Source organism: Grampus griseus (assembly GCF_964374135.1).
Source record: "Grampus griseus genome assembly, chromosome: 17".
In the NCBI taxonomy this organism is placed as follows: domain Eukaryota; kingdom Metazoa; phylum Chordata; class Mammalia; order Artiodactyla; family Delphinidae; genus Grampus; species Grampus griseus.
Genome location: NC_139011.1, coordinates 8,082,835 through 8,149,923, shown reverse-complemented (window position 1 = coordinate 8,149,923; position 67,089 = coordinate 8,082,835). Strand labels below are relative to the sequence as shown.

General features: G+C 52.1%; 1 protein-coding gene across 1 annotated transcript; it reads right to left on the bottom strand.

Moving 5' to 3' along the window:
- Nucleotides 1-7,934: 7,934 nt before the first annotated feature.
- NDRG1 (N-myc downstream regulated 1) lies at nt 7,935-62,483 on the bottom strand. The gene is made up of 16 exons (XM_082674696.1): nt 62,383-62,483; nt 50,206-50,286; nt 46,841-46,876; nt 33,166-33,271; nt 31,076-31,196; nt 27,634-27,696; nt 26,771-26,831; nt 25,591-25,677; nt 23,356-23,412; nt 20,460-20,563; nt 18,877-18,933; nt 17,995-18,046; nt 16,714-16,761; nt 15,593-15,628; nt 12,650-12,701; nt 7,935-9,757 (listed from the first exon to the last, which is right to left on the bottom strand). Exons 2-16 carry the CDS (start codon nt 50,266-50,268, stop codon nt 9,576-9,578), a joined length of 1,125 nt encoding a protein of 374 aa, XP_082530822.1. The 5' UTR covers nt 50,269-50,286; nt 62,383-62,483; the 3' UTR covers nt 7,935-9,575.
- Nucleotides 62,484-67,089: the final 4,606 nt, after the last annotated feature.

The window sequence follows — 67,089 nt, the reverse complement described above, 5'->3', positions numbered from 1 at the left end:
GGACGTGTCTCTTTCTGCCTCAGTGACCCGTTTCACAGACTGGGGGTCTACTGACCCGTAAAACCCGGTTCTGGTACAAAGACAGAGGTTAACCAGTTGTTTCAAAACAGAAGTATATTTAACAGGGATGAAAAGCTGAAAGGGCTTGAAGCTGTTCAACAAAAGGAAGAGAAAGTTGCTATTAATGGACATGAGGCTATTATTTATTTTATTAGTAAAATATAAATATTTACTGCTATAATTCTTTTATATAGTACCTTCTATGTGTCAGACGTTGTTCTCAGTGCTGTACGTAACCGTTAACGCTAGCTCATGGAAACTTCGAGGCCGTGTTGAAAAGTGCCCGTTACTATTTCTGTTCTTACAAATGTGAAACAGAAGCTCAGAAAGGGAAGGGAGCTTGACTGAAGTCACCCAGGTGGCCAGTGGAGCCGTCGGAATGCAAATCCAAGTTGAAGTGACTCTATAACCCATCTTTTCCCTCTGCTTTTAGAGCTTCCAAATGTGTCAGAGCAGGAAAACATGTCAGGACAGGCGATTCTTGCATCATTTTTGCTTCTTATTGGTGTCTCTCTGGCTCTTTTCACAAGAGAAGAGAGTGTCTGACTTTCAGATTATTTACGTGCCTAAGCGTCAAACAGAATCTGGGCTAAACCAAAATCCATGAATCCCCTACAGATCGTTCCCTCCTTCAAATCTGAACCAGCTGTCATATGTGTTTGAAGATGATTCTGTTACCCAGTGCTGCAGACTGAGTGACGGGGCGGTTATTCATGAGGGAATTCTGGGTGGCGAATTGTGGGTGGGATTCCTAGACAGGGAAGAAGGGTTGAGAACGTGCCCTCCTTAACGGTGACCTCCGGAATGCCCGATGCAAGGCATACAGTGGTGCTCAATGTGTATTTGATGAATAAAGGAAATTGTGTACATGTTCCTACTTGTATTCAGAAGATCTCTTTCTTCCAAAGGTACATGACAATCCGATTTTTATCAGCCAAGTCTTAAATGCCGTAGAAAGACATTTACTATTGAAAGAAGTGTACATTTTTATCGGAAAAAAAACGAAACAAAAGAATTCCTATGTGAAGAGAATTTACCCCATGAATAATCTCTTCTCTGAGTCTTCATGGAACATGTTGGATTTTCGTAGAGTGAAATCGCCTGCCACCTACAAGCTACAAGGACTAGATGAGCGCTGACCCCATTTGAAATTCAGCAGACACCCGAGAGCTAGGTTCTTACTGAATTTGCTTCCCAGTTTGGGAAAGTGAGCATGGCTTCCAAGATCCTAGGAAGCCTGCTTGGTGGAATTGGGGGTTTTATTCTGGGAATGGGTGGGATGGCGTGGCCGGAATGCTCCGGTTTGAGAAATGGATCTGTCCTATGCAGGCCCCAGAGGGAACGTCTCAGCCCCGTGTTTTGAAGTCGGGGAAGGAGCTATGGGCCCAGCCGTGGTGTGCCCTGAGTCAGTAAAAGTTAAGAGTAATAATCATAACGAAAAGCTGTCCCTTTATTTAGAGTGCTTGCTTGGTACCAAGCGCTCTTAAGTTTTGAATTATAGTACTAATCATCACAGCGATTTTGAGTAAGCATCTCTTGCCCGTTTTATAAATGGAAAGTCTGGGACTCAAAGAGGCTGGGAAATCTGCCTCCCAAAGTAGCGACCCAAATCCCAGCTTATTCCACTCTTCCTTGCTCTTGGGGAGGCCTCCGGGGAGAGCCTGAATGAGCCCTATCGGAGTGTCACGTTGGCGGGGGGCTCAAATAGAGCAGGAAGCTTGCCACTCTAGTCCTTTGTGACCCCATGTTCTGGGGGAAGGGAAAGGTATGCTAAAGATTTGTCAACTTTTGGGGAAGAAATTCATGTAGGTGCTTGGAGTGAACATCTCTTGTGTGTGTGTAGGTGTGTAGGGGAAAGAGGAAACCTGAATTTACTGAACCACCGATGCTTGCTAAACCTTATCATTAGCATCTGTTGAGCACTTACCAGGCCTTATACTGGGTGCTTTACTGCAGTGTCTTACTTAATCCTCAGAGCAAACCTATGAGATATGGCATTATTATCATTTACCCATTTTAGAAATAAGATAGCTGCGGCTATTAGAGGTTAAGTTATTTGCTCAATGTCTTACCAGCTAATGAATTACAGACCAGGATTGCACACCAAGGTTAGTCTGACGTCCGAATCAAAAGGCACAAGACGTGCTTTACTGACAATAGCTGCAATTTTAACTTTGAAAGGGATTCAGAGAGTGATCAAAGAAGGTCGATTCAAGTGATATGATTGTCTAGACTCTCACTGACATTGTAAGTACTGTGTATACCTAGAGATCGTGGGGAGGTAATGTAGCCTGTGACTATTATACTGAATCAGGTCACTGATTTTTAAAGACTTACCTTGATCCAAAGTAACTGCAGTGATAACCCTGCACAGCTGGGAATCATGAATGGTCAGAATGGCCAGCTGTGTATTTCTGCACATACACATACGTGTTGTATGTATGTGTAAATATATATATATATGTGTGTGTGTGTGTCTGTTTTCAGACTATGACTTAATATTTAAGTATTCCTACTGCCATTTTGGTGACTACAAAATACATATGAAGAAATGTCTTGGAATTTCCCAATAGAGGAAAAGTAGCACTTGGGCAATCTGTCATGTTTTACAAGTCCTCATTTTTCTCATGATTTGGGTAGCACGGAACGTGTTTATTTAATGTGAAGGGTTTTCATTGCTCACATTCCCTGTTTATAGCTTTTCGCCTTAAAGCAATATATCATCAGCAAAGTGACTTACTGGATTGGGTGAATTTTCTTGTATATTCAGTTATTATGAGGCAATGATGGAACATTGAACACATTCAATAAATGTGCAGATGGTGGAAATTAGGTCCCAGATATTTTATACATGACAATAAAAATAGCTAAAAGTTTGGAAATGCACTGAGAAATATGAATTCTGGCATGTAGAAAACACCAGGGGTACAAATGTGTCCAGGCCGGAAGACATCTCATGTAAATATAAAATGAACATTTGGCATTCATTCACTTACTCATTTATTCCATGCCTTTTTATATCCCCAACCGCCCTGTGGGTACCTGGAGGGCAGAGACCATGACTGCATCCTCTGAGCCTCGTACGTGTCAGGGACTGGGTAGCAGGGTTTGGATGGATGGAGGGATGGGTGGATAGAGATCCATTGCCAGCTGCCTTGGGAACCAAGGGGAGTGAAATGTATAAGGAGGGTTGCAGGACGCAATGGGACCAGTTCTGACTTCGGGAGGCCGGTGGACCTTTCTATCTTTTATTCTTTACTGGAATTCCTCACTTAACCGATCTGTGCTTCAGCGTCCTCAGCTGTGAAATGCAAAATATGACAGTACCTTCCTCGTGGGGGTGATGATGTGATAACCAAAATGCACGACCAGCTTTAGAATAGCGCTTGGTACGTGGCAAGCACTTAACAAACGCATCTATTATTTAGCTGAGTCTGTTTCCTTATGAACTGGGAAGAACCCGCAAGGCGATGGTAAGAATTGAAGTCAGTGTTTGTGTCTGCATATTTTCAGTCCTATCACAAAGGTAAAGGAAACGTGTCACCGATATTCAGTTGAATGCTTTAATATTTCCATCCTATGCTTCTCGATCCCTTAACTTTTTATGTTTTCATTTTATGCTGTAATTTGATTAAGCCCCCGGCTTCTTGAAGGAAGGAAGGGTGCCGTACTTTTCTGCGTCTCCCAAACCCAGTGCTGTGCATAGCACACGCTCAGCTCTTTGAACAGGTGTGCAGATGGCTGAGTAAATGAAGGGAACTTGATACCTTCCCGCTAAATCCCCCTCATCAACCCAAAACACGTTATGTTATTATAATAAAGTCTAGGGCAGAATCCATTCCAGGACAAAAATAATTGCCCCATGAATCATTTCCAAGTACACTTCTATCCTGAAACATACTTTTTTCAAAATTGGAATTCAGATCGTGGAGTCCAATGGATGCCTCCAATTAAGGTGCATGTGTGGACTCTGGGAAAGATTTCAGATGATATCAGGTGGATGAAGTTTTGGGAAAATGGGATTCAGGGAAAATGGCCAGAGCATTTTATTATGAAGGCTAGAAAGCATATAGCAGAGAAGCCACTGTTCTCTCTCACCCTCCACCGATGAAGATGCAGAAGCATATGTATCCAGAGGTCCCAGTTCCAGCTGAACCTGGGCTCTTTCCAATGTAGAACTGAGCAAAAATGATTTCTAAGGAGATGAAAAGGCTGGCACCAAACCCAGGTATGGTTTCGTATATTATATGCTGTAAAGAATGTTTCCAGATCTCCATGCTAAATCTTGTTTTTCACACACCACTAGCGAAAGTGGGTTTCTTAGTCCATCCCATAAAGAGGAAAAGGAAGCTGCTAAACCTGGCTTATTGATGGCCATGAGAAAAATGTCAGCCTGCCAGCGAAGGAGGAGACAGAAGAATTAAGAACCAGATGAAAGATACGGTAAAGGCTGGTCACCGCCTGGGTGGGACTACTGAATGGAGGGACAGATGTCCCCATGGGCAGTAAAAGCCGCAAGGTCCTCCAGTTTATTAGTCCCAGGAACTAACCAATGTTCTACAGTCCCAAGACGGCAGTAGGTGGCTGCATTAGTCACGTTCTCAGCCAACTGTTTTCCAGACCAGAGGGACGTAATCCATTTTAGAAATCGTTGCACAAGCCATTTCGTCTCTGTGAGCCTTGGCTTTCTTATCTGTGAAGCAGATAAAGATAAAAAGGGAAAAGAAACTATAATAAACGCTACATATTACTATTATTAGTGATGCATTCTCTGCAGGGTGCCCTTGTCACGAGGTCACATGGTCAGTGCTTCCTGGGGAGGGCGGGGTGTTCAGGAAATTTCTCAGAGCAGGAATGAGGAAGGGCCTTTCCTGCAACAGTGAGTTTGGCTGTCAGTGGGTTTAATGGCAAAGCACATAGCAATTCACCGGCTACAGCTGCATCAACTACTCGGAATCCTGCCGTGTGTATGTGAGGGAGGGGATGGGAGTAGTGTGAACTAACCTCTGATTACAATGTAGCATCTCCTCCGACCTAAAGGTGGGCCACAAACCGTAACGTCACCAGTTGAAATCACATATACTATCACAATGGTGGCAGTTATCTCGAGATGCTCTTATGCTCATAGTTGATTGGACAGCGGCTGGACACTTGAATCAAGCTGGTCCCATTCAATTCTTACCCTTGAAAGACACAAAGACCCATTTAGTTCCAGGTCCAAGAACCAGAAGGTCAAGGATCCCATCGTTTTATGCTTTAGAGATGCAGGGAAATCTGTGCTTAGAAAGAAGGAGGCTCATCTGCTCACTAGGCCCCCTCCCTAACCCATCTCCAAACCCACAAGGCCAAGCTTCCCCTCTGCCCTTGGATTCCATGCGGAACACAGTTGAAGGGTTTGCATGCAGCCTGAGAAGCCCAAGATGGATTTAAGCTATATCTAGGGACCCATCCAGTGACCGATAGTGAGGTGGTGTCTGAGAAGCGGAATGAGGAAGGTGGCAGATGGGCCTCTGTTGCCCCTATAGAGCCTGCACGTGGTTGGTCTTGGTGCACACTTGTCTCCCAGCTGCTGCTGACACCCAAGGGTCTGGGGATCGAAACCAAAATAAGCAGCTAGGAAAACAGAAATAGATCCCCAGCTGGCAAAACAGCCTCTGGGCAAACCATCTCTAAATAGCATCTGATACATGCAAACACCTGCAACAGTTCATTTCTCTCGATGGAAGCCTGAGCTCCAGGGAGCTGATCGTGGCAGGTCCAGGGGGTCTCTGCGCCACACGTGCACCCACTGCCATGGTGATTCCCTGCTGGCTCTTCTATGCCTGCCTTTCCTTTGCTCCTGACTCTCACACAGGATCCGTCACGGAAAAGGCCCTTATTGTGAATGTAGAATAAGGATGAGCCTGCACGCTCCTCCTCCTGCATCTACAGCAGGGCTCCTTAACCTCGGGTCCTTGGACCAGGGATCCCTGGGTTAAATTCAGGGGTCGTGTGCTTGGATGGGGGGAAACGAATCTTTGTTTTTACTAATCTCTAATTGCAGTGTGGCATTGTGGGCCACAAACCCTAATGTCACCAGCTGAAATCACATGTATTTTTCTTACCACAGTTGTGGCAGTTTTCTCGAACTGCTATGATGCTCATCACTACCTTGAAATTATATTGAGACCTGCCTCCACATCACTATTTAACTTACTAATAAAGAAACGTCACACAATCGGAACATTTGGAGAACTACACTTCACCATCAGTGGTTTCTTTTGCACTGTTACGTGCTGTATTTCATGCGTTAAAACCCTTCCTGACGGGCACACCACACACGGTCACCTCATCCTTCCCTGCCCAGGCACTTGCTGCATGATGGTGCAGGCTGCAACAGTGTTTATAGCTAATTATGCTAAGAAACTCTTCAAGGTACGCGAAGAAAAAAACCAATGTAATAAACAGTAAGATAGTTGTTTAAAAAGGAGGGGGATGTTAAGTGTGGGCTGCATTTAGGGACTTGCTTCCAAAGAACAAGTATGGGGCTTCCCTGGTGGCGCAGTGGTTGGGAGTCCGCCTGCCGATGCAGGGGACACGGGTTCGTGCCCCGGTCCGGGAGGATTCCACATGCCATGGGGCCGCTGAGCCTGCGCATCCGGAGCCTATGCTCCGCGGCGGGAGAGGCCACAGCAGTGAGAAGCCCGCATACCGCAAAAAAAACACCACCACCACCAACAAAAAGAACAAGTATGGAAAAGCAGAAAAAGTAACTTAACAGTTGAGACACCTGGCAAACACGACCTCAGCCAGGCGATCAAAGTCAACCTCATCCGTGTTCAATCACGTTGGCCCATCATGCTGACAGCACGAGGTGATGAGAATGGCACTGAGCCTCCAGGGTCTTCATTCCAAAAACTCAGAACCCCAACTGGACCATGAGAAAACCATATACGCAAACCTCAATTGAAGGCCATTCTACAAAATGCCCCACCAGGGCTTCTCAAAACCGTCAAGGTCATCAAAAGCAAGGATAGTCTGAGAATCTCTTACAGGCCAGAGGAAGCAAAGCAGGCATGATGACGAAACGTAACCTGGTATCTGGACGGGATCCTGGGACAGAAAAAGGACAACAGGGAAAAACTAGTGAAATCCCAAGAAAGTAGGGAGCTTAGTTAATAGTAATCTATCAATGTTGATTTCTCAGCTGTGACCACTGCACTGTAGTATCATGAGATGATAACAATAATAGGGGAAACTGGAGGTGGGGTATATGGAAACTCTCTGTACTATCTTTGCAACTGTTTTGAAAAATTTAAACTAATTTTAAATAGAAATGGGAGGTGGTACTGAAACCTGTTGTGTCTACATTTTTTTTAAAAATACAAGGGCCAGAAGCATTACAGGGATTGTCACTGGGTGGTCTTTCCACACGCTTTTCTATAATAAAAATAAAATGTGAAAAAGATGTTTCCTTCTAATTACAGGTTGAAAAGCTTGATCCCCTTGTCACTGTATTATTCAGCTATTGAGCGCTTGAAACAGGGCTGGTCCGAATTGAGATGTGCTGTGATGTAAAACACACCCTGGATTTCTTAGTAGGAAGGAAAGAATGCATGATACCTTAATAATTACATTGATCCTATGTTGAAGTGATAATACTTTGGATATGTTGGGTTAAATTATTAAAGTTAATTTCACTTGTGTCTACCTTTTTTAATGTGGCTACTTGAAAATTTGAAGTTACATCTGTGGTTCGTATTATATTTTTACTGGACAGGGATGCTGTAAAGCAAAGAATTCCAAAGGTGAGGGGCACGTGGTAGGAAGCCCCAGGTAAGAAAGACCCATCCCAATGCACGACCTCTCAGGCGGAGGAAAAGGACACAAGCCACTGCAAAGTTACAAATTTATTGGTCTGGAAATAAATACAAATATCTCATTAAGAAACTCCTCTGGAAAGACGTGTACACAACAGTTTCTTGTTCTGATTCAGCCATTTCTGCCTCCCAGGGGGTGGGTCGCAGGTAAACTGAGTCATTATTCCCCCCAAGCTACCTAGAAGGCTTGACTATTCCTCCCAGTAACCACTAGGCCCCGGCGGCTGACTCACAATGTTCCCTTCACTCTGATCAAACTTCCTATAAGATCCACGGTTAGGCAAAGTAAAAATCAAAAGGCAGTAAGTAGTACAGGAACTCGACAGCTACGCTGACGTTGCCCAGAAATGTCAGTGATGCCACCCGGTTCAGCGAGAGGGTAGAGGGGCAGGAAGGCGGGAGAGGGAAGGAAAGCCCATGGAATACACATTCCAGAATCCTTGCATCTTCTGGGCCACCACTCCCCAAGGGAATCCCCACCCCCTACAAGAGCGAACAGTTCTATCTGAAGATCCCGGAAGGTCACCAGGTCAGAAATGTTTGGCAGTCAAGTTCAGATTCAACCCAGGTTGTCCAAGATTGGAAGCTAGATTTAACTCAATCACACATGGTTCCTGGGAACCAGATGGGATCAACTGAAATCACAACTGCACTGGACTCCATCACAACCACGAGGAATCCTTTACATCTAATAACCAAAAATACCAGCCCACCTCAATGCCCCTGCCCCCCTCCCCCGGCCGCTGCCTGGAGACGCAGCACAGCCAGGCACGGCCCTCCATTTCAAAGCAGCAGCTACAAATCTACACGATCTTCCCCATGAATGAAATGATCACTCGTCCATGTATTTGGGGTAGGAAGTAGGTGACGTGGAGGAAGAGGCAGGCAGCAGAATCAAAGCCTCAAACCCCCGATACCAAACGTTTGCCAAGACCGTCTCTTTGAAAAACTGGGAGATTTTGTCACCTGCTTCTGTTGTCCATTAAAAAAATGCCAGAAAAACAGGCTTCTGGCATCGGCACTGAAAAGTGTATATATGCGCAGACGTTAAAAATCTACTTCTTCAAGTTCACGACAGAGATTTGCTCTTCCAAACACTTCGGAGCCGCTGCATAAATTCCACCTCTTTCCCCGCTTCCTGTTTGGCTTTGCTAAAAGAGCTCGCCACCATTCCCCCCTCTCCCCCTCTCCAAATCAGAAGGGGTTTGGTTTCCAGAAACTGGGTCTGTTTTTTCTTTAGTTGGAAAGGAAACAGGAAGTAGGTGGGCTGGGCTTCCAACAAAACGTCCCTTCGCGCCAGGATGCTCAGGTCAGCCTAGCCTTGGATTGATCAAGTGTTTGCTCTGTGTTTCTTGTTTTTGGCAGTTTGGTGTCTCTGAGGGAGGGTAAGACAGTGGCCTCTAGGCCGCTCGCTAGTGGAAACAGGACACTGAGATGCTTCTTTCCCTTTGGTCCACTCCACCCCGCCCTCGCCGGAAGGGGAGCCCTCCACAAACCCAATCTCACTTTGTCCTCACCAGAGCTCACTCGTACAAAATAAGCTTTGGATTAATACCGAGCTACATGTGGTTGGCAGGCAGGGGCGGGGAGGGGCCGGAGGAGGGGCAGCTACAGCGATTGATCCCAGAGTCCAGGGGCGGCCGTCCCCAAGGCCACCTAGCAGGACACCTCCGTGGAGTTGGGCCCTGCGCTGCTCCCGGGGCCGCCGGAGTTGGGGACGATGTCCAGCCGGGCGCCCTCGCTGGTGTGGGAGCGGCTGCGGGCGCCCTCCAGGGACGTGACGCTGGAGCCTGAGGCTGTGCGGGACCTCATCAGGCGCGTCATGCTGGCGGAGGGCACTGCGAGAGAGGAGAGAGACCCGTGAGGGGATGGGCCAGCGCTGGAAGCACCTGCACACCGGGGATGCTGCCTGCTGTGCGCCCCACCCGCCTGGGCACCTTTGCTCCTGTCCATCCTCGCAGCCATCCGGCTGCTGGGCTCCGCATCGTTTCTGTCTCTGCCTACAGAGGTGGAGCGCAAGACCCAGGTGGAGTAAGGACTGGCTGCGATCCCACAGCGGCGTGAACCCACAGCTGGTCTGAATCCCAGCTCTGTCTGCTACCTGCTACTTGAATCCCAGCTCTGGGGCTTTGGGAGTGTCCCTCTCTGAGCCCCCGGCCCCCCCTATAAAATGGGAATACTACCACTGACGCCCTGGTAGCAGCGCCGGGGTGTGTGCCCACCACCCCGTAAGGCCAACAATGACCAGAGCGGGGAGGACGTTCAAGGTTGGCCAGGCTAATCCCCGCACGCCACAGACTGGAAACCAAGGCCACACAGAGTGGTCAGCTGTCGTCTCTCCCTCCAGGAAACCTGCGAGCTCCCAGGTGCTATCAACGGCACTGTCCCTTCCAAAGGATTTAAAATGCCCTTGAACACAGCAGGTGGCTTACAAGGTGGAATGAAGACAAAAAAGCGCCCCGCCTGTACTGGGTGGAATGGCACCCCCCAAACTCACGTCCACCGGCACCTCAGACTGTAACCGTCTTTGGAAATAAGGTCTTTTCAGACCTATTTAGATACGATGAGGTCACCCTGGGTTGGGGTGAACTCTGATGCCATGGCTGGTTTCCTCTTAAGAGGAGGAGACACAGGTGCACACGGGGAGAAGCCATGTGAAGACCGGGCAGAGGTCAGAGTGATGCAGCTAAAAGCCAAGGACTGCTGGCAACCACCAGCAGCTGGGACAAGGCAAGGAAGGATTCTTCTTAGAATCTCTGGAGGGAGCGTGACCCTGCCCACATCTAGATTTTGGACTTCTAGCCTCTCTGTTGCACCGTGAGAGAATAAATTTCTGTTGTTCCAGGCCACCCAGTTTGTGGGGATTTGTTATGGCAGCCCTGGGAAACTACTACACCACCCGACTGAAGCGTCATTGCCAAGGCCATACTGAATAATGGATATCACACGCTGAGGCAGCTGATAAATACAGAGGCATGTAAGGGCTACACTGTTCACTCAGTGGGCACAGGTGTTGGCTTTCTGTGGCAGACACCCACAGACAGAATTCATTCTTGCTGTACCGAATCCTCTTCTTACAGAGCTAGTTGCTGAATCTGGAGAAAAATTGGGATCAGTCCTATATCTGTTGCTCACATATTCTCTCTGAGCCCCTGTTTCTTGACCCCAGATCTGGGGGCTTACTGACCTTGCGGGGCTCTGCTGACCCTAGCATGGTGTCATGGGTGCTGGGGGCTCATCATTCTGCCCACTGCTGTGAGCAGACACTCAGTAAATGAATGACTACTCTGTCTTTAGTTGATGCCTCCAGCTCGCTCTGCTGTCTCTCCCTACGACCTGCAGGACGCTTCAGCTTTCTGGAAATAGAAGCTTATGTGGGGGGGGGAAACAAGGCCTGCCTTTCACTTCCTTTCTCCCCAGAATGCACTTTCAAAGCAGAAATCTAAACCCAGGGCAGGTCCAAGACAAACGAGTTGCAATTCATGGCTGCAAGGTAAATGAAGGCCTTCTCCAGTTACTGCCTTTGCCTGCACATTTCCTTGGAGGGAGAGAGGCTGGAAAGGCAGGAGACCCACGAGCAGATGTTTTCTGTTGGAAGAGGGCACGTTGGGACAGGGATCCTGTCCGAAGCATGTAAATCAGGCTCGTCCACTCTCAGCCACTCCAGAAACTAAGGACGGCTGAGGCCAACCTTAGACTGCATTGCAGTCAGTTGACCAAACATAACATTACTATTTTAAATGAGCAAACGGTTTAAGCCTCAGCAAAAGAAAAGGAGGGGGGAGTGATGAGACGCTCAGACTTCCTTGTGAAGGTGGGCACATGAATTATAATTCCAGGCAGCAGACAAAGAACCCAAAGAACCACACCGGGGCCGGAACTGTGGCCGACACACCAACATATACCAACGGTGGCTGCTGCCCAGCAGTGTGCTTACACTTGGTGTTGTCTGTCCTGGTCATGGGACCGCATTTCTGAAAATGTGTCTGTGAATAAATGTCTGTAAATAAACGATAATCATAACGCGAGAAGCTCCAAGTTCTTTAATTGTGCTTCTATTTATCCTTCAATTCCCACATCTAATGATTTAGCAAAGACATGCTCTGTCTTGAATGTAAGTGGCTTTATCACCCACTTGTTCAGAGCTTTACAGTTTTCAAAGAACTTTCGCAGATCCCCACTCTGCTCCTTACTTAATCTCTCAAAGCCTCAGTTTCGTCATTTGTAAATGAGGATAAGAGTGTCTCCTAGGATTACTGTGATGATTAAAGAAGAAAAAAATAAAGGATTTATTAATCTTTCATCACCACCACCACCACCACCACCATCATCATCATCATCATTGCCATTTTACCAGCATCGCCATCATCACTGCAAGTCTCTTAGAAAGAATGTAACCAAAATTTAAAAGATTTTCATGGTCTCATTGTTTGTTGTCTTCTTGGTGCTCAAGGGATAATCCTCACCTAAACCTTAAAACATTCCCTGGTGTGAAACAGCTTCTGTTCAACAATGGAGGGAGAATGAGGCACTGTGGTATGAGGAGACACTGGAACCCCTGCCCTGCGGCCCATCCTCCACACACCTAAATACTTCTTCCCTGACCTGCCCAGTTTGCAACAAGGCTGAAGCTGGCCAAGGTGATACAGAATACTGTACTCATCCCAACCTGGTTCCAGTTCCCACACCTGCCCTTCAACCCACCGCCTGCCAGGAAGGGCCATACTCACTGTATCCCATGCCCTGCACGAAGTACTTGAAGGCCTCGGCAAGCTTGGCCGGCTGCAAGAGAAAAGAGGGGAAGTGCTGTCAGTCACCAGAGGTCCAGATCATGCAGCCGTGCCTGTGGTCACCTTCGTTAAAGAGCTTGGCCCAAGACAGAAGGCCACCTCGGGTGGATAGGACAAAACACGAAAGGAAAGGAAAGACTATGGGATACTTATGGAGACCAAAATTAGCTTTGACCAGAAGTTACATGACCTGTCTGAGCCAGTTTTCTCACCTCTAAAATATGGGCAGAGTGCCACACCTACTCCTGAGGGCTTCTCTAAAGAAGACATCATTGGATAAAGTGATGTGTCCAACTCAGGGTCTAGAATGTAATAGCCACTCACTGTGCTAAGGGCTTTGCAGCATTATCTCATCTTCCCGACAATGGCCTTATGAGGTTAGTACCATCTTCATATATGTTTCACAGCTGAGCAGACTTGGAGAGATAAATAATCCGTCCAAGGTCTTATGATTAATCAGTGGTCTTGTATATTAACCCAGGGCTTTCCAAACCCCATAACAGTTTACTCTCAGCCTCAGTAGCAGGCTGGCTGGCTGGCTGGCTGGATGAAAGGATGGTGGATAAATGGATAGATGAAAACGAAAAAAGATCGATGGAAAGAAGGAAGGAAGGAGGGGAAAAAGGAAGGAAGGATGATGGATAGATTAATGAAAAGAGAGGCTGTATGGATGGAAGGAAAGAAAAAGATGGTCAAAGAAGGAAGAATAGATGAATGGATGAATGGATGGATGGATAGATGGATAGGTGGACAGACAAATCAATCGACTGGGCTACTTTAAGTAAAATGAGTTGGGAATGCTGAGAACACACCCAGTTCTACCAATTACACTCAAAAATTTAATCTAAACGGGTGGTGAAGGCCATATTCGCAGGCTAATTAATTCTAACTCTTTTTTTTTTTTTTTTTTTGTGGTACACAGGCCTCTCACTGTTGTGGCCTCTCCCGTTGCGGAGCACAGGCTCCGGACGCACAGTCTCAGCAGCTATGGCTCACGGGCCCAGCCGCTCCACGGCATGTGGGATCTTCCCGGACCAGGGCACGAACCGGTGTCCCCTGCATCGGCAGGCGGACTCTCAACCACTGCGCCACCAGGGAAGCCCTAATTCCAACTCTTAAATGCAATGTCCTGGGTCTATTCTCACACCCTCTCATTTCACTGGTGAGCAGTCATCGGGGAGGGAGTGTCCCTGCCCACCTCCACCAGCTCCTGCCGCTGTTCTCAAAGAGCCAAATGACATTTAAAGAAGAGCCTGTGCTGCAATTGGCCTCTGGGGGTCACGTGATGATTGTAAGAAGGGGACGAGAGTTGCAGGGACATCTGTGTTCAACGTGGCGGACAGAAACAAGAGGACAGGCTTGGAAAGGAGAATATCTGGGCCCAAACTCGGCTCCCCTGGGTAACCAAGGGCAATCTCTCCCATCTGTTAGCCTCAGTTTCCCTTCTGTGACTGTGATAGAATGCATGCTCTTCCTTCCTCTAAAGACTGTTGCAAGGATTGAATGGAATGAAGGATGGGAACGCCCTTTGTAAAAACACACCCAACTTGCAAGGGCAGGAGGAGGAGGGATTACACAGTTACTGGTCCTCATTGGGCTGCTCTCCTGGGAGCCTGGGCTAGCTCAGCTCCTGCCATGACATATAAAACGTGTTTTCACTAAGGATAGAGTTAGATTTCTCTCATTTCAAGTAGAGAAAGGAATAAAGGGAGGAAGGAAGTATAGGTGGAAAGAAAAATGGCGCCCCTTCTCTGCAGCCAACTTTTGCTGCACTGTCTCAGTAGCAGTGTCAAGCGGGCTGGGTGGATGAACTAGTCACTAGTGTGCAGGTATTAATCCTGTTTACATCCAAGCAGGGCTCTACTGGAAAGCCATCTGTTCCCTCTAGAAACTGAGACATCCCATCCTTCTCTGGCTACTCCAGCTATCAACTGGGCAAAACACAACAGCAGATAAAAAGCTGAAAATATTTTGTTCTTTGCCAGTGGGAGCAGAGAGAGACACTGGAAACAGAAGTTAAGAGAGCCACCCGAGGCCACTTGTGCCGCTCACTCTGCAAGGGAGGCTCCCAGGGAGCTCAGCGGGACTTGTCAGGACTGGGGGGGCACCTAGAGCTAGAAAAAGGCACACATCCGATTGAGAAATCGCTGGATTACCGAAGCTCTGAAGTCCCTTTCAGGACTGGAGGGAGAAAGAAGGTTAGGGGACAGTTTGGTGGAAAAGACAACCCAAAATGCACAAAATATTTCATAGTAAGATAGAGTGCAAAACTGTACTGATAGAAAATTATAAGAAGAGATAAAAAATTCATTCACTTGTTAGGTTGGGGGGTGGTATTTATGGGTGGAGACTTGGAGGGGACAGTTATTGTGCTGCAAACACAGTACAATGATTGATATGTTTATACGTGCATACACACATATGCATACATGTATACACACTCACATACACACATATACACATGTGCATGCACACACACAGACACACACACACACACACACACACACAAACACACCCTTTGGTCCATCTCCTCTCTGCGCTCCCTGCTTTGCCCCTGGGCTCCAGGAGCCTGTGGCTCCAGCGGAAGCCTGTGGTCTTTGGGGTCAGACACACCTAGATTCTGATGCACGACTGCCAAGCTGTGTCCACTTGGCAAATCCCTTCACCCCTGTGAACGCCAGCATCAACTACTCCACAGGGGCTTCTGGGGGACGACCAAGCAAGTCCTGACATGCAAGCACCTTTTATAAACGGTAGCAAGTCCAAATGTGTCATCAGATGTAGCAGCAAGGTGGGCGGCCAGCAGGCAGTGAGGGAAAGGGGGGTAACGGGTCCCAGAGGCACATGCCCTCCACCTGGGGAGCGGGGACAGGTGTAACTCACCTGGGAGATCTGTGGGAGGCCGCCACAATCCGCCATCTGGGAGAAAGCAAGCTGGTTAGTGCCAAAGGCCTCACGTGGAGGGGATGCCGGCTCTGTGGACCAGCTCCAAACGGGCACCCACTCTGCCCGCTGCCCTGCCCCGGGCCTGCCTTGCTGAGGGGGGCCTGGACATGTTACAGGTGGGGAAACACCCACCTCACCTGGCGCGCCTGCTTTGGTTACCATCCGTCTCGGCGTTAACCATTACTTGCAGCTTACAACAGGCCGGGCGCTGTGCTAGGCCCCGTAGATGATTTCTCTGCTCCCCCAAAACCCTGGAAGGGACGACTGTCCCACTTTAGAGGCAGAAACTGGGCCAGAGAGAACTTGAGGAACTTGCAAAGTTCTGGCCAGGGTCTGTCTGACCGGAAAGCATTCACTGCACGAGGCCCTGGATACACAATCTCTTTAAAGACCCCTCAGAAGGAAACTGCAGGATTCAAGGCTTCAGGCCTGATGGGGCTCCTGGTTGGCCACGCTTGGTAAATGCTATAATTTCCAGAGTTGCTAGTATCACCAAACCCAAAGCCATCATCACTGCTTAAAGCCATTCCAGGCATGTGTGAATACTTATCCAAAGCCCAGGGTTCTGGAGCACTTGGGCAGCGAGGTGAGGATGGGGAAATAGGACTGGAAGGTCTCGGTGAGACTGAGTGGGGCTGTGGCCAGCCTACAGCCCAGAGTCTCAAGACTAAATCCCAAGGGCTAGCCTCAAGGTCAGCTAACTTGGGGCAGCCTTCAGCCCAACGGGAATGCAGGGGCCCATTCAGCAGGGCAGGGTGGTGCAGTGGGGACAGTCTGTCTAGAATCAGGCCCCACCCACACAATTCCTATCCATCCCTCTTCAGAGCACCACGGCCGGCAGCCCGTAAACTCCTGGGGTACCAGAGAGGGATCCCCTCATCTTTGCAGCCTTGGGTTACCAGCCAGCACCCAATAGATGTTTGTGAACAGACACATTAATTCACCATTTCTGTGATTTCTGACCACCAGCTTTGCCATAATCAGGCACAACTCAAGTTTGCAGGAAACTTAGGGATTTCTGAGAGAACAAATGTAACCCTCCATCATTTTCCCTGTACCTTGAGAAGAGTGGTCTTCGTTGGGTCCAGTTTCGAGTTGCACTCCACCTAGACAAGAAGAGGGAGAAGAAATTTGCAAATTGTCTACCTGGAGCCAAAGTCATAAATTTTCCCCCTCTCCCTGCCACCCTGCCACCATCACCAGGAGCTCCAGTATTCCTACGGTCATGGAAGAAAGAATGTGGGCTTTGGGATTCAACAGATGTGGCTTTAAGTTCCAGCCCTACCATCACTAGCTATGTGACCTTGGACAAGTTACTTAACTTCTTTGAGCCTCAGTTTCCTCATCAATAAAATGGGGATAATATCTTTTTCAAAGGGCTGTTGTGAAGGTGAGCTAAAATGTAGAAGGTGCTCCAGAAACGGCTACTAAACGAATGGGCTTGTTTCACCAGCTGCTGCCAGGAATCCTTCAGATTCAACAACCCCAGTCCCAACAACCATTCTTCAGATGAAATCATACCCACCAGGATGGTTTCTTTCTTCAGTTTGGCAATGACCCTCTTAAAAGTGCATCTAGAAGTGGGCAGAATACCCGCCCGTAACGTGTGATGTTCAACATGCCTATGGTAGAATTATCACCTCCCCTAATGTAAAGAATATATCTTTATTGATGCATCTTATGATTATGTCCAGTGGACCAGATAGCAAGTAATTCATGGTTCATTTGGATTCCCCAGGTCTCTACTAAATGAACATTTGCTGACCCTGCTCTAGCCTACTGCACAAGGCATGTCACTACTCGAGGACTCCGCCCACTAGCCCCCAAGTCTCCCATGTCTTCGGCTATGGGGGCGTTGGAAAGATGGAGTCCTGTTTTGCCTCCACCACATCACAGGTGGGAATTAAGGGGTGAAATAAGCCAGAAAACCTTTCCTAAGCCCCGCCCCCCGGATGCCTGTCTGCCCCACCAGATGGATCAGGCTCCAACCAGGTCTGAAAGCTCCACCTGATTCCCAAACACGCAGACAGTCTCCTGGCCAGGAAGCCAAGCGGAAACACGCCCGTATAAACAAGCCAATGGGAGGCAGATCGGCAGGTGAGGGGGCCTGGGAGAGGAGACAGAGGCCCCACTGCCAAGCAACTAGGGCTGGCAGTCACCAGGGAAGGAGGCTGGTGGCTGGACCCTCTGACCAAAGGCCAATATGGCAACTAGAAGATGTCACTTGCCCTGATGGGAGCAGAGGAGGGGAAGAGGGTGGGCAGGGAGACTTCATACCGAGGTAACTAAAATTGGACCGTTGAGTTAAGCACAGAAACCAGTGGTTGATTTCTACATACCACAGCGTCCACAGCAGGAGAACTGTCCCCAACCACCAACAAAGCAGGACACCTGGGGGCAGGGAGACAAGGGGGAGTTAACACAAGGTTCACTGAGAGATTCTCATGCTCCCAGTCCTGCCAGGCTGGGGCCAGAATTCTAAAAAAAAAAAAAAAAATTGACTTTGTTTTCCCCAGTACCTTTGGCTCTTTTTACTACCTTCATTCTCTATCCTCTGCTTTATTCTTAGGAAAAAACGGGTTAGTAGTCATTTACACCTTAGTATGAATTTCAGCCAGAGAATTTCTATGCCCTGATGTTTTATTTTCAAGCACCCTCTCCACAAGGAAGGATGAGTAGGACTTTGCCAGCAATCAAAGACAGAGATGAAAACGACATGCCTGACAGAGAAAATGGCATGTGCGAAGTTCAGGTGTCAAATAATACGGTTCACTTAAGGAACTATAAAAAGACATAGTTGTTACTATTGGAATCCAGGTGGCTGCACCCACAACTGTCTTTGCCTTCTAGCTCTATAGCGCACTTCAGGGTGGGTCCTATGTCTTATTCCTCTCCAGGCTCTGTGAAGCGAAGCCTCACACAGCATTGGGCATAGCGTAGGTGCTTCATAAATTCTGTCCAGCTGTGGTTATTAGCATTCCTTGTTGGAGGTCCAAGCCTCCCCCCACAGCTCTCAGGGACACCCTACAAACCAAATTCCTGCACAAGGGGAAGACGAGTGAGGCTGGGCTGTGCCCAAGCCCTGGGCAGAATCCACGCAGTTCTCGCTGACTGGGCTGTCCTAGCACAAGGGGGGCAGTCCTGCCAAACTCAGAACTAAGGCGCTGCTGGCAACGGTAAGCACAGCTAAAGAGACGGTGCAGGAGAGAAGGGCAACTCACTGCAGGGTGACCGTGTGGGTTCCGGGCATCGGCCGCTCAATCTCCAGGTCCCGCCGGCTACAGACAAACAACAAACATACCTGTACGTCAGCAGACCCTCCCCTGGAGGAAGCCCCTCCCACCGAGCCAATCCCAGGAACTCCTGCACTGGCCGCTCTGGCAAACACCCACCTACATCCCAAGCTGTGTCAGGTCCCACCCCAGCCTCTCTGGGTCCATAGAAGTGGCTTCAGAGACAGCGGGACTCATGGACCCCACCTCATTGTCCCCCAGGTGCTTTTTTCCTTTTATGTACAAATCGCACCCTCCTCTACAGAGGGTCCCTGCTTCCCGTCCCCCCTCGTAGGAGCCTCTACCTCCCAAATGGTGTCCAGGTTCTTCTCTTAGCCTCACTCTCACTCTCGCTCCCAACTCTGAGTCCTCTACATAGTAACCAAACCAACTCTTTAGAACTCAGACCTGATCCTTTCACTCCCTCGTTTTAAACCCTCCCATGGTCTCCCACTGTACCCAGTGCGGCTCCATTACTCTCCCCTGCAGACGGACACCAGCCTCTCCCTGCCTGGCAGCTCCCACCATGAGAGCCCGGAGCCAGCCCGGCTGCATTCAAGTCACGCTCCTCTGCTTCCTAGCTGTGTGACCTTGGGCAGGATGCCGAACCTCTCTGTGCCTTCACTTCCTCAGCAGGAAATGATGGTGAGAGCACCCTCATCATAGGGTTTTTCAGAGGCACCAGTTCGTCCCTGCAGCATGTGGGGCAGCGAGGGGTTGTTGCTCATCTCCTCTGGGTGCCCACTACCCAGCTGAAAGCCTGCCCTCTCCAGTCCTCACTTAGCGCTTGCTGAATAAATGAGCACTCAGCCTCCGTGTCTTTGGTTACACGCTGGGGCCATTACCAGTCACCCCTGCACTGAGAGGCTGGGTGGAGGGTAAGAGGAAAGGGACACGAATGCCCTTCATGAAGCCAAGTTATTAGCATGTGAGAGACACAGAGCCCAGGAGGCTTATTCCTGCCCCCTCTGTGGGAGCCGCAGGCTGAGTTCCCTGGAGATTCCAGAACCCCTGGCTGCTCCCAGGGGCCCCGAGCTGTCCCCTCCCCTAGCTGAGCCCCAGACCAGCACTCAGGTATCCTTAAGAGGGCTGCGCCCTCGCCAAAGACCATGCTTGTGTGTCCTTATCCTTGGAGTGACTCCTTCGCCTCCCAGCAGCCTCCCTGGATTCTTCCCGTCCTCCCCCAGGGCTTTGCTGCCTCCCTCTCAGCTCTCCCCACATCCGGCCCTTCCTTAGGGTCAGCGTTGGCACAGGCGTGGACGCAAACCCTTTGCGATGTGACTGTTCCCACTCGTGCGTGCGCCCCTGGTGGTCTGGAGTAGAAGTTCAGTTTGCTCCTTGCAAAGCACTCAAAACTCCAGGAGGCACCTGACTTCCCAGGGGCCCTTACTGGGCACTCTTGTTCTGTTCATCTATTTGCTCAGGGGCTGCATCTTATATTAATTTTATAATCCCTCCTCTCTTGCCCCATGTTCGTTCCGGAACTACAAAAGGAGCCTGACAAATCGTGTGGCCCAGCGGCATCCTGGTACCTGTTGTAGACATTGATGAACAGGTGCAGGTTGCCGGGGTTCATGTCGTTCACGATGTGCTGGCGGCAGGTGTGGACCACCTCCACGTTATTCTGCATTTCCTCCTGCATTGACAGAGGGGAGAATGTCGTTCGTGGGAACTGCGACCACGGGCCGGTCACTACCCTCACCATTCTTCGGGTTATCCAGCTACGTCGTGAAGGCAGTAATGCCTATGCCACGAGCCTGCTGTGGAGCCTGAGGGAACCTTCAGGAAAGCGGGAGCCACACCCAGATGCAGACTGATGTCTGGATATCAGCTGGGAGCGGAGGGAACGCAAAGCTGGGGGGCTAGCACGCCCTGCTGGGCTCAGACTTCAGGAGTTTTGATCTGGAGTCGGTCCTCTTGGCTCCGTCACTGCCCCTTAATTGGGCGAGTGCTTCACCTCTCTGAGCCTCAGCTCCCTTTTAAAAAAAAGAGTGGGGATGACATTACCCGCCTTCATCAAACTGTAGGATTTATCAGAGGTTGGCCACTCTGGAAAGCCCACTGTCAAGAGTAAGCATGGAGGCGACTGTTAGCAATTACTATTATTTTCTTTTTAATGGGGAGAGGTGAAAAGAAGCTTTTCATGTTTGCAAAACAAAACCAACTCATGCAACAGGAAGTTACCGGAATGAAGGGCAATGTTGATTTCCAGGAGGGCCAACCAGACCTTTGCAGAAGGCTGGCCTCAGCCTTCCCTCTCCCTGGTTCCTTTTTGAATGTGAGTTGGGACAAACAAACAAGTTATGAGCTTGCTCTGTTTCTCATTTGTGCAACAGCGGATGCTACAGTTTTCATGAAAGGGCCTGATGTGATTGACAACAACCAGATCAGGAGCGAGAGGGAGAAAAGGGGGCCCAGTGTCTCCCTGAGCTGTGTCAAGACAGTCCACGGTCACTGAAGCAACAAAGAGACCAGCTTTTCCCCAAAAAACATCAGGAAAAAAATAGTCCGAGGAATTGTGCTGGGGTTACAGATTGAAACACAGCTGCGGCAACTCGGGGGTACCAACATATACCCCAGGTAATTTGGGGTACAGTCAGGCAAAGTTCTTACTCTATACTTGACACCCCTCTTCCAGGAAAACACAGATGCTGGCTCTGATCTTTCCCATATTGCTGTCAGATTCAGATTATACACTCAGGGTGGAGAAAATGTATTGCAAACTGTGAAAGGAAGCATGAGAAAGGAAAGGGGACTCTAGTAGGCTACAAGGTGGCCCCAAGGACATGTTTCACATAAATTCCTGGACTCTGCGAACGTTATTTGGAAAAACGGTCTTTGCAGACGTAATTTAAGTTAAGGATCCAGAGATGAGGTCATCCTGCCTTATGCCGGTAGGTTCTAAATCCAGTGACAAGTGTCCTTGTAAGACAGAAGGAGATTTGAAACAGACACAGAGAAAGCGCGCAAAGATGGAGGCAGAGACTGGAGTGAGACACCACAAGCCGAGGAAGGCTGAGGCTACCAGAAGCCGGAAGAAGCAAGGAAGGTTCCTCCCCTAGGACCACGGGAGGAGTGCGGCCCGGCCAGCACTCGGTTTCAGATTTCTGCCCCCAGAACTGAGAGAGGATATATTTCGGTTGTTTTAAGCCACCCAGTTTGTGGTCCTTTGTTACAACAGCCACAGGAAACTAATACAAGGACCAAACACAGTGCACACTTCAGCAGCCCAGCAAAACCTCTGCTTCCCTGGGTGTCATATGGTCACACGCCAGACGGTCACTCTTCAGCTAAGGAGCAAACAGTGGTGTGTAGGCCACACACAGTGAACAGACAAGTCACCTCAAGTTGGGCAACTTGAAGGCCACGTCAGACCCCCTGCATCAGAGCAGTACATCCTCCAGCCCAGCAGGAGGTACAAAGCCAGAGTCAGGGGCCACGCTGGCCGGGTGGCAGGGCAGAACCACACACCACTCGCGTGCTGCCAGGGGCTTGGTTCAGCCCATGCTCAGTGGGGATAAGTGCACCACAACCCGCCTGAGAGCCAGGCACCAGCAGAGGCACAGATGGTTACCGGAACCCACACTGGAGCGAGACTCGTAGGTTCCAATCCCAGCCCCTCTCGCTGGCTGTGAGACCTCACACAGCTCACTCAACCTCTCTGGTCTCAGCTTCCCCATGTACAACTGGGGAAAAAAACAGATCCATAACTAGGAATAAAAGGTCCTCCTCATACGGGTCATAGAGTCCTTAGGACCAAGGCCGACGCACAGCAAATTCCATGGATGTGTTTGCTGTAGGCTTTGTTATAGCCCAGAACTGGAAAGAACCCAAATGTCCATCAACAGGTGAACGGAGAAGCAGCCTCTGGTACACCCATACCATAGAACACCACTCAGCACTAAAAAGGGACGCACTCTTGATTCGCCCAATGACATGGATGGATCGCAAAATACTTTAACGCTGAGTGAAAGAAGTCAGATTTAAAAATAAAAGAGCACGTACTGATACTGTTTACATAGAAATCTAGGAAATTCAGATGAATCTACAGTGACCCAAAGCAGATCAGAGGTTACCCGAGGAGGAGAGAAGGATTACCAAGCGCCACAGGGCAAGTTCTGGGGGTTACGGTATTTCGTTAGTCATCTGTGATGGCTTCAGTGATGGTTTTAAGAATGTCAAAATTTGTCAAATTTGTCAAATTTCAATATGTGCAGTGTACTGTACTTCAACAAAGCTGTTAAAAAAAGACTTCCGTTAAAGGGAGAGCAAGAGAGAAGGAATGGCGTGACGATTGTGAATGAGTAACGATGGGCTATTTCAGGAGGGTCAGACGGAGTGGCCCCTCGCTGTGCCTGGGCCGTCTCTGCGCTCTACATGCCTGGCAGTACACGACTGAACAACACAACGACAGGCCACGCTGCTCACCTTCCCGAAGAGGTGAGACATCACCATGTCTGGAAGGGCTTGGGTCCATCCGGAGATCTGGGAGGACAGAAACAGGGATTAGAAAGCCGGCGTTCTAGTAGCCGGACAAGGTCAGGCCAATCCCACTGCCCTGGGGGCAGAGCAGCAGTGTGGGCTCCCTGGCACTCAGGTCTGAGGACGCCCCTTTGATGGGAAGGCGCTTACCTGTCTCCAGTTACTTACTTACTGAATCTGGGGCCCTGGAAGGCAGGGTCATCGATTCCTTACTCTCAGAGCCCGGGGCACAGGAGATGCGGAGAAAATGCATCTGAACAAAGACCCCACGTACTCCCAGCTTTTGTCAGGCCTCAGTTCACCAAGTCCTCGGTAAAGGACTTCTAAACACACGCTGAGCTCCCAGTCTACATGCCAGCATCTGCTTACCTCAAACTATATCACCCTCTAGATTTTCCCTCTTAAGCCAGTTTCCTCTCTCTGAATATACTGACCTTCTCTTCTCTACCTGCTCCTACTGACAATGCTAAGGTATACAGGAGGAGCTCCATAAATGCTAGGCATACAGCAGGAGCTCCATAAATGCTAGGTACACAGTGAGAGCTCTGTAAATGCTAGGCATACAGCAGAAGCCCCATAAATGTGTGTTGGCCAACTTCAGTGTCAGGCAGGAACCCATAGGCGAGAGAAGCTCTAGACCTGGGGGACCTAGGCTGACCCATCTGCCACCTCCTAGCTGTGTGGCCCTGGAAGGGTAGTGGAGCCACTGGACCTCAGACCTCTCATCTGTAACCAGGATGCCAGGAGCTTCAGAGTTACAAGGCCAAGGTGAGGGTTACACATGGCAACTACACATGTCACAGGATAAGACCCCAGTGCCTGACACACACTAGATCCCCAAGAGAGGTCTTCCTCTTCCAGGGCTGGGGCTGGAAAGGAAGGATACGGTGCAAATACTAAAAACCCCCAAACAGCCCTCGGGCTCCACTTTAGCCAGTGGTCAACGTCCCAGCCCCCACGTTTGGCTCAGAACAGCTACCAAGAAGCCAAACTGGCCAACTGCAGTGCCATTGCCTTTGCTGGAAAAAAAAAAACAACCAGGGAGTGTGTTCCGCTTCTGAATATCACGCCGGTGGGAGGAAAGGGCTCCCTCATCCTGGCGGAATGTTCCAGGAAGGAATGAAATATCACAGTGGCCAGGATGGGGTGGGAAGCAGGGGGAGGGAGACCCCTTCAAACCCCCTGTCCCCAAGAGCCGTCCCAAACTTGGCAAAAACACACTTTCAAAATGAGAAGTCAGGATCACCCCGGCTTGAAAGTCTGTCCTGTTAGAGTTGGAATGGTTTCCCCCTCTCCTTGGCAAATACTGGGGCCTTTATGAAAAAAAACAATCATCTTTTTAAAAGATAAACAAGGAACCCAGCCAGAGCACAGCTTCCTGAGACAGCTCGGGCCCTTTCCCCAGCCAGGGATGTGTCCTGCTAGCTCTGCATTCCCAGACCTGCAGTGCTTGGGTCTCGGCGGGCATCTGACACCTGCTGATGGAGAGACGGGGCCGGCGGTGAGCCCAGCTCAGAGGTGATTCCAAGCACCACAGAGTCCAAGGGATCTTGTTTGGCCCCAGTTCTCCCCCTGCCTGGCTCTGTGCGACCCTAGACAGCTTCCTAACCCCTGCGACCCTCAGTCTCCTCCTCTGTAAAATGGTTTTAACGATCCCCACTCCTGGAGTGATTGAGGATTGAATGAGGTCATGAAGGTATAGCCAAGGAGAGTAGAAAGAGAACTCGATAAACATTCAACACTTGTTAGCTAATTATTATTATCGTAAAGTTAAGTGGCATAGAATCAGTACCAGATACGTTATTTCTTTTTCATTAATAATATGTAGGTGACTGGAGTGACAGGCATCTGTCTTGTTCATCTTTTTATTCTCAGCATCTTGATCTAAGCCCAACATATGCTAAGTCCCCAGGCTGTCCTTATCAAAGCTGGCTCGGGACCCATGTCCCACTGGTATTGCTGGCTTGGACAGCAGTGTCCTATCGAAATCTGAACGGCACATGGCTGAGGTCATGTTCACTACTCAGAGCCAAGCGGAGGAAAGCTGCCTTCTTTGCTGGGGGTGGTGAAGGGGTGGGGCTAGGAGAGGTCTCTTGCATTTTGTGCTCCAGGCAGAGTCAGGCACACCTGCCCCTCTGCAGACTGGGACACCCCTTGCCCGACCCAGGCCCCCAGCCTCACCTTGGAGGCGGCCCAGTCCATCCAGCCTTCCGCACAAGGGTTCACGTTAATGAGGACGAGGCCCTCCACCATCTCGGGGTTGTTCAGCTGCAATTGGAGACACGAAGTGAGAGAGACAACCTAGCCATCTGAGAGACTGTGAACTTTAAAGTCAAACCAAAGACTGAGAAAAGTACCAGAAGAGGACCCGTGTAGACCCCCAGAGCAGGCTGCTGCTCTCGACACTGCCCCCCTTCCAAAACTGAGGTTCCAGCTTAGTAGACACTAAATGGGGTTCCTGAGAGAAGGGAAAGAGGAAACCATAGGAGAAGTAGGAGCACATGTGCTTGGCAGACCTACGTGGGACAAGTCACTTCACGCTGCTGCCCCTCAGCTTCCCTAGCTGTGAAATGGGTACAACATACCATGGCCCTCATAAATCAGACAAGCTAATCAGCTCTTCAGTAATCAGTAAGAATTCTATTACTTCTCAGAGATATGGAGACAGAGACCTAAGATACAGCTGAGACCTTATTTTATCTGCTCAGAGCCTAGACAGCCAGACCATTCTGTGTTCGTGCCAGCATGCCTAACCTCTAGCAAAGTCCAGCAAATAATAGCCCATCAGATTACATACGGTTGAAAACATGAGTATCACTGCATTTTGAAACAACTGTTTGGTAAGGCTGCAAAGGAGCAGCACCTGACCGGGACCCCTAGCAATGTAAGTGACATCTGTCATGTGAGCACATACACCTCTGATTAGCTTAGACTTAGTCAGGGTCCAAGAGTCCCCTGACTACAAAACCTGTGCAGCTGTCACAGAAGTAGCCCAGTAGAGTACTCAGTGACATGAGGACCCGGCCACAATCACCGCGAACCGAGCGAAGATGATGATAAAAGCACACGTCTCGTGCGGCATTTCAGCGAAGGGAAAGAGCTGCTGGTGTGTACGGGAGTGCACACCCACACGCCCCATGTGCATATGTAACTCTGGACCACACACCCCGAAGTGCACTGTGGCTCTCCTCTGGGAAATGGAATTATGGCTCATTTCTTTTTCCCTTTGGGGAGTTTTTTTTTGGTGCTTTTCTAATTTTCTTCCTTAATCTTGAATTAATTTTCTTTAAAACATATATATATATTGTGCATATAGAGAGAGAGAGAGAGTTGTTGTTTTTTTTTTAATGAAAGAACTCACAGCAAATCGAGTGAGGATGTAGGCACCCGCTCCGGTTCCCATGCCAATGATGCTTTTCAGTCTGGAAGGAGAAATAAAAGTTCATGTCCCAGAAGGAGTGAGCGATGGGAAGCGCCCTTTGAAAACCTTCCCCGCCCCTTGCCCTGAGGAACCTCATCTCCCCAAGGGTGTGTTGTGGGCATCGTTGAGGGTGGCTGGCAGGCTAGACAAAGTGGGACCGCACTGCCATACGTGCCCTGCAGGACCTGCAATGCATCATGCTTTATGTCTGGACAGAAGACCATGACCTTGGAAAGACTCATGCCTTTCCCTCACTCCTCGCCCGACCGCGGCCGGGCTCTGACAGCCCCGCTGTCATTTCCGGGAAGGCCTATTTACCAAACTGCTTCTTCCCACTCTCCAGCTTTATTTTGGATTCTAAAACTTGGAATGAAAATGAATTGGGCAAGAACATGGAGGTGTTCTCATCGTACAAAAGGCTCCACTAAGAGGTTTCCTTGAGCCCTGAAGAAATAAAGGCCTGGAGGGAGACGTTAAGGGTTCAGGCAACCCTATTCCAGAATGTTCCATGGGAAAGAGAAAGCAATAAAAGAAGAGAGGCTAGGAAAGGATGGGTGGAGTGGCTGTCATCGGGTGATGGATTTTGACTCAAGGAGAAAAGCCCAACTTGCAAGAGGCAGATGGGAGTAAAGAGACTGCATGAAAAACAGTGTCTGCAGAGTATAACAAGCTGATTTCTTCCCTGATCTTTAAGCATTAACCTAGATTTCAGTGCTGGGGCCAGATCAAGACCCCAGGAGAGGCAGAAGCTAGAGATCACCCTTCTCTGCAGGCTGGTGGGGGAGTGGATCCCTCACTCTTACCCAAACTGGTGAAGGACTCCAGGCAGCATTTCCGCCAGCTGGTCCATGGAGGGGTACACGTACCTTGGGAGAGGCCATGCAGAGGCAGTTAACAAAAGCCGGGACCTCAGCGGAAATGAACAGTGCAAACGAAAACACACTTGATAGGCGGAGACCGTGCAACAAACCGCCCCGTGCACCCAGACTCCCCAGTCTAGTCCCCGCCCGTGGCCCCCATTCCGAGCACCCCACCGCGTACACAGCCTGCTCCTCTGAGCAAGGATGCTCTCCAGGCCAATTCCCCCACCTTTTACTTTGTAAAGTGACCCTTTACAAACCACTTCCTATGTTCCAGGTCCCACAACAAGCGTTTGATGAGCATTGTAAGCTCATTTAATCTTTACAACTAGTCTGTGAGGTTGCTATGATTTCCCTCATATAAAGATTGTGAATATCATTAAGGCTAAGAGATAAGTGACTTGGCTTCGCAGACAAGCAGGGATTTGGAGCTCTCAGGATTTCAAGGCCCATGTACTCACTTACCTTCCCAAAGGAGGCCTCCTGGCAGCCCTCCCGTGAAGCCCTCCTGACCTTGGGGAAGCCCCTCCCTCTCATCTCCTCTCCCCAAGAGATGCTTGAGAAGAAGCCTGGGAGACAAGGCAGAGAAGGCAAGCCACCCTGATTGGCTGGACACAGTGGCTTCGGGAAACGGATACCCAGGGCGATTTTAAGGCACAGGGATGCCTCGACTCGCACATCTTCCGGGACCCCTCCTCCTGTTAACAGAGGGCTGGGGGAGCTCCTCTCTGTTCAAAACTGGCCCATGACAGCAGGTAGGGAGGAGGGTGCCAGTGGGGAGGACTCACACTGGGTGACCAGGGAGCCTGCAGGCTGCCTGGGTCTGTACATTAAGGCGAGGGCTTCCCCTTGGCAGGAAGCAAGTTTCCCATCATCCCCTCCTTAGCAGGGCCTGGAAAGGGTCTCCTGTTCCCACTGTGCCCACCTTTCCAATGGGGCCAGCAGAGGCCGCCTCCCAGGCTGGATCCTTCTCGGCCAGCAGGTGCTCCTTCCAGATTACCTACCATTTCTAGACTGGCTCTCCTCTTAGCCTTCGCACATGCTGTGCCCTCTGCCTCCCCAGAAGCAAGTGTATGCTCACCTCCCTCGAATTTCCAGAAGGAAGCCCTAGAGCCTTTGCCCGGCCAGGTGCCTACAACCCTAGCCAGAGTTCCCACACATTTTCTTTCCCATCTTCCTGGAAGGAACTTGAAGATTTGTCTTTTTCACCAAGGTCTTGGCTGTCATCAGGGAGTCTGGCCCGTTTTATGGAAAGCGAGTCCACACGGCACGCTGTGTTAGGAGCCAGCTCCTCCGAATGTCCCGTGATCCTGGAGGCAGGTCCCTGGGGGAGCCGTCAAGATGCCCCACAAGACCCACTCGGTCTAGGTGCTGGGGGGAGGGGGGTTGACGCCCACTAGAAGGCATTCCACAACGCCGACTTCGGGGCTCAGGCAGGCAGGAGGGAGTCCCTTCAACAGAGGAGCTGTTGGGCCTTTCTCATGCCAGGCTCCTGGCGAGGCAACGGGAACCCACGTGAGCAGAGCAGACACGGTCCCGTGCAGGAGCCGGGGGGCAAGTCAGCAGAAACAAATACGCGTAACTCATGACGGTGGCGACCACCGGGGAGGGGAAGGTGCTGAGAGCGGGAGGCTGAAGCAGCGAGATCTGTTCTGCCCAAGTGGAGGGCTTCTTGGAAGACGTGCCATTGAAGGGGACGTGGGCTGGGGAGAGCTTGAGGACTGAAGAGTGTAGGGAACGTTCTAGGCTGGGGGACCAGCATGTGCAAAAGGGAGAGAGCCAGGAAGGCCCCGGTTGGCGGGGCTACACATCGACGAAGCCGTTGTCTTTCTGAAATGGCCACGGCTCGGTTTGGAGCCAGCAGCCCCCAAACGGTGAGAGTTGGGGAGACACCTAACTCCACAGCTTCTTTCCTCACTGCTCTTGAGGGGTGGGTACACAGCCAGCAGGCAACAGGGTTCTACCCACGAGGCCCCATGTGTAGAAAGCTGACTCCAGAGCCGGGAGTGACCCGGCCAGGGGCCCCATCCCTGCTTTGCCGTCTCAGCCTCAGGATGGGGGCGTGCACCCTGGAGGGCCCAGGAGACCCCTGACCACGCCGGGCCCCGCTCAGACAGTGGGTCCCACCAGCCACACGCTGGAATCGCCTGGTAACTTAGGGGAACAAATAGCCTGCGCCTTGGCCTCCGGGTCAAGGGAATGAAAATTTCCGCGAGCAGGGCCCAGGTTTCAGAATAGTTTTAAAATCTCCCCGTGGGGAGCTGAGAGTCACTGGGTCACCCCAAGTCTTTCAAACATTTGTCCAAACAAAGATGGATATACTGACAGACGCTTAATCTGCTGCTGTATTAAGAAGCTTTGAACTCTTTTAACGTGTGTCTGGGCATCCCTTCCCTTCCTCTCTGATAAAGATTAATGATTAAGGATGATTCAGAACACTAACAAAAAAGATCTCTTTGTGCTACCGAGAAGGCCTCTTTGACAGACTTTAAACCCAAGAACCTGGTCCCACCTTGGTTGGATCACAGCACGGTGAGGGGCCTCCGAGAGGTCTGCCGCCCCCATGTGACCCTGACTGTCCAGTGCCCTCGGTAAGCTTGCCCCCAGCCTCACAACGAGAGCTGAAAGTCCACATCAGCCACGCACTGGGGAGGAGCAGGCAGTGTAGACACCCGGGACCAAGGCAGCCTGATGTTCCAAAGAGAGTTGGAGTCTTAGAGCCAGCAGACTGGGCTCAAACCCGACACCCGCCCCCGCAATGAAACCAGCTGCGCGAGCTTGAGCAAAGCAGTTAACCCCTCCATGCCTCAGTTTTTCCCTCTAGAGAATGGAGCTACCAGCACCAGCCATGTAAGGATTAAACACAAATGACATTTGTAAATAAAGATGATTAAGTCTGGCCCACAGGACGTACTTCATCAATATCATTTCCAATTATGGTCTCTATTTTTCTTCCCAACCTTCTAGATCTTTCTCCTAACTATTTCTTCTTGTCAAGACCCTCTTCCACTTTAGTCCTGTCCGGGCCATGTACCCCTAGTAAAAAGCCCGACTAGCTGGGCTGCTGTGGTGGGGTGGGGACAGGGTGTCTGGAGGGGTGAAGGTCGGGGAGCTATTGATTGATGGTTATGGGGGTTCCGTTTAGGCTAATTAAAAGGTCCTGGAGATAATGGTGGTGATGGCTACAACACAGTGTGAATGTATTTAATGTCAGTGAACCATACACTTACAAATGGTTAAAAACAGTAAAATTTAGCTTATATATATTGTATTACAATTAAAAAAGAAACCTTAAAAGCCTGACTAATGCCTCCTCCCACCATCTGTTCCCACCCTGCAGGGCTCTCCTTTCCCTGTCCTGGGGCCCGAGGCTCCCTCCTCTTACCCCGTGGGAAAGGATGCCGCACTGTCCTGCTGGCCGGGGGCGTCCACGTGGCAGACAGCAAAGTGCTGGGTGATCTCCTGCATGTCCTCGGAGTTGAAGAGGGGGTTATAGCAGGTTTTGTCTGGAGAACAGGCACGGGAGAGAGAAGAGGAAGAAGTTAGGAGAGAATAAAGTCTGTATTCATTCTGTTGGTTTCATGCCTCCACAGCAGGGGGAAGGAACTTTCAAGAAAGAATGGCTACATTTTCTTTCCCACTTTCCTCTGGTGATAAAAGGCAAGAATAAGTCATGAGGCAAGGGAGTGGGTGTGGAAGTGGAGACGGTCAGTAAACTCTCCTGCCTATGCTGGTGGATGACATAAACTTCCAGGCAGCGCTGGGAGGGGATCCCATTCCAGCTCCTGCTTCTTCCCCCAACAGTCGTGGCCGTGACAGTCCTCGTATGAGGTGGGGTTGCCCCACTGACACTCTCTTTCTCTCTAGGTGTCCTAAACCCTCACCTCAGGGATACTGGCCAGGGCACACAGGATGTTCAAACAAGGAGGACCACTCTTACGTGGGCTTGGACGAGCCTCCTAATCACTGAGGCAAAGACGGCCAGCTGCTCACCAAAACACTTCCCTTTTCTTCCAGGGCACACTTCTGGACTACATTTCCCAGCCTCCCTTGCAATCAGAGGCAGTCGTGTGATCAGATTCTAGCCAATAGCATGTGAGGCTCCCCATTTCCTCATAACACCTGCCACCCAGTCCTCTAGGTTTCTCTCCTCTTTCTTTCGTGACTGCCAGGTGTGGAGGAGCCAACAGGAGCCTCAGAGGCTCCAGGGGACGGTAGAGTCACAGCTAGAAAGAGCCTGGGTCCCTGAATCACCACATGGAAGGTGTCCCACAGAATGTCCACTGAGTTGTTACACTAGTGAGAACTAAACATATATCACGTTAAGCCACAGAGGCCTTGGGTCTGTTGTTACAGCGCTCACTGTACCCTAACAATGGAGGAGTAACACCGCCGAATGCAATTCCGTATCCTCATCAGAGTCGGTGGAATAAGGTGGTATATATCAAAGTACCCAGCATCGGATTTGGTACATGATGGTTACAAGGGGGCATATGGGGGGAAAAGAGAGAGAAAAGAGAAGTGAGAGTGAAGGAGAAAAATGGTTTTCAGTGACTGACATCCTTCGTAGCCTCGAGGTATTAATAAGCTGTTGGAAAAACAACGTCATTCAGTCCATCTGTTAATCAAAAATCGAGCAAGCATCCAGCTCGTAATACGCGCTGGACCAGGAAGGGCCACAAGCGCCTCTGAATCATCACAGAAGCGTTTCTGTTCTGTGTAACTGCAATACTAAGTAGATCTTGTTCCAGCCCCATTTGTGAAAAACCCACATTTGGGAACACTTCCTGGTCATCTTAAGAATTCGCGATCTAAACATCCATAGCAGCGGTATTCAGAAGAGTCGAGAGGTGGGAAATCCAAATGCCCATTAAACGAGGACAGACACACAGAACGCGGTGTATCCGTACAATGGAGCATCAGTCAGCAAAAGAGGATAAAGCACTGATACGTGGCACAATGCGGACGTACCTCGCAAACATGACGAAAGAAGCCAGTCACGAAAGACCACACGTTGTGTGATTCCATTCACAAAATATGCCCAGAATGGGCAGATCTTAGAGACAGAAAGTAGACTAGTGGTGGCCCGGGGCTGGGGGGTATGGGAGACTGGGGGGCGATAGATAAGAGGACAGAACTTCTTTTCAGAATAATAAAAATGTTCTAAAATGGATCGTGCTGAAGCTTGCACAATCCTGTGAAAACACTAAAAACCACCGTAGACCTTCATTAAAGGCAGTCACTGTCACACAGACTGATGGTGGAGGCCTCCTGAGTCCCCAGCATCTCCCAGCGCCCAGGCAGTGCATTCCGGGCTTGTCCAGTCTGTGGCAAGAGTTCTCCCCAGAACAGCTCCAGAAGTCCCGGCAAAAGAGGATGAGGCAGACTCCCTGCCAGCCGCCATTCCTAGCTGTCCTCTCCTCCAACCCTGGCAGACACCCGCTCGCCCAGGACACGCGGCTCCTCAGAACTTACGGTTCATGCCAATGTCGTGGTAGGTGAGGATGACGGGTCGGTTCCCCTTGGGGGTCCCACACAGTGTGACGTGAATGGAGCCATGCAAAGTCTCGATGTCCTGCTCCTGGGGAGAGACAGACAGACGAGCCTGTCATGTGGGACCCGCAGTCACGGTGTGGCTGGAATTACAGCCTGCAGACACCCAGCGCGCGTCTCACTGCGGTTGGGGGAAAGCTCCTAGTTTGGTCGTGGGAGCACTGGGCTTCGGGTGGCAGCTCTCTCTGGCCAGAGAAGCCACTCTGAGAAGCAGAGACAAAAGGGGAAAGGGGGACCAAGGAAGCACCCCGCCATCCATTGAGGTCAATGGTTGCCAATCTGAAGAACTCGGCTCAAAAATAAGTACACCCCAATTCTCAGGTTCCGCCTTGAGAGCAGGAAAGCTCAGTATCTGAGCTTTGGACAAAACCCCTCTCCCTTCTCCATCCCAGCTGAGAGATGCTGGGGCTTCCAGGCATCCGCTCTGAAGACCCCTGAAGCATCTCCCAGGTGGCCGGCGTGCTTCTGCAAAATGGGAAGAACAATGGAACCTCAGGGGGAGGGTGAGTGCTCAGTGCCCAGGCCCATCCCCAGCACAGGGGTCCTCCTGGGCTACCTGCCTTATCCCCCCAACCAAAGCACAGAGGCCCCCGTCTCCCCAGCCCTCTCTCTTCCTCCGAGTGCCTGCTCACTCCTGCCTATACAAACGCTGGAAAAATCCGCAAACGGTGGGGCAATGGTCCAGCCCCCAGGGGGGACCACAGATCATCTGCTGGGCGGAGCCCTGGCCCTGAAGCCACCGTGGGAACAATGGTTCACTGTGGGGACCGCATTCTCTATTGTCTCCTCAGCTGACCCACAAGGCGCCCTCTAAAAATAGGCCAGGCTGGGCAATGTCCCCACCAGCCTGGGGCATCAGGGTTCAAATCCAGGCTCTGCCTTCCCCAAGCCCTCTGAGCCCCCGGAGCCCCATCTGTAAGACGGGAGGGAGCTGACCACCCCGGGTTCCTCAGCAGAGGAGATAAGCCTGGTGAGGGATACAGCCGCCGGCGAGATGGGGCTGCTCGGGACACGGGGGCAGGGGGTTAATGATGCGTCTGAGCCCCACCTTGGGGGCAAGTGTGGGACGTCCGGCCCTGGCTGGCACCCAGGATGTGTCCTGTTTACTATGACATCCTCGGGCCCTGGCACAGCTCAGGATCTGCTGGATAAAGACCTGACACTCGCATGATCATGGTAAACAGAGCTTCTCTAGGGAGTCCATAAATCTATTTTGGGTTCAGGCTCCACTCTGTCCCCTAATTGGCTGTGAGGGTGTCGGCAAGCTCTCTCCCCACAGAATTCCCAGGACTGGTGTGAAGTCTCCCAGGGTTGGCACAAGCCCCCCGGAGCACTAACGCTTCACCCCCACGAGGCACCACAGAAGTGCTGGGACCGTGGCCCGCGGCCTCACACCACTGCAGACTTCAGCCTGGGCCTCAGAAGAGGCATCAGCTGTGGTTATCCTTATCTGGAAGGATAAAGAACCCAGTCTCAGAAGCTAGAAGTGGCCTGGTGTAGGTGTACAGGTGTGGCAAGGTCGCCGAGATACAGGGATAATATTCGCTAAGTGCCCACCAAGAGTCAGGTGAGCTGAGTGAACCCATTTTCCAGATGAAGAATTCGAGATGACCCAGCTCCCGGCCAAGAGCACACAGCTTGTAGTGTGAACCAGGATTACAACCCACGTCTGCTGGGCCCTCATGTGGGTGTTGGCCCCCATCAGCCGTCCTCTGAGTTCTGTGTCCACCTGCCCACACGGGGAAGAGGAGGGAAGGCAAGTGTGACCTTCCCCATGCCTGAGACCCACTCCTTAAGTCACCCGCGCACACGCACAAGGCCTCAGCTGGCCCTGGGCCTCTCTCTCCACTGGCCCAAACCAAGAAGGCTGGGTCTGAGACTGGATGGAGGAATTAAAGCTCTCACAGACACATCCCTTTGTCCTCTGCAGTCCCAAAGGAACATTCTGCCCTTCTGTCTCCGTGGGGATGAATCACCCAGTGTCCTGGAGGGAGGAACCCACCCGTGTCCCCCGCGTTCTCCCAAAGAGAGGGCACCCAGGGACCCAGAACTGCATGGTCCACTCCCTGTGCTGATAGGGGAAAGCCTGTCTCAGGGCTCCTCAGGGGTCCCCCGTCTGGCTAGAACAGTGGCTGGAAACACTCACAGAACCCGTCCACCACCCAGACCGCCATCCTCAGCTCTTCCAAGTTCAGAGCCAGATCTCAGGAGTCCGGGCTCACAGGGGTCTGATCCAGCCAGGGGCATGCAAGAAAGAGAAGGCCAGGCGGCCTGGGTTTTCCTCTCACCTCCTCTGGAAGAGTCTAGAAAGCCACTCTCTCAGGGTGCAGAGGGGAGGGCAGTGTGACGGCAATTATCATTGTATCCGGCCCTGCTCTGAGGATTTCACATCCACTCTCCCGTTGAACCCACACAACAACCCCACTGGGTAACACCTGTCCGCACTTCAGATGAGGAAACTGAGGGGAATTTGCTCAAGGTCACACAGCTGGAGCAGTGCGGCAGGATCTGAACCCGAGGCCGTCCAAGTCCAAAGCCTGTGCTCTTTGCTGTCTCCGTTTTAACACTCTGTGCCAGGTGCCCCGTGAAGAAAGAAAACTTTTAACATGCAACGTGCACAGTGACTCTCTAAAGAGGGACGCAGGAAGTCAGGTCCCCATTGACGTGCTATAGATTGTTTTTTATCTCCCCAGCATCTCCAAAACCCAGTAATCCACGGGGCAGGTGCTGGGATACGCTGGTACATAGAACAGAGAAATAACACCTGCTCCTCCCACACTCCCCAAATACACATCTGCCCCCAAACTGCAGGCACGTACAGTAGGCGTGTCTGACTTGGAACAGCCTCGGCACAAACGTCACTTCCTCGGGGTGGCCCCTCCTGCCACCCACTGTACACAGGACACATGGCTCTTGTCCTCTTCCTTGTAGCATTTACCACAATGGAACGTATCTGGTTCTTAGCCATCTCCCCAGCCTGACTGCAGATTCCCAGGGAGAAAGGCTTGCTCTGCCCTGGAGAAGGTGCTTAGAGATTTACACAGTCTACGCCACCTGTAAGCTGGTAAGCTGTGAAACGGCACCGACGCCTACTGTCTACACTGCCTGTAAGCTGGCAGGTGGTGAAAACAGAACCTACCACCAAGTGGTCCTCAAAGATTTCAGCTCTTCGGCTGCCAATTCTGGCTTGAGAGCTTTGTGAGCTATGGCAGACTATGTCGCTGGGCCTCCCAGACATTCGTTGTCCTCTTATTTACAACAAAATTCCCAGCAATGTGCCTGATGAAATTCTCTCCTTCCACATCTCCCTTGTAGCCAAGGATGGTCAGAAGATTCAGTTCGGGCCAATGAGATGTCAGCAGAATTTGCTGCAGCTCTGAGGAGAATTCTTTTAAAGACTCAAACTTGGCCTTTTAATTTTTCTTTTTCACCCTTCCACCTGCTTACTACCTGGAACATGGATGAGATGCCCAGGGATTCAGCAGCCATCTTATGAGCATGAGGACAAAAGCTACACGCCCAGGGTGGCAGAGCAGGAAGCTGAAAGGAGTCTGAGACTGGGTGATATTCACAGCCTGCTGTACCAGGCCTTCTGGGTCAGCGAAAATATCAACCATTTCCTTGTTTAGGGCACTGTTTGTTGGGTGATATTAATTCTAACGATACACCCACCATGGGACCTTGGCCAAGTTACCGGACTTCTCTGAGAATTCCTTCCCTCAGCTGTAAACTGAGGTCAGTAACAAAGCCTTCTGCTTGTGGAGATGCTCCCAAGACTTTTAGTAGGGACTGGAAAGTGTTTTGGAAATTGCAGCGTTTCCCTCCATGCTGACTGTTACAGATGCCGACCCCAGAGACGATTACTGTGAAGCCACAGGGACTAGTCCCCAGGGTTTAAGGCAGCTGGTTGGATGATCTAGGAGAGCTCTGAGACCAGCTGCTGCACCTCCCTCCATAATCCGCCTGCCCAGCAGGCCCCAGGGAGACGCTGAACGCTTTGGACTCTAAGAGGATGACACACTTACCCAGGCTCTAAGTCAGCTGGCGCGCTGGGCCGCCCCTCCCCTCGGTCTAGCAAGCCTTGGTCAAGCCACAGCCTGAGGGCAGAGGGCGCCCTTTGCAACAGCAGGCAAAGAAAGCTGATTTAGGCTCATCAGACGTAGCATTAAGGCAAGGCTTGCTGAGGCAAGCAAGGCAAAGCATGAGAACAGAGGCTCCAGAGAAAAGGCCAGGGGCTTGCCCCACCACCAGCTTTATGTGCAATAACCCCTCCCCCCATCTTCCTGGTCCATCTCCCGTGCCCGCAGTGGGGGAGGGGAGGCCTGGCTGAGCCACTGGTCTCGTCCTGACCATTCAGTAAGGAGCACATGGATTATGAAGACTGACAGGGGACGGTACGTGTGCGCACAATCGTATTTGCACAGAAGGGCAGCCATCCCCTTACCGGACAAACACCATAAAGCCAGGTCTGGCCCCGGTGCTCTCAGGACAGACATTTCACAGATGGCAAAAGTCAGCCTCCGGGGCTGAAGCCTAGCCCCCAAAGCTACACAGCTGCAGGTAACAGAGTTAAGATTCTGGACCGGCCCTCGGGCCTCTGAGTCCTGATACCCGGCCCACTGGGACACCTAGAAGAGAAGAAGATCTCAAAGGGGCCAAGCTCCCTCCGTTTCTCAGCTTTCTTTAACGCTGCCATCACATGGAGAAACAGAAGAGTTATAGTCAGGAAATGATCTGTCGCGGGGGAAAGGGTACCAGCCTGGGAATACAGCGGGAAGCTGGAACCCACGTGACGACGGCGGTTCTCCAAGCAAGAAAGAATCAGGAGGAAAGTCTCTCTTGGATTAGGGAAAAGCGGAAGAGTGGAAGCAGGGCCATCCCCGGAGCAGAGGGAGGCAAAGGACGCCTGTGTGCTGAGTCTGATGCTGTGTTTACATCACAATCGTGACACCCTGGGGACAGTGCTACTACCCCCATTTTTACAGGGTAGAAGACCAAGCCCCCAGGAAGTCAGGTGACTACCCAAGAACGCAGGGCTAGCAGCGGGAAAGCTGACCTGAACCCGCGTCTGTCCACTGTATCTATTTTGCAGCACCAGGAGATGTGTGTCTACACTAGGTCAGCCTGATGGCCTGGGCTGGACCGACCTGGGAAGCCCATCGGAGCCCCATCACGGGGACGCTGTCGGGCGAGGTGCTCTGTCCCCTCCACCAGGAGGGCATTCCCAGGAAGCCCACAGAGGAGGGCAGAAGAGGCAAAGCCTCCCTTGGCACTGACCCAGATGCGTGCCGCTGCCATCTGTCGCTCGGAGTTTGCTCTAAGTCCCAACGGCTTTCTCAGAAGAGAGGCTGGGGGCAGGCGGGGATGGGAAATGGTGGGTTGAGGACTTCCAAGCCTCCGAGGTCTTCCCACCTTCAGTCAGGGGGCAGGAGGACAAGAAGCAATCGTGTGCCAAGAAAGAAACGCGCAAAAGGTCACCATTTCCATTTTCCCTGTGAGCTGATCTGCTTCCAAGAGACGGGAAAAAAAAGTCAGCACCCACACAATGGGGATCAGACGTCCCCCCGGGCCCAGCTCCACCAGACTGGGAGCTCCAGAGCAGGAGCCAGACCCCAGGAGACCCTCCGGCCCACTGCCCCTCCTGCCCCGGCCCCCTCTGTCCCCTCCACCCAGAGGGCCTGTGGGTAACATCAGCTCATTGCCCAGAGATCCCTGGTGAGCACACAAACACAGATTCCCATGGAAACTGAATCAAATCAAACCATCCAAATAACTAAAGATCCAGGTGGAAGGAATTAGAAATAGCACAAGGAGAGGAGATTTGGGGCCAAAGGAAGTTACCCAGCCCCTGAGCGGGGAGTGACGAGCAGTGGACTCAACTCTGCTGTCCCCACGCCGCCCTCCCCCCCACCCCAGTTATATGGCCTTTGGCTCCGCAATGAGTCAAGCGTTGCCATCTATCTCATCACCGTGTGACGCTGGGCAAGTCCCTTAAACCCCCGTCTCTTCAGCGCGGTTGGCAACAAAACCTCTTTTAAAGGGTTGTTTTGAGAATTAAATGAGATGATGCAGGAAGAGAGGGCAGCACAGTTTCTGACAAACAGCTGACGCTCAAGATACACCAGCTCTTACGACTCCCACGGTTTAGTATGTATCTAACAGTCAGATGGACCAAACTTAGGACTATCTCAATAGTATCCTTTGACGAGTTTCTTAACATCTCCAAACTGGTCTCTCATCTGCTAAGGAGAGTATCATTTCCCACCTTGGCAGGGAAGCCCTGAGACAACGGGTGGGCACGCAAATACCCATTTGTTCCCTTCCCACCTCTTCCCTCCCCTCAGTGGCCTTCCACCAAGTGGCTCCCCACCTGGAGCAGAAGGGGTAGGGCTGGATAATAAAGCATCTGCCAGCTCTGATATTCTTGGATTCTAGAATTCTAGCCAAAGAAAATAAACCAGAACCCAAAATACTCTCACTTTCCCCACTCATCAGATTTGCAAACACAACTGCCTAGTCTGATGCCAGAACCTTCTCTGCAGAGTCAGATCAAACCACTTCCTTCCTGCAGCCCCAGCACCTCAGGCCAGCCGCCCACCCAGCTCTGTGCTCTGAGGGCTCCAGAGCCTCTCCAAGGGGGGACAAAGTAGGGTCTCTGGAGCTGCCCATCCTAAGGTGACGTCAGGCCAGAAGAGATAAGGCCGAGATGCCATCTGCTCTGGCAGCTAAGCTGTCTCCTAAGACAGCAGCTCTGGAGCTGCTTCTCACTGAGGACCTCTGGGCTAACAATGTGTATTTTGATTCATGCAAAAAAAAAAAAAAATTCTCGACCACTTTGGGAAAGGAAACGAGTCTGCCCGATTTAGTCAAAATGCTGAGGTACCAAATACTCCTCGAAAAATAACATTGGCTGCTTTTGGACACACACAGTGAGGCAGCTCAGCCTCCTTAAACTCAACCCCCAAAGCGCTGCCCGGACAGGGCCCTGATTCCATGAGCCGTAAGGACCAACTAAATGAACAGATGAAAGTGGGCTGCCGTTGAGGATGTCAGTTCTCGGGTCCTTACAGCAGCTCCCCCTCAAGGGCTTGAACATAAACCCACCATAGCACTGGTCAGATTGTCTACCTGGCCAGATCCTTTTTGACGGAAATTGCAAAGGTGACCTAGAATCTAGTACTGCAGTACACGTCGTGGTTGAGAGAGCTGATCTGGGGCAGAGTTGGGTTCGATGCGGCCCCTGCACAGTCGCTGGCCATGGGAAAGCCTCAGTTTCCTCATCTGTCAAGAAGGCATGAGGGTACAAAGTCCCAAAAGATTCAACAAAAGCCCCTGGGGAAAGCCTGGGCCCCCGCCTGGCTCCTCAGAGAAGCTGAAGCCCACAGCAGGCAGGAGACTGTCGTTTTGCAGGAGCTCCCGCGTGAATCCAAGGTTAGGGTGGGTGGGAGAGTCTCCGCGCTGGTACGCTCTGCAGCCACCGCTGACCAAGGTGCTGTCCGTCTCTGCTCCCGGCCCCGTGACCCAGAGAACGTCAGCCAGCACGGTCCACGGCATCCTCTGAAGGACATCCTTCAGCGACCCACGCCCACGATTTTAGAGACTGCTGGAAATCTGGGAAACCTTCACAGATATCATGAGTCAACAAGATCTAGTAGCCAAATCTAAATGAATATACTTTTATCCAAAGATCTTTTTGGAAACGACCTTGACAAAGTGTCACTCGGCACGCGGATGCAGCTCAAATATTGTGATTCATTTGTAAGATAACAGCTTCCAGGAAGAATACACTTCGCCCTTGGAGGACTCAGAATCCAAGCCAGAGGGACCTCTGCATGTGCCAATGCCTCTGCATGGGTGATTGGTCCCTAATCTTCTCCTGTCATATGACTTCACAAATCACTCAGGTCTCAGTCCAATGTCACCTCCTCCAAAAGCCTTTCCCGACCCCTTAACCGAAAACCTGCCCCATCTCATCAACCTGCACCATCGTCTTCCAAGCCCCTACAGTAGCTGGGGTTGTCATTTTGCTGAATCCTTCATGTGTGTTGCCTCCGCCTTCTAGGGAGTCAGGAGGCTGGGTGCAATCCTAGCCCTAGCCCTCTCCCACCCCGTGACCTCAGGCAAGCGACTGAACCTCTCTGCGCTCAGGCTCTCCATCTGTCAGATGAAGACAGTTCGTTGTGAGCAGTGGGAAAGCAAAACCGGGCAACACACGGGGAATGGTGCTGAGCTATTCGCTTAGAACTGAAGCCCCTGGAAAGAGGGCTCACTGCCTGTCAGGCTCACTCCAGTGTTCCCAGCACCTAAGACAATGCCAGACACAGAGCAGGCATTTGTTCTAGGAACAAAGGAATGCACAATTGGGAAAATGCATCCACCTCCCAGGATAGCTCTGGGACTCACTGGCTCAGCCCAGGCTGGGGCACGATGTTGATGAGCCGTCTCCTGCCTCCCCAGCCCCTCGCCGAGGCTAACCTCTGTGGTCTTCAGGTTGCCACTCTGCTGACGTTGAGGACGTGGCAGCCCGCCCACTCCAGCCTTAGCCACCTTCAAGTTCGCCTGCGCAGGGCCCAAACTCCTGTCCCCTGCTCTTGCAACTACCTGTGCCCGGAGAAGGGAGCGCATAACAGTGCTTGGCAAACCATCAAGAGTGACACAGAAGCGAGGAATTATCTTCACAGAGAAGAGATAAACTACGTTTTCCAGGTTTCTTGAATGACCAAAATTTTAGCAATCTACAATAACCATAGGACCCAACAATTCCACTTTGGGTACACACCCAAAAGGACTAAAAGCAGAGTCTTGGACAGGTGTTGCACACCCATGATCACAGCAGTGCTATTCATAGCAGCAGAAGGGTGAAAGCAACCCAAGTGTCCACTGGTAGATGAAAGGATAATTAAAATTCGGTCTAGACATATAGAGGAGTATTATTCAGCCTTCGAAAGGAAAGACATTCTGACACAGGCTACAGCCTGGATGAAACTTCTCTCACGTGACATTAGGTGAAAGAAGCCAATCACAAAAGGACGAACACTGTGTGATGCCACTTACGTGAGCTACTTAGAGTAATTAAATTCTTAGAAATGGAAAGTAGAATGATGGTTGCCAGAGGCTGGGTGGAGGGGAATGGGGAATTAGTGTTTCATGGGGACAGAGTTACAGTTTTGCCAGATGGAAAGAGTTCTGGAGGTTGCCAATGGGAAGGGGGTGGGGGAGGGATGGACTGGGAGTTTGGGGTTAGTAGATATAAACTATTACATATAGAATCGATAAACACCAAGGTCCTACTGTAGGGCACAGGGAACTCTATTCAATATCCCGGGATAAACCATAATGGAAAAGAATATAATAAAGGAGTGTATAAACTTGTGTAACTGAGTCTCTTTGCTGTGCAGCAGAAATTAATGCAATTTTGTAAATCAACTATACTTCAATAAAAAAATTAATTTAAAAAATTTTTTTAGAAAAGAAAGAGTGCTGAGATGGATGGAAGGAATGGTTGCACTGTATTATGAATGTACTTCATGCCACTGGAGTGTGGACACTTAAAAATGGTTAGGATGGTCAATTTTATGTTGTATGTGTTTCACCACACACACAAAAATAAAAATTGGGAAGAACTTCATGATACAGTTGGTAGAGCAGGTGTGTTATTGGACCAATACTGATTGGGAAACATCACATCAGGGCTCCCCTCTGTCACTGTCCTCTCTACACAAGGCTGGAGCGAATTTCCCCATTTCACAGATGAGGAAACTGAGGCTGAAGGGAGGTGAAGCATCTTGCTCTGGGTCAAACAGCCAAGAAAGGGCAAACCCGGCTCTCGAGTCTGGTTGAATCTGTGGCCTTGACCTTGGGGAGGAGGGACATCAAAAGGCTGCTGCAGGAAGACGAAACCACAGAGGGGATGGCTGCTTCGGTGGCGGGAGCGGGACCGAGAGCTGACATTTCAGTGACAGAGAAAGTACGTTAGTCTCCCTGCCCGGAGCCCCGCCCAGCCCAGCCCCGAATGATCAGCCAGCCCCTGGGGCTGCCACTCAAGCTTCACAGCCCCCAGAGCCCATCGAACAGCCAGGGCCGCGGCTGCCACGGCTGCTGCATCTTTGCAGCTCTACTGCCCTGTCACTCGTCTCTCCCTGTTCTCAGGAGGGTGGGAAACAACCAGACAGAGGATCAGATGTCATCACCCTCAGCTGCCCGCACCTCACAAGCCTGGACAAACGATTCCCCTCTTTCTCTGTCCTTCAGTTTCCCCAGGTGTAAACTGAGGGGCTGGGTGAGCCAAACCTGGGACCCCTGGAGACAACCTATTCACCTCCCACTTTCCCAGAGCACCCCCATGTACCCAGTGTCCTGTGAGACAAGAGACCAGTGGGGGGAGCTCTGGCCCGGGGACGGGAGAGGCAGAGACCTCGGCCCGTGAATGGCACAGTAAGAGCACGGGCTTCCTTCCCGCTCCGACAGACCTGCGTGGGATACCCAGTCCCAGCCTCCGGCCTCAGTTTCCCCATCTGAACGATGAAGATAACGGTATCTCTGCTTATGCTGTTGTTGAGGAGTTAAATGAGATATTGGCCGGGAAGCCCTTAGCACACGGCCTGGCTCGCAGGAAGCACCATTAAACCAGCCTCATCAGGCGTGGGCAGAACGAGAAGCTCTCAGGGCTGGAAGAGGCAAGGCCCGGGGTCTGGTGCCACCTTCCTGTCACTGCAGGGGACCTCAGGCAAGTGGCTTCCGAACCCTGACTCTCTTCTTCTTAAACAAGTATAACAGAGTAGAACCAGAGGCCATGTCCCATGAGACCAAGCGCTCCTTGAAGACTGAGGTCTGTATTCTGGGTGCCGATACAGCCAGTGAAGTGATGGGTTCGGGTCCCCCAACCTTTGATGGCCTAGAAGGTGCAGAGAGCTGACAGTCTGAGTCACAGTGGGACGAACAAACCAGACATGGTCGGTCGGCGATGGGTGGGGCTGAGTGACTAGCCATTGTCCTGGGCCTGAGCTACTCATAGCCCTGCCTCCTCTCAGTCTTGGACCCAGGGAGCTGCCCTAGTCCTACCCATCCCAGGTCCCTCTCTGTTCTTCTGCACAAAGGTGGGCTGAGCCCACCGGGTGGCCTGGCTTCCAGCTCTAGTAGGGCTGCAGGCTCAGTCAACACCACCCCGCTGAGCCCCCACCAGCAGTGACCCCAGAGGAGAAAGTGTGCCTGGAGGTCTGACCACGTTTCCTCCCACCCCCAGGGACATGTGCAGGGGGGAGCTGGTGGCTCAGGGGGTTCCCAGACCCCGGAGTCTAAGGGTCGCTTCCACATGTCCATCCATGCCTATGACCTGCCTTCTTGCAGAGAGTGTGGCCTCTGCTTTCTAAGCAGTAAGCGCCGCTGTGAACGGCACTGGTGTCTGAGTTACAGCCGGGAGAGATGGGGAGGGGCCCGAAAGTCGGGGGGGGCCTCCCTGTCTGCATGACCTGGGGGCACCACTCACCTGCAATAAGGCGATACCAGAACCCACGCCCAGGGCTCTCGCAAAGAGTAAATGCGTGCACTTAATTAAATTAAATTAAAGCAAAGGCGGCCTGCCTAGAACAGCGCCTGGCACACAGTAAGCGCTCAAAATCAGTCATTCTTACTGTTTTATTAAATTTACAGATGGAGGGTAAGGGAGGCTCAGAAGAGCTGAGTAACTTGTTCAAGGGCACACACCTTGAAAGGGTCCGCTAGAATTAAATCCCGTTGGCCTGACTCAAAAAAGGGGGAAAAAAAGATGCTTTTGTCCAAGATGCCATGACATCTCAGCTGTGGCCTGACTGTGGCAAGTTCCACCGTCTGGGTGGCTCAGTTTCCTCATTCATAAAATGGGGAGATGCCAGCCCTGATCTGAGTTCATCCACTGCAGATGCACCGAGAGGCTGGGACAGCAGTGATGCTATAAACCCAGGGCTGATGAGTCAGAGAGCTGCTCCCGGGGGGTGAGAGGGCATCTCCAGGCTCAGCTGCTTTTAATCACAAACCCCTGGGGTGGAAATGACCTGTCCCAGCCCGAGCTGTCCCTGCAGACTGCCCCAGACGCCCACTGACAGCGAGGGAGGCGAGAGGGCCCCAGGCTGGAAGGACCTCCCTCGGGCAGGCGGCATCCCTGCCAGTTCACGGAGTCGCCTTCAAGCCAAGCCAGCACCGCTCTTAAGTAAAGGGCACGTGACGGCTGCTAACCCTTGCTCAGGCTGCCTGCTCTTGGCCCTGACACAGACGCTGCTAGGGGGCTGTAAAAGCAGGTTTCATGGTCAAATCACACCGGGCACTGTCTAGCCGCGCAACTGAGGGCCAGGCACGCTTAACCTCTGAGCCTGTTTCCCCAGCTTTAAGAATGGAGACAGCAATCCCGACTGCATAGCGCTGCTGGGGTTCAGTGGGGCGTCCCCTGCAGAGTTCAGGTGTCACACGTCTGGATGTCCAGGGCCTGGTGCACAGTGGTGGTGTAATAAGTGTGCTCTGAACAAGTCAGTGTTACACAGTAGGATGTGTTGGCCTCAGAGAACAAACGGCCGGACAGAAACCAACACCTCGGACACACCCTGTGGGTTCCACGGGCGCGGGTCAGGGGGGTCTCCAGGTATAGCCAGGATGACGCATAAGTGCACTAAGGCCCACACACCTTGAGTGTGATCTTCGCACATTCACCTCCCTGATTTCACCCCAGCCGACGTTTCCAACCCCTCTCCCTCTTTCCCCTTCCTTCCAAAGACAACGCCAAGATTCCCAGCCTCTGGTGGATGGTGGGCCGATCGTTGAAATACGAGATTCAGGAGGATGAGTGAGCTATTTGGGGGTGAAGGGGGTGAAAGGTATGATGGAGATGCAGGGCTCAGAATGGGCCAGAAGCCCGGGCACCTGTGTGATGTGCAGGCAGAGGTCCAGGTGAGCGTGACGGCCTGCATCTGGTCTCTCTTCGGTCCTGTCTTCTCCGGGAAGCCCACAGGACCCGGATGTGCTCAGGCTTCCGGCTCCACCCCCAGCATCTGGCACGGCATGGGGCCCATGCAGCTTTGGGATAATGAGTCCAGGATTTACAGTTCCTGAGGTTCTGACCCGCCCCTGGGCCATGAGAGGCCAACCCACTCTCCCCAAAACTTGTTCTTGGACAGACCTTCAGATGCACCTCCCACCTAGCTCTCATGTCAACCTGGAGCAGAGATGGAGCCAGAAAACCACAGAGAAGGCTGGTTTCACTTTCCCAGGCACAGCCAAGAACGTCAAGCCTCTGCTTCCTCCATTCCCTCCCATCGCAGGGTCCCAAGCCCACTCAGTGTCTTGCCATTCCCTCCACACACGCCCCACAGCTCGGCCCAGCTCTGCAGGGTTGAAGGGGGCTGGATATCTGTCCTGCTTTCACAGGGGGTAACTGGCTCCTACGCCCTTGGCCAGAACTCAAACGCGCTTCTCTCCGGGGAGAGAAGCTGAGTGTGGGGAATCAGCTGAGGCCACTTCCTTCTCTCCCCTTACCCCTAACATCTGAACACTGATCTAACCAATGGAAGAAAGAGGAAAAGAGAGAAGACAGAGTAGGAAAGGGGGAAGGGAAGCCACGTCTTCTACTTGCCTGAACATCAAACTCTTGCAGGAGGCCAGTGATGGTCTGTGGAAAGACAAGAGACATGGTCAGTTTCATCAGTTTCCCAGAGCAGAGAAATAATGTCAGAACACACGGACCTCTCCATGCCCTGAGTCTGTTATATCTACCCTACGTCCTCTGTGGGGCCTCTCTAATGACTTACAGAGAGAGACTTTTCATCTCAAAGAATAGCAGTCCAGCAGAAAAGTAGACACAGTAGATGGATTCCTTTTTGACTGCAGCCTTAGCGAAAAAAGATCTGAAGGTCTAAGCTGACCACAAGCTTGAGAGATACAGGACTGTAATTGCCTATTAACTGATCTCTGTCTCCACCTATGTGCTATACTTTTAAAGCTCAAACCTGACCATGTTACTGCCTTTAAATTTCTTCCACGACAGCCTATCATCTAGATTAAAGTCCAATCTCTCATGGGTGGAAGAGGAGAACAGAGCATTTCCCTCAATCCAACAATTCTGAGTGTCCAGCCCAAACTCCATCTTTTACCAGAGCTGACACTGGCAGGCCAAGCCCAGGAAGACAGGAAAGGGGCCCTTGTCCCCTGGGTAGCAGTGAAAGTACAGCTCAGAGTTGAAGCTGGAGCCACCCTGGGCCAAAGTTTCCAAGAGATGTTACTGGCATGCTTTCCTCTCAGCTCAGAGATGGAGTTCAAACACCCCCTGAAAGCGGAGGCCCAGCTAGACCCACCACTACCCACCATGAAAGAAAACCGCTCAGCAGAGCAAAAGGCAAAAGAGGTGATGGAAGGGGAAGGAGGACCCCTTGGGACAGCCAGGGGTTGGAAGATAAGATTGTAACAGCCGCCTGCTGAGAGAGATTAAAATAGCTTCACACCCCCTGGGGCTGGGGTTAAGAACATTAGGGAGTTTGATAAATTCAGGTGGAAGCAAATGTGGCCAAAAATACTTCGTGTGTGTGTGTGTGTGTGTGTGTGTGTGTGTGTGTGTGTGTTGCTAGGAGGGAGTAGAAAAGCTATTCTGAACAACTCTAACCTTCAATATGCTAACAAGAGTGCAGAGGTCATCGAGATTGAGGACAGACATCAGGAAGAACTTCCCAATAGCAAACCTAATTAAAAACGCTTTGCTGAGTCAATCTAAGGAATTGGAAGGTTTACTTCCATCTAAACCTTGAAAGAAAGGGTCAATATCTACTTAGAGACAGGCTGACATGTAACCTGGGGTTGATAACCTTTTAGACGTTTGTTTGAGAAGTAAAATTTTCCAAGGGTAGCGTTATGCTGCCTAAAATATATAAATGCTGTGTTTAAAAATGCATTTACCCTTGCACTCAGCGATGCCACTTGGGGAGTTTACCTTAGAGCTGCACCTGCATGTGTATGAAATGAGGTACATGTAAGATCCAACGAGTGTATGAACATCCTGCCGCACTGTTGGTAATGGCAATGTGGACCCAAGTGTCCACATACAGGGCACTGGTCAAATAAATGTGGTGGAACACTGTGACACTGGAAAGAGAGAAGCAAGTGCTCTATGGACTGACGTTGGAAAGGTCTCCATCGTAAGTGGTTAAATAAATAAAGCAAAGCATGTATACTATTTCATATGGTTTTTCAAAAGGGATAAGAATGTGTTGATACGTATTTGTATCGCCTAGGGGTTGTCTTTTTTCTTGTATGTTTGTTTGCTTTTCAATACTGTGTCAAAGATTCAGACAGAAGAGGAAATGGATTTGCAGCATGAATAGTGAATAGTAGTATAGTTGGCAAACTACGGCCCTCCCCATTCCTCCACCTTTTTTTTGTAAATAAAGTTTTATTGGAACACAGCAAGCCCATTTGCTTACATATTGTCTAGGGCTGCTTTCATGCCGTAACTCTAAAACTGAGTAGTTACAACAGAGACCATGTGGTCCTCAAAGCCTAAGATATTACCATCTGGCCCTTTATAGCAGATGTTTGCAGACCTCTAGCATGGGAATGATCACAAGCATTCTGCAGCTTCGCCTGGCCTGGCTTCTAATACTAGCTGTGTCACCTATATCCAAATGAACTTGGGCAATTCCCTTCCCAACAAGACCAGTTTCCTCATCTATATAATGGGAAATAGAAAGTTGCCTCCCACTTTCATAATGAAAAGTCCATGAACTAATGGACCTAAAACAGAGCAGCCACTAGCAGAGTCATAAGCCCATTCCAGCGGCAGCTGGCCTGAGCTTGGCTCCAAGCCCCACATTTTGTAACCATGTAACCGACCCAAGAGGACAAATTAACCTCCTGGAGACTCAGCTTCCTCTTCTGTGAAATGGGAACAATCAATGAACCTAGTTTCTAATCAACCACAGCCTTATCCTTCCGTTTAGCAGGAGAAAATCCATGAAGTGTGACTGGCCCAGAGACAGGCACACAGGACGTGGCTCAGGCATGCTAATTATTACTTTCAAAAGCACTGAGTTGACCTCAGAGTAACTGCACTTTTGAAGCTGAGCTTTACATTTTAAAAAAAGGTGTCTCATCACCGGCCGTTGTGAGGCTCCGTGAGAACTGGGACACGAACATAGTTTAAAAATACAGCGTCAACTATGTAAATAAAAAGCCTTTTCACATCCATCCACAGCCGGTCCAGGATGGATCATGCCAGGCTGGGCTGTAGGGCAGGGGCTTCTGTTTCCAACAGGGAGGGCTTGTCGACCTGAAAGGTTTGCCCAAAAAGATGGTAATAATTGTAGCAACAAGAGCTCATGAGCAAAGCTGGTCCCCTTCAGGGCGGACAGGGTTCTAACGGCTCCACATGAATCAACCCACTCTATCCTCACCCTGGCCCCATGCCATAAGTCCTAGTGTCACTGTTTTTTAAAGTTGGGGGCCTGGAGCACAAAGAGGTTGAAGGATTTGCCGGTGGTCACAAAGCTGCAGGGTGTCACAGGCAGGATCTGAACGTAGAGAGTCTGGTCCCAGTGTATGTGGCCTTAACCTCTAAGCTATGGGGCAGACAGAGTCGATGGACAACGGGCTTCATGCTGCAGGTTTTAGAACCACAGGATGCCAGAGGTGGAGGTGACAACTCTGGTTCAATGTCCTTACTTCACAAATGAGATCAGTGAGGAGAGGGCAGAAAAGCCAGCGGTGGGTGAGAGGCCTGGCCACAGTGCCTTAGCACTCGGGAGCCAAGCTGGGACTTGAACTGGTACTTCTTGTCCCTTTGCATCCCTGGAAAAGGTGACCTGTGGAAACCAGGAAGCAGTGGGCATGTGCGTGTGTGTGCATGTATACACACGTGGCAGTGTACATGCACGCGTGTTCCCATTGTGCACACACGTATGCCTGTGTACGAGTGGGCATGGGATGGGGTTAGCCAGGGGCATCTCCACTCACCTCTCCTTTCTCCACCAAAGGCTTCACCTCAGCGAGGTCCACGTCCTGCAGCTCCCGAGACATGTCCCTGCTGTCACCTGCCTACAAAGGGACAGAGACCAGGAGGTTAGCGCTTCCTGCTGGGACATGTTTTCAGAAAGGAGCAAATCTGAGGCCAGGGAGCAAGCCTTCACTTGCACAGCCCAGCAGCTCCTACGTCCTACCCACCGCCCCATCCCATCCCACTCTTGGGGACCCAGGGGAGTAGATTTCCTAGGATGGGAAACTGAGGCTTACGGACGCATCTACACTCAAAACCAGGCCCTCACACCCAGTCCAAGACCACCCACCACACCGAAGACGTTTCTCCCTGCATTTTAGAAGGAGACCCACATCTCCAAGCCCAAAGGCAGGCAGCCCCAGCTTGACGACCGAAAGGGGGCAGAAGGTCGCAGAGGCCCGCCACAGGCAGGCGTGGCACTAGCTTCCTCCTTCTTCCTCCTCAAACGAGAGGGGCCCCAACAGAGGGGCGGCCACGCAGACGCCCCCGTGTCCAGCTCTGTCCAGGGCACTCTGCTCCATGCTGTGGGGGAGAGGGGCAGGAGGCAGGGAACACCTCACGCCAAGGGGTCTGACACTGACCACTCAGGAGGATTTTGAAAGAAAAATGACTTTCGAGGCAAAAAGCACTGCATGAGCCAGAGCAGGGGTGGGAGAGCAGGGGTGGGGAGGGTCGGGGTGCGGGCAGAGATCGGGGTGCGGCAGAAGAGGTCCTCCTTGGCTCTGACGCCCAGGCAAGTGCAGAAGAACCAAAGGAGCTAAGCTGAGCAGAGCTCGGGCGGCGGAAATGCCACCATAATCGACTCCCTGGGGAGCGAGGCTTGGGCGGTGACAGTTACTGAGCGCACACCTGGTTGCCTAATCAAGGACCTGGTGGCATAAACATTTCTTGTTACGGATGAATAGTCAAACTGGGAGAACGAAGCGCCCACCAGTACCGGGGTGAGGCACAGAGAGTCCAGAATGAGGGTTCCGTGCTGCAGGCAGAGGCCGACGAGACAGGGTGAAGAAGTAAGTGACAGGAGGAGGCCAGGGACCCTCAGGTCACAGACCCAGACCTTCCGCGTCGGGTACTTGGTGAAAAGCCGCCTGACCTCGGCCCTCACGCTGCTCCTTTCCAGGATGGGGACCTCGCCCCAAGCTCCCCGCAGACGTTAACAGCCAGAGAGAGAATGCAAGTCTCTGAACTTCCAGCCCAGGGCTCCTCTGAAGATCCAGCTCCCCGAACCCAGAAGAGCCCTCTTTATGACACACCTCTCGGAGGTCAGCGGGCGACAGAGCAGGGGCCACCCGGCCCCCAGCCCTGCGCCGCCGTACATGGCATTCCGTGGGCAGATCCCCTGGGACGCTCGGGTCTGGGGCCCCGGCACGATTTTCCCCAGCAGATAACCAGCCCCACAAGAATGCCTTTATGCAGCCTTTGGAGTCCAGGCTCCAGAACATTCTGAAAACAAAGTCGGTTTTATATTTGTGAACATTGCTGGGCAGCTGCCAGCTTGGAAGCAGGAGGCATGAAAAGCCAAGGTCTGTCGGCCTTGCTAACTCAGCGTGTTCGTGGTCCCGAGACCCTGGCCGTGGGACACCTCGCCTACACAGTGCAGGGAGACTTCCAGAAGCCCAGGGCTCTGGCAACGCCACCGTTCGTGCTCAGAGGGCAAGGACTTTCCATTTCACAGGGGCTCCTTCAGAAGCCAGGGATGAAGTTGGGGTCTCCCGCTACCCCCTGCGCGGGCCCGGGCAGGCCTCCTTCAGCCCCCTGTGGACAGGTAGCCTACCCGGCCCCTTCCCTTCCCTACCTGTAGCTCCCAGCATCACAGCCAGGTGCAAAGTCGGGCCTCAACTCGCTTGTTGAATAGACAGATGAACGGCTTTCGTGCAGCTTCAGAGCAATGTTTGTACGTAAATTCACTCTTACATGATCACCAGACCACAAGAGTGAAACACTGTGAAAACAGGTCTACATTTATAAGGGCTCATCCCAGACTGCAGTTCAGCCCGGTGTGCTCAGGTCTCCTTGGCTGCCAGGTGCCATGATCCCACTAGACTGTTGGCCTCTACCTGCCCCCTCATCCTCTTTCAGAACAAGAAATAGTTCAAGTCCAACCTTCCTGGCTTCCCGAACATGCTCCCAGAGACATCTCTTTACTCCACGCCTTCTTTTCCTTCCGACAACCCAGCTTCCCAGACCCCAAGAGACAGTGGGTTGAAAACTGGCACGAATCCCTTGAACATCAGCATTTGAGAATCGCTGCTTTGGGCGGGTTGGGTGAGGGCGCCGCCCTCCATGTGCTCAGGGCCTTGGGGAGGCTCAGGGCGGAGCCCACGGAGAGCTCTCCCGGTGTTTGTCTAAACGAGGGTGATTCTTCCCCCCCTCCATTTGGCGCTGTCTGGAGACATTCTTTTTTTTTTTTTTTTTTTTATGGAGACATTCTTGATCATCGTGACTGGGCGATGCTACTGGCATCTAGTGGGTGGAGGTCAGGGCAGCTGTTAATCATCCCACAGCGCACAAGATGCTCCCGCAGCAGAATTATCTGGTCCCAGTAGAGAAGAGGCTGAGACACCCTGGCCTAGACCAAGAAGCAGCTAGTGAGGTCCTCAGGACGCCGAGGTCTGCAGGGAGACCAGATAAAGCAGAGGGACGCTCCAGTTCTTCTTGTCCGGGGCAGGGGGGTGCCTGCAGGCCCGGGGCAGCCTGTAGCTGATAGCCGTAACTGCAAATGTCCCAACAGGAAGAGTTGGCCGGGGCCTCCATCTAGGTCACTGCCCGCAATAACCGAGGCTGCCCAAATGGGCTGCAGAAGGTGCACCTTGAACCTTCCCCCTCCCCATGCCCCCCACCGCCCTCCCTGCGCTACTGGAGGAGCAAGAAGACAGCCTGCTTGGCACCCAGCTCCGCCGACTTAGGCCACTTGAGGCCAGCCCTCACCCTGTCTCTGTCGCCTCAATCCAAAAACTTCGCAAACTTTTGGTTCAGAAGCTGTTTGCCTAAAGGAAACCTTACAAGGAAGTTCAGTACATAAAAATTGATTGTCTTTAAGAAGAAAGCTGACGTGCTTTGGGTGAAGCCAGGGACATCTCCCAGCAGCCCCTCGGGCCCCCCCTTCCTATCATCTGCCACCCCCCCCCCCGGCAAGACTAGCCCTCAAAGACCATCTGAGTTCCAACAAGCGTGGACTGTACGGTGATTTACTCGGAGATGGCTTTCCCATACAGTAGGTTCTCATGCAGGCACTGAGCAGAGAGAGAAAGGACCCCTGATAGCTCCGTTGACAACTCTATGTGACAAGTCAGGGACCGATGGGAGGGGACCTGATTTGGGTGCTCTGGCTGGTGCCCCCGCCCCCACCAGGTGCCACTCGGAGGGTCACACCAGGGTCACTCCCCACAGCCGACCTGAGGCCCAACTTGGCTCAGCAAGCTCTCTCCCTGCACCTGAGGCCGAGCGTTGGATGCCCGTCCCTGCCCTTCTCCACGGCCTCCTGAAAAGTCCCAGCGCAGTGTCGGACTGAAAAGGGCTGAGGCAATCATGCAATGGACAGGGGGTGACAGGGCCAGGCCGCGCAGGGCACAGGGGTGGGAGCCCAGGAGTCCGATTCCCAGCCACCCTGCAGCATGGGGTTGGGGCCATACCTGCCAACTGTGTCTCAGCACAGAAGGAAGCGGCTCCAGACAGGAAATGAGGTTGGGACAGGCCTCCTTCTGCTAAAACCCCACTCCGTGCCCAAAACGGGGCTCCAGGTCACAAGGCCAGCTGCCAGACTGGTTTATACCACATTTTCCTCTCCCACCTACTTGCCCAGAAGGAATTCTGAGAAAACCAACATCACAGAAGTGAAAGGTAGCCACGAGCTAGGCAGGGAGACTTGAGGGTCAGACCTGGGCATCACCATTGATTGGCTCTGTGATCTAAACTCTGAGCCTCAGTCTGCTCATCTATAAAATGGGCATAACAACTCCTGTTCCCAGTGAGTAGCAGCGGGGCTTAAATGAAACTATGGCACACAGAATGTGGCAAATAGCTGCTTAATTAATCAGTGCACTTTTCTGGTTGCCTCAGAGACCGCGGACATCTGTGGGGACACAAGACTATGTTTTATACATTCTTAGTCCCCGAGTGGCCCAGCAAGCAGGGGACACAGAGAAGAGCTTCAGCAGGTGCCACATGGGTTTCCAGCAATCAGACCCAATGCACCATCACACAGGTCAATGAGTAACAAAGGCCCAAGGGGTGCGGGCAAATACCTTTCCAGTTCAACAGACCCAGGAGTCAGTCAGCAATTAGCTGGACTTCATGGGTTCCAGGGAAGCCAAGACTGAGATTTGTCCAGAGGAGGGACATAGGTGACCTCGGGGACTGGGAAGGCAGCGGGCAGAGGCATTTCAGGCAATGAGGCCACGTGAGAGCTGTTAACCTGTCACCGGGAGAGCGAGGGGACACAGAGCCTGGGATTCTCAAAAACCCTGGTAGAGCAGCAGGAACACCGCTTAGGAGTCGGGGCATGGAAACCCGCCACGTGACTTTCCCCAAGTCATTCATCCCCTCCCTGGGCCTTGGCTTCCCATCTACTAAATACGTGGCGTGTGTTCTATGGACAGCACATGGTCCCCAAAGCTCAGGATGGATGGGAGCCTAGGGGAGGGTGCTGCACGCAGACAAAAGGGCCGTGCGCCCTGGGGTCCTACCAGGGCCCCATGCAGCTTGGCTCTGCCTGGATCCATCTGCCCTGGGAACCTGGAAGAACCTCTCCTCCCGGCCTCGACCCCTCCCTGTCCATTAAACAGGGTCTCCCTCCAGCTCTGGCACTCTTCTAGCAAGCCACACAGGGGGACCTATCTGCAAGCTCTGCTGGGCCCCTAGAACTCCCCTGAGGCAGGGCGGGGGTGTCCAGCAGACAAACATCCAGGATGTGCTCTGGGAGTCCCAAGATGCACCCATCTCAGCAGGAGAGGCCAAAACCCTGCACACGCACAGCAGGACCGCAACAGCAAGAACTTCTGTGCACCTCCCGGGCTCCAAACTCTGTCCCTCCTTTGAGCTTTCCAGCAACCCCAGAAGGTGGACCTTAGCATGAACAATCTGACAGGGAAACGGAGGCACAGAGAGATTATGAAATGTACCCCAAGTCGCCAAGCATCAAGATGACACAGCTTAAAGCAACCTTAAAGGGGACAGTTGACCACAACACCAGCTTGCTCTAAACGGACATACATACCGTGCACCCAGCCCCAGGGTGAGGATGTGCTGAGGACGGGCTATATGTGTGCCCAGGAGGCTTCCCCTGTGTGGATCAGCTGGGGGAGTCATGTGTTTCTCCCTCTACCATGGGCAGCCCCCCAGAGCCACCACGAGAGGCCCCCTTCCCTGCAATACCACCCGGGATCTTCCTGTAGGTTCTCAGCCCCCCTGAGCCACCATGAGAGGCCCAGCCCACGTCTTAGACTTTTCTGTTCTCCCTTCACAATACCCAGAAGGACTTCTGTGTTTAGCTTTTCCCCAGAGTGCCTTCCTGACATGGCAAATGCAATACTTTGAAAAAGGGTTCACTGCATTGTTCTATCTGTTCCTCAAGGAGGTCCCTGGAAGAATGTGGATCTGATCATCCCAGCTTACAGATGGGTCACCTGAGGCTCAAACGCCAAGGCCCATGTGACTCCCTTAAGGCCTAGACTCCATCCTTCGACGTGGGTGCAGGTGTGCAGGGCAGGCGCAGGCAGACCACAGCCTCCTGGAGTCCTTCAGTGAAGCAGAGAGAGAGGGCCCAGGAGCAATTGTTGATAAGTTTGCATTGATTGTGACGGTCAGCCAGTGGTCCAGATCTTGTCTGCTCCAGAACACGCCTGGTTTCCAAGCCACATGAAAGCGGTGTTTTTTCCAGCACACTGGGCTCTTTATAGAACAGAATTTAAAAGGGGGGCGGGGGGGATCAATGGGTGCTGCTGTCGCCACAACATCTTCCCCGAATACAGGAACCCCCGGAAGGTTCCAGAGAACAGACCCCTGTCTGCGTTAACCTCAAGGAAAGTAGCCTTGGGGTATGCCTTGCCTCTTTCTGCCTTGCTGTGAATGCGTTCTTTGGTCCTTTCTTTGCCAAAGAGATTTTGATGCCAAGCTACCAGGCAGTTGGTGGGTTCTCTTGATGTTTTCTGGACCTTTCGAAACCCAAGGCTCTGGGGAGGGTGAGGAACTTGGTGGCCTTAGCTCTCAATGTTTTTCTTAAGTAATAAACCTAGGAAAAAATATGGCTGGACTCACTGGACCTTCAAGAAAGTTCCCCAGTTGAGGGGAAGGGAAGTCAAAAATAGGGCTTTCAAAAGTCAATAAAACAGTGACAACGCAATTGCGGAAAAGCAGATCAGACGATCAGAATTCCTCGAGGCCCCTGCTGCTCTGCATGGAGGTTAAACCTCGGCAGCATTCAAGGAACTGACTGATATTGAAAGAATGAAAAAAAAAAAAAAGAAAAAGGAATCGCTAAAGAGAAGACACACCCAGCTGCATGCATTCCCCAGGTACAAGTCTAGAGCTGAAACGGAACTTGTCTGTGTTCGGCCAGCACAGAACCAGCAAGAAGGTCAGGGAGTGTGTCTGGGACACAATAGCAGGAAGAGGGAGGGGCCAGCACTTGGTCCTCGCCCACCCCCTTCCCTGCAACACCACCCAGGATCTTCCTGTAGGTTCTCAGCGGAGTTTTGGCAGCCCAGCTACGTGTTTGGCAGAGAGAAGATCAGACCGTCTGCAGGGACGAGCAGAATGATGGAAGGCCAAAGGAGGATGCTGGGGGGGTCAGAGGATTTTTCTGAGAATCTGCGGGACAAGCATAGGTGGCACTGGATGGTCTGTGGGATAATTTGTGGAAAGCACACAGACGGAGCCAGTGTTCGCATTGGATGTGGATGTAGTTTCTTCCTACAAAACCCTTTGTCCCCGAGATGGGATGAGTGCCACGCCGACGGGATCCTTCCCCGAAACGGTCTTGCTGCTTCTACCCTCTGGATGGCCTTCCGACCTTTCCTACACAAGAGGGCCCAAGTTATTTCCTTAATAAGTGGAGGTTTCCTTTGGACCAACATTAATTGAGCGCCTACTAAGTGCCAGGCTCTCAGGTCTACGGGGAAAAGGGTGACTGAGACAGCCCAGAATGATCCAAGAAGGGTACCTAACCCAGCCTGCCTTCCCGGAGGGGAAGGCCAGGGAGGGCTTTCTGGAGAAAAGAGACAAGTTCAATGATTAATAAGGAGAGGGAAAAGGAGGTGAAGGCTTCCAGCTAAGACAGTCCTCAGAATTACCTGCCTCGTAAGAATGCCTCTCACACCCACATTCAGAGAGGGCTGCCCAGAACCTTCTCAAAGCCAACAGGGTGGAGTCGGGGGTCAAGATGGGGGAACAGGATGGAACCCTGGTCCCCATCCACTTCTTTAAGCAGAGCTGCACATGGGCGTAAAATTTATATGTACAGAGGTTTCCACAGGTTTAAGGAGGAAAAAAAATCTATAAAAGATAAGGCCCCCAGACTGCTAACGAGCCCCATTTCCTACCACCTGTTGGAGGGACAGCCCTGCCGGAATGGAAACGCCTGGAGCTGGAGCCCGGGTGAGCAGGGGTTGGCAGGTCTTCAGTAAATGGAATCAAAGATTGGGTCAAAGAGAGACCTCTGTGTGGACCCGAATTCTGTAATCTGGTCTGTCCTGTGGTGCCAAGTCAGATTCCCAGGATTACCCAGGTCTCTTCTCACAAGGCGCCCACCCTGGAGAGCTGGGCTCCATGCACACCTGATAAGAGTCCCCCACCCCTCCTGCCCACCCCGCTCCAACAAGCCTGGGCTGGCACAGCAGGGGGCCAAGTGAGTGTCCAGGGAATTTAACCTCCTCAGGTTCTGCAGCAGAAATGGCCAACCCGCCTGTCTCTGTCTCCAAACATAAAGAGAGAGAGCAAGCAGAAGGGCAGGGCTGGAACCAGACTGAGATCAGGGAGGCAGGAAGGGCTGCCCGAAATGAATCCAAAAAACAAAGTTCAAGTTCTAAAGACAGGTCCAGAAGGATGTGGGCGGGGAAAGGTCCAGGGCGGCTCACGTGGAACAGAACCCCATCACTTGATTCTGGACAAGCAAGTGACCTGCGCAAGCCTCGGTTTTCTGACCTGAGAAATGGCAAGGATGTCTCCTATCTCAACTGAACCAGGCGATGCCCTGAAATCACAAGTCACGTTAGCCAGATAAGAGCTACGTACTGAGTACTGTGTCCCCAGACCCTGGAGGCATGAGAAATGTGGCCACCCCTTTCTTTTCCTCTCCCCCTACCCATTATTCTGGAGCAGGTATCCTCAACTCTGGCCGCCTTCAGTACACCCTACCCCCAGCCCAGCCCAGGGAGCTTTGAAACAATGCAGATTCCTGGCATATCCCAGACCTACAAGGCCTGGAAATCTGCATTTCAGACCAGGTTCCCATTACATTTTTATGCATTCAGCATAAGCCTAGCTTTTTTTTTTTTTTAAATAAGTGTATTTATTTTATTTATTTATTTTTGGCTGCGTTGGGTCTTTGTTGCTGTGTGCGGGCTTTCTCTAGCTGCAACGAGCAGTGGTCACTCTCTGTTGCGGTGCACAGGCTTCTCACTGCAGTGGCTTCTCTTGTTGCGGAGCATGGGCTCTAGGCGCGCAGGCTTCAGTAGTTGTGGCACACGAGCTCAGTAGTTGTGGCTCGCGGGCTCCAGAGCTCAGGCTCAGTAGTTGTGGCGCACGGGCTTAGTTGCTCCGCGGCAATGTGGGATCTTCCCGGACCAGAGCTTGAACCCGTGTCGCCTGCATTGGCAGGCGGATTCTTAACCACTGCGCCGCCAGGGAAGCCCAAGCCTAGCTTTTTGGAAAAACTTCAAGAAGCAAGACATGAGTCCAGCATTGCAGGTGCTCCCACTGGTCTGGGTAAGTTTAGAACAAAGGTTCCTGCCGCTGATTGCCAAGGAAATGCCTTGTCATTTGTGGAACTGATTGACAGCAAAGTCCCTCACGGTGTCCTCACAGGCGAGTACTGTTCTCAGTTCCTTCCACGGATGTTCTCAGTTCCTTCCACGGATTAACTCAATTAATATTTACATGTCCCAGTGAGACAGTGCTGTCTGTTATTCCCATTTTTCAGGGGAGGAAACTGAGGCCCAGAGCTCCTGATTGCCTCTCTGTACTTTTCATTCAAGCCCTTATGCAATCACCCCAACACGCTATCATGAAAAAGAACAAAGGCTTTCAAGTCTGACTCCCTGGGTTCTAAGTCTGGCTCTCCCACGTTCAGTCACGTGGCCCACAAGCAAGTCCCTTCAACATTCTTGGCCTTGGTTTTCTCATCCATTCAATGGAGCCAAGACAGCCCGAGCAGAGCTCTTGCAAAGATGAGAGGGGATGCGAGGATACAGCCACTGATCTGAAGAGAGAAAGGTCTTGTCCCTCCCCGGCCCCCTCCGCCTGAGTCAGGCCCCCTCCTTGCTAGAATCTCAGATGCTGAGTCATCACCTTGGCTTCCTTTCTGAAGCACAGGGCCTTCTGAGTCACGCCTTGGATGGGATTCTCTGGAGTTGGGTCCCAAGGAAGAACTGCAGCTTCAGGCCATCAGAAAAACACAATGCGATCTTTCTTCCCCTTCCTTGCTGAGGCAGCCCAGGCCAGATTTCAATGCACTGAGGGGAGGGAAAGGCGGGTCCAGCTCTGTTTAGATCTGGGGTCCAAGCTGGAGGAGGCAGCCCAAATCCCATCAACCACCGCTTAGCGGGGCTGCAGCCCTTTCTCACTAGACTGAGTCTGCTAATCTCTCAAGAACACAAAATTCACACTGAAAATCAATCAACCACCCACATTCTGTCTGGAAAGTTTCCTCACCAGAAACTCAGTGAAGATCCAATTTATTTTTGCCCCTCTGACAGCAGAAAATAAATCTCTCAAGACTGAGACCCCCTTTCACCACCTTCAATCCCAGCCAGGAGACCCCTGGAAAGGGTCATGGAGAGCCGATTCCCGGTTTCGGCTCATCCTTGGTAAGTCGTTCCCTGTCTCAGTTTCCATCTGTAAAATGGGTAGAAGTCGGACCAGTAAGTTGTGTGAGTTTTCAATTCCAGTCCAAATTATCAAACCAATGGATAGTAATCCTGGATTTGATTCTCAGGAGAGGAGACCCTAAGAGCTGCTCCAAGGTCTGCTTGGAAAGCCCAGGCACATGCTACCACCGAAAGGTCTACTGCCTCCTCGGAATGCTGGCTACCTGCGGGATCATCGGGGAGTGGGGCACAAGGGAAGGAGCCATTCAATTCATTCAGCGTCTGTATTTGATCCCTGCCCAAGGACCTGGCCCTGGGCCAGGTGCCAAGTGATGGGGCGAGGCAGGCAACACCTTCCTTCTCACTCTCTAATGAGACACAAGGTCCTGCAAAGCTACGAAGGGACATCCCAGCTTCGATCCTTACACCAGAGCACTGCCCCTTTGGAGGTTTCCCAGCACTTCCAGACCACCTCTACCTCCCCCCCTCCCCTGACTCCCACCCTGTGCCGCTCCATTCCAGCAGTTACCACCACAGAGGGCTGGGGGCTGCACCCGCACCTGCATTCCTCCCCTACTTGGTGAGCCCCTTGAAGGCAGGTGCCGGGGCCGGCACTCTCTGTACCTTGCTTATTTCAGTTCACGTTTGTGAAACTCAGTAACGATTCCAGAATTTCTATAAAGGAGGAGGCTGTGCTGGAAGGTTTGCCTTGAAACTGCATTTTTCATAGCAAGAACACGGTTTGTGTTTATTTTGTTTTTTAGGAGAAGGTGAAGTATGGCTAATGGCCATTAGGAGGAGGCTAAAGCCCTCCTGCGTGGCCACTGGCTGAACTCTCTTCGAATCTTTAATCTTTCCCAGTAGCTCAAAGGAACCAAACAAACTTCAAACTGAAGCGCCCAGGACATCTGCGAAGAAGAGTTGGTCTCGGGCACAAGACAACCGGGCCCTCCGCCCCCAGATTACCCTCCCCCACCAGCTGCCAGGCACCTCCCCCTTCCAAGCCACAAATCCGTGCTGCCCCAGACCCACAGGGACGTCTGACAGCAGAGGCGACAGACGGGCGAGTGGGACTGGTGGGCTGGGGTGGGGGGGAGGGGTAAGGAAAAGAGTCACTAAATCCCAGCGTCAGCCACTAACGTGACCCAAGCGGTGACCGCGCGTTTGCCCCGGAGCGCACCGCTTTGCACCACACGCCCTGCCCACGGCTGAACCAGAGACCGCGGCGGATGGCCCAAGAACGTCCGAGCAACTCCAGAGGCTCTCCTCCTGCAGGGCAGGAGAGGCGGGCCCGGGAGGCAGGGGAGAGAGGCGAAGCGGGGGAGGCTGGGCGGAGGCGAAAGTGACGCCACTCGAAGCCCCCTCCGGCCCAGGCCACCTCTTCCGCGACGCCACAGTGCCCACCCCAGGCCACCTTGGGGGCCGCACCCTGCCACCCTCGCTCCCGCGCGTGTCACACGCGCTGTGACACGCCTCGGACCCACCCCACCACGAACACACACACACACACACAAGCGCGCCCCACCCCTGCTTCCAGGCTGAATGGGCCCCCGCCCCTCGGACGCACCCTGACTCTGGGCACAGTCTGGGAAGCAGGCACACCCACGCCCCCTTCTCCCGCCTCATCCCCATCGCCGCTCACCCCTACCCACCGCCTTTCTACACACGCGCACTCAACCCCTCCTTCCCCAGACACCCCACTGCAGGGACAAACGCCACCCCGCCCCCGACACACGCACTCTTGGTCCCTCCCCCTGCTCCCAGCTCCAGCTCGCCCCCCGGCCCGCGGCGCCAGCTGTGATCTGGGAGGGCCCCGGGAGCGCGGTCAAGGTGTGCCCCGAGCCTCTCCACCCCCGACCCCGACCCCCAGGATCCCACTTCCTCAGCTAGGGGAAAGGTGAACGTGGACCTTTTTTTCCTCTTGTAGCCGAATCGAAACCCCTCACTCCGGCAGTGCCCGCGCCCCCAAAGCCCCTGCTCGCTCTCGCCCTCGCGCCACGGGGAAGCCGAGCACTTGCAGCTCCGCGGGGCCACAAAGGGCGGTCCAGGAGCTGCAGCAGCACCCACGGGCGACCGATCCTTCCCCGCCCGACGGGAAGAGGGCGTCAGGCTTACCTGAGGTTGAGAGAGAAAAGCAGAAAGAGCCGGAGCTAGGTTGGCGGCGCCCAGAGGGAGCAAGGAGAGCGGCGAAGAGAGGCGTGCGCTCCCGAGCCTGAGCTGGGAGCCAGGGGAGGTTTGCTTATGCCCAGGAGGAGGGCGACTTTATAGGCGCTGTGGCCCCGCCCCCCGTGCCTCGCCCCGCCCCCGCCCTCCCGGGCCCGGCTCGCAGCGGGGACACACCCCTCGCCGCTCCCTCCTCGCGGGCGCTCCTCCCGCTCCCTTGGGCGCCACTGGCCGTGCTGGGGCAGCGCGCGGCGGGCGCCCGCCGGAGCCGCCGCCTGTTGCGCAAGCCCGAGTAGGGGCGCGGCGGGGAGGGGCCTCCGGTCCCGGCGGCCGTTAGGCTCTGCTGTCCCTTCCTTCGCCCGGAAGGCCGGGGCCTCGGCGTGTGCAGCGGGCGTGTGTGCACCGGGGATGCGTTTGTGCGCGGGTGCGTGTGCCTGTGCGCGCTCGTGCGTGTGCATGGGGACTTCCGTGTGTCTCTGTGTGGCCATCTCCATCTCAGAGTTTCTTCTTCCGAGTCCCGTCGCGCCACGCCCTGACATCCCTTACGGGCGATTCCCTACTTCCTCCAGGTTTTAGCTCCCGAGCCCCATTTAGCTGCCTCCTTTGCTTCCCGGAGACCCGCTCCCTGCGACTCTCACCCCATGCCCCTGCCTTGTTGCATCAGCTCTCCGCTGAAATGCACGCTCCCATTTAATCACGTCCGTCTTGCTCAGCCCATCCTACAGCCTGGACACCGCCCCGTCCCCACCCCCCGCACCGCTTCCTACCCGCCTCCAGAGTTCTGAGCCCACCCGCCCTTTCCCGCCCTGGAGTCCTTCTCCCCGCCCCCAGGACCCTGGCTGGAAGGGAAGATTCTCACTCTTTCCTCTTCTGGATCCCAGAACTTGTACTGAGCGCCCTTTCGACGCTTAGCTTCCTTGTCTGCTGTCTGGTTTTTGACTCCGTGTTCTTAAGCCGCTCTGCAGGTCAGAATGCCCGGCGGAACTCTTTTTTATAAGGTACGTGCCAGGGCTCCACCCCAGGACAGTTTGGTTAGAATCTCAAGGATGGCAGACCAGACGTCTTTTAAGAGCGTCCCAGATGGTTCTAATGTGCAGCCCCGGTGAGAATCACTGCACTGCGAGAGCATCATTTTATGGGTGAAGAAAAGACCCTGTCGTTGTCCCCAGGCCCCTTGCCCAGACTTGTGTTTGCAGGGACCTGCGCCCCTCCCCCTCCATCTGCCTGCCAGTGGTAAACCTCTTCCCTCCACCATCCCAGGCTTTGCTCAAGGCAGTGGCCTGCCTCTCCTCTGTGTGTCCCATTTGCCTGCATGGGCTCTGATATTTACCTATTCTGTCATTCCACAAATATTTATTGAGCCACTGCTGTGAGCCAGGTCCTGTGCTCAGATTCTGGGAAAAGGAGTGAAAAGGCAAGGTCCTTTCCCTGGGGTTCATAGCACAGGAGCCCCAAGGCTCATTTTCTCCATCTGCACAAGAAGGTTAAGCTGAGCTCATTCACTGGGTAACTGGATTGAGCACCTTTTCTGTCCAGGCTCTGTTCTAGACTCTGGGGACATGGTAATGAACAAAAAGTCTACCTTTTCCAGATCCACCCTGTTGTAGGAACACCCTCCCCGGTCTAGCAGTCTGCAGGCCAGCTTTTTTTTACCCCACCCACATACATCCATTTTCCCTTACCTCCCCCATTTTGACTTTGAACACACATTTCTTGAGCCCCTATGGTTTATTACCTGGCAAAAATATAGAAGGTCCAGTTCGAAAGTGGAGTAGGCTGCCTACTCCTTCATTAACAAGTGGAAGCTTTGAGGAAGACTTGGGGGTGGGGCACACAGAGGAGCCCAGACCTGCAGCCAGATTTGCCCAATGGGAGGCTAGACTTCTGCTTAGGAAACCAGCCTTGTGGAACACAACGAGCAGAGAACAAGTGAGAGGGCAGAGGAGACAAGGCACCAGAGGCAAAGAGAGGAGAGAAGAAGAATTCTACAGGGGAGGAGAACGTTCTGAGAGGGGTGGCGTTCTTCAACCAGGGTGAAAGGAGATCGTTGCAGAGTCCACATCAGCTTGGAAGAGTTCTGATGAACGTGTCGTTTGGGTCCCAGACTCCCTCTCATGGGTCCAACACAGCCACGTTTTCCTTCAGTGCTGCAATGCATTGTTGTTTCTGCGGTGCACTGAGTACCAGATGAAGCCGTTTTCTTGCGTTTCGCTGTAGGAAGGACTGACTTGGGGGCAGCCCCGGCTGCACACACACGGGTAGAAAATGCTCATCCTGTGGAGCAGCCCCAGGGAACTGAGAGCTTCCTGCACCTCCGCATCCCCCAGCCCAGGCCAGCTGAGACAGCAGAAGCTCTCCGAGCCAAACGTGGGTGCAATTGTACTGAACTGTTTAAATTATTTCTCTTTCTCGCTGGTCAGCAGTAGAATTAGGTTTGCTTAGTCAATGCACGTGTGCTGCAAAGCCATCACAGAATGAGACTGGATTTTCTGGACTAATGTCCCTGGAAATTTCTAGTTAGCAACACCAAAATTCTTTTCATAGGCTGTTCTAACTAAAACGACCATAGGCATCATTCTTCCCGGCCTTCTTTCTTGGAGTTCATGGGTACTCAGGCTTGAGAGAGACCCAAGAGAAAGCTGGAGTTCAGGGGAAGAATGCCTGATTTCAACACCCAGGAGCTGTGGTACCTTGGGCAGTTACCCTGCCTCTCTCTGCGTCTCCTCGGGGCAAGAGGAGCCGTCAGACCTAATGACCACATTTTATGAGCCCACTGCTGCAGTTCCTATTTTCCCCTCCCGTTAAGATGAGAAAGTGTCCCTGAAAACCCAGCATCCCACACTCTAGTATTGGGCTCCGCCCCCCATCTTCGAGCTTCTCCAGAATCCATGTCTCCCTCTCTTGTGAGTTGTTCTAATCAACAAGTACATGTTCACGGCAGTCACTGACCCATTCTAACAACCTCCCCTTCCTTTAACTTTTCAGTGTTTAATTTATCAAGTTGCTGGCAGGTCAGTCCTGGCTTAATAATTCTACAAAGGTTGTTAGGAAAAACAATAGCCTTCGCGCCTCCACCCCCCACCCCCCAACTTTCTTACTTCCCGCGCCTCCTTGGAAGCCAATTACTTTCATCTCTTTGCAGATCATCTGTATCTCATCTCTGCCACTCACCGGCTTTCTACCCCTGGGCAAGTTCTGTAATTTCCTGCCTCAGCCTCCTCGTGGAGAAGGTGTACTCATAATGACAGAGTTAACTTCTAGCGTTGTCGTAAGAAATATGAGTTACTACATGTAAAGGACCTGTGAAAAGTCCTAGAACGGTGCCTGGCACGTAGAAAGCCCTCGAGAGAATGTTAGTCACCACCATCATCATCATCACCAACATCATCATCTCATCCCACCTCTCCTGACATCTTGCAAAGTACCTGATTCATACAGAAATCCAGTAAATACTGGTCGAATAAGTGAGTGAATGCAAACGTTTATTCCTGAACTCTCCTTACTTTATGCAGCCTTGCTTGGAAACTTTGTTGGGAGGGGAAGGGATCTCTCTACTTGCTTCAGGAGCCCAAGTGGAAGGATCTCTCTCTGTGGACCTGTGTACATTCTCCCAGTCCTCTGAGGGCATCCTTGACATATAATGTCCAGTTGTGAGCGATGGGGAAAATCCGCAAAAGCAAAACAATTCCAGAGGAGGGCAGGTGTTAGCGTATGTTCAGGGTCTGTAATGAATCTTTTACTTTGAACAGAAATGAAGAGGTATACAACGTTTGGCCCATAAAAATCAGGGTCTCTTTGCTCCTGGTTTGTAGTAGTTTGTCAGGGATGCTGTAACAAACTACCACAAACTGGGCGGCTCAAAATAAGAGAAATGTATTGTTTCACAGTTTTGGAAGCCAGAGGTCCAAAGTCACAGCGTCAGCAGGGCCCTTGCTGCCTCTGCAGCCTGCAGGGTAGAATCCTTCCCCGCCTCTTCCAGCTCCCGGCGCTTGCAGGCAATCTTTGGTGTTCCCTGGCCCGTAGCTGCATCTCTCTGATCTCTGCCTCTGTCATCGCATGGGCTTCTTCCCTTGTGTCTCTGTCTCTGTACCTCTCCTCTTCTTATGAGGACACGAGTCATATTGGCTGAAGGGCCCACCCTAATGCAATATGACCTCGTCTGAACCTAACTGATTACCTCTGCAAAGACCGTATTTCCAAATGAGGTCACATTCTGAGGGGTGAAAATGAATTTGTTGGGGGGAGGGGGGGCAGTGGTGACAGGATTCAACCCAGTACATAGTTAATATGTATTTAACAAATATTTGCAGAGAGACCTACTAACCTGCCGGCTCAGGGCAGCCCTGATGAAGCTACTCTGGGATATGATCCTGCAGTAGTTCTTGACGAGCTTCCCACCGGCCGCCCCACTTCTGTCATCTACCCTCTCCATTCCCTTCATCCCATGCTTGGCTGGCATCTTGAATAACCTAAATCATAGGTCCTGCCTAATTAAACTTTCTATTGCTCTCGCTGCCTGCCAAGTTCACCACCCCTCCCCCGTGTGTCAACGGAGATGTCCCTCGACATGTCCACATTTTTCTCTCCGTCCTTCAGTCACTGGGTTACTCACCACTTTCCCTTGAGTAGACCCTCACGTCTTCACCTCTGAACCTTTGG

Bases quoted from the DNA above. Each gene is read 5' to 3' on its own strand.
- NDRG1 (XM_082674696.1), bottom strand. From the start codon at position 50,268: ATGTCTCGGGAGCTGCAGGACGTGGACCTCGCTGAGGTGAAGCCTTTG. The intron at 31,197-33,165 runs GTAAGTTCTGAG...CCTGTTCTCCAG, and splicing joins CCACGACATTGGCATGAACC to ACAAAACCTGCTATAACCCC. The intron at 23,413-25,590 runs GTGAGGCTGGGG...CTGTCCTCCCAG, and splicing joins TGGACTGGGCCGCCTCCAAG to ATCTCCGGATGGACCCAAGC.